General features: G+C 28.7%; 4 protein-coding genes and 1 pseudogene across 8 annotated transcripts in view; 3 read left to right on the top strand and 2 right to left on the bottom strand.

The window, feature by feature from the left end:
* Nucleotides 1-13,517: 13,517 nt before the first annotated feature.
* LOC109602946 (BTB/POZ domain-containing protein 7) lies at nt 13,518-22,035 on the bottom strand. The gene is made up of 6 exons (XM_020019426.2): nt 21,724-22,035; nt 20,310-20,558; nt 19,260-20,075; nt 18,432-18,729; nt 18,191-18,374; nt 13,518-17,632 (listed from the first exon to the last, which is right to left on the bottom strand). Exons 2-6 carry the CDS (start codon nt 20,519-20,521, stop codon nt 16,488-16,490), a joined length of 2,655 nt encoding a protein of 884 aa, XP_019874985.1. The 5' UTR covers nt 20,522-20,558; nt 21,724-22,035; the 3' UTR covers nt 13,518-16,487.
* Nucleotides 22,036-22,930: 895 nt separating this feature from the next.
* Nucleotides 22,931-26,706, bottom strand: LOC109594459 (protein MEMO1). The gene is made up of 7 exons (XM_020009715.2): nt 26,559-26,706; nt 26,349-26,430; nt 25,852-26,033; nt 25,682-25,793; nt 25,087-25,306; nt 24,925-25,029; nt 22,931-24,768 (listed from the first exon to the last, which is right to left on the bottom strand). The coding sequence occupies exons 1-7, from the start codon at nt 26,605-26,607 to the stop codon at nt 24,631-24,633; spliced, it is 888 nt and encodes a 295-aa protein (XP_019865274.1). The 5' UTR covers nt 26,608-26,706; the 3' UTR covers nt 22,931-24,630.
* Nucleotides 26,707-29,001: 2,295 nt separating this feature from the next.
* On the top strand, nt 29,002-47,308 carry LOC109601062 (casein kinase I). Of its 5 annotated transcripts, XM_049965882.1 has the most exons (11): nt 29,002-29,485; nt 33,994-34,041; nt 35,438-35,671; nt 38,842-38,996; nt 41,423-41,537; nt 41,919-42,358; nt 43,143-43,145; nt 43,522-43,596; nt 44,019-44,099; nt 45,156-45,349; nt 45,434-47,308. In XM_049965882.1, the coding sequence occupies exons 2-11, from the start codon at nt 34,002-34,004 to the stop codon at nt 45,483-45,485; spliced, it is 1,389 nt and encodes a 462-aa protein (XP_049821839.1). In that variant the 5' UTR covers nt 29,002-29,485; nt 33,994-34,001; the 3' UTR covers nt 45,486-47,308. The 5 variants fall into 5 exon arrangements, with proteins under 5 accessions (XP_049821839.1, XP_019873006.1, XP_049821829.1 ...); XM_020017447.2 differs by lacking the exons at nt 43,143-43,145; nt 43,522-43,596 and having other exon boundaries at nt 45,243-45,349; XM_049965872.1 differs by lacking the exons at nt 43,143-43,145; nt 43,522-43,596 and having other exon boundaries at nt 29,004-29,182.
* A 20,568-nt stretch (nt 47,309-67,876) lies between these two features.
* On the top strand, nt 67,877-69,248 carry LOC126264343 (uncharacterized; annotated as a pseudogene).
* Nucleotides 69,249-71,758: 2,510 nt separating this feature from the next.
* Nucleotides 71,759-72,089, top strand: part of LOC109609583 (battenin-like) — an 11,945-nt gene continuing 11,614 nt past the window's right edge. The window contains exon 1 of the mRNA XM_020026310.2: nt 71,759-71,866. The gene's annotated coding sequence lies outside the window, so the exon portion shown is untranslated. The remainder of the gene's footprint in view (nt 71,867-72,089) is intronic.

Raw genomic sequence — 72,089 nt, 5'->3', positions numbered from 1 at the left:
ACTGGAAGACCAAGAAAAACCAATAGGTTTCATAAACAAATCACTCCAAAAAAGATCCTTTCCTGAATTCCATCAAAATAAAAGGTTACTTGAGACACAACTTGGAATTAATGTTTCTTCAAGAACCGTAAGTGATACTACAGGGGGTTTTCATGCGAGAAGGCCATTCAAAAAACTACTACTATTAGAAAAGAACGGACGAGCCAGTGTTTAATTTTTCAGGTTCCTTTCACACTGGACTTTAAATAATTGGAAACGAACGATTTGGAGTGATGAAATCAAGCTTAATCTGGTTAGCAGTGATGGGATTTTATATGTAAGGTAGTCTATTCATAAAAAGTTTTACCCAAAGTTTACCATACTCACTGTTAAACACGGCGCTAGGTCGGTAAAGGTATGAGGCTGCTTTTGGGTACTCCCTTTTGAACAGAGGGTATCTTGGATCGTTTTATGTATAAAAAAATATTGAGGAACAACATGGTACAGTTTTCAGATAAAAATATATATTATTTTCAACAAGATAATGACCCGAAACACACTTAAAAATATTTGAAGCATTGGCTTTTAAGGAAAATAATTAATGTTATGAACTGGATGTCAATTTTCCGATCTAAACTCCATTGAAGACTTATGGGAGATAGTGAACAACAAAATAATACACAAAGAGTATAGTAATCAGCAAGATTGCAGCAAGAGGCCTGGCAAAATGTGGATGCAAATGTTATTGACCATCTATTGATTTCCATGAAAAAACAGTGTTTGGAAATTATTAATAATAATGGGAATTTTACAATATATTAGTGTAGAATTAATTAAAATACTAATTAGAAATTATTTGTAGTAGTAAAACTTTAAATAGCATAAGTTGCTCCACTTTTTGTCAGCCCAAAAACAAATAATCATCAGTAAAATTAAACTCTTTATTTTTTATTGTTTAACTATGTAATTGTTAAATTTATAAAGAGAAGTTAATTTTTAATATAAATTTTTTTGTACATAATTACGAGAACAAAAATTATTTCAATTTTAAAAAAGTTGCTCTACTTTCTGCCGGTACTCTATGTAACGTAATGTAATTTATTTAATTTATATTTTTGAAAGAAGTAAAAAATAAAATAAAAATATTTTGAGAACATTTCACCCTCTGATAATGCAAGGATCGTTGGATATTTGAAACATCCTTTATAAATAATGCATTTACCACGGATATAGCCACGGAGTATAGGAGAGATATTATCAGTGCAGAATTGACATGTATACCATAATCGAATATGTCTATCTGCCACTCAAGTTTATTGGTAAGAAAAATTAAGTGGGACTATAACCAAATGTAATACTAAATATAAATGCAATGATGATATTTTTATCTGAGTTTCCATTTCACTCGTCAGGATATTATTCAGATATTTAATTTCCATACGATTAACTCGTAGCATCTGATTCACATTTAGGCTAGAGTAACAAAACACTTTTGCTGGTTTAGATTGTACTGTACGAGGATATCTTACTGCGATTCTGTCACACCGAAACCATTTAAACGATTTGTATTATTATGCATAATCTCGCCTAAATTCAATTGGATTCTGTCACCCACGCAAAAAATCCTCTTCTTAAAAATATCCTCGAAAGCTTTTAGATGTACTGTTTGTCACGTCAATATTAGTTTAGACAGACTTTCTGTTTATGGCTCACTTGCTAGTCCATTTTCTAAATTAAAGAGACACAAAATTACAAAACGGTATACTTTTATAGTTTCACTTTCAAATTACGTTTTATTTATATTATACTCTTACGCTTAATAAATGAATCTTGTAAACTTCATTGCGTTATATTAATCAATATATAAATATTTATTGTAAATAGATTTTAGAGTTTTCAGTTTTTTTTTTACATTAACTATATTTTTTATATATTTCATTAATTAAATTTTTACTGTTAAATATTTTATAGATAGATATTGATGATTTAAAAAACTTATTATTTTGAATTACTTTATCAATAATTTAGAAGGCTTGGAACCATCTTCAATATCACGTTTATTCATTATTTTTTAAATAATAATACACATATTATAAGAGGGTTTACGTTTATACGGAAAAATATATGTTAATACCAAAAATTTTTAGAATATTTTTATTCAATGTCTTTACCCTAATGTTAAGATGTACTAACATAATAAAATTAATAAAGAAATTATCATATAAATCAATATATGGTCAAAAGTAATTTAATTAGTAAATGAATTTACCCTTTTCTTCTGCAATAAAAATCAAATAGCCAGGAATCAAGAATTTGTGGGAGACCCAGTGGCAAATCTGTGCCTGTAATATGACCTGACAAGGGGTAACTAATACGGTTTTTGCCACCCCTACACCACTATTCAAATAGATAAGGGTAGATGCAAAGCTTCTCCTAATTATATTATATCAGGAGGGTCATATATCAAACCAAAATTAACCAAATGCTACTTCGAATTCTATCTTCACCTCTGATATCAACTTGGACCTTTCTATATTTTATATTAAAATTATCGTAAAACTCCCCTAAACCATAATTAGTGGCATCTTTCAAAACTTTCCTTCCTTTATTATTTCCTTGCTATTTTACAGTAGGCACTTCTTCAAAACATCTGGAATTGCTTAATCAAAGCCTTTTATTGAGTTTGTAACCCGAACTTTCGACAATGTCCTTAATTTGTTTCTTAACCACTATGGAATATGCGTTATGAAACTTAAAACAAACGAAAAGAAAATATCCTATATTATTTCCAAATTATTTATGTTATTATGTTAATATATATATATATATATATATATATATATATATATATATATATATATATATATATATATATATATAAACTTACAATTACCTAGTTAAACAATAAAAAAAAAATAAAGAGTTTAATTTTACTGATGATTGTTTTGGGCTGGCAAAAAGTACTTATGATATTACTATAATTAATTTGTAATTCGTATTTTAATTAATTCTGCACTAATATATTGTAAAATTTCCATGGAAATCCTTCATGGAAAGCAATAGATGATCAATAATATTTGGATCCATTCCAGAACCGTGAATAAATCTTGATAATTACTATAATTTTTATGTCTTATTTTGTTGTACTACTATCTCCCATAAGTTTTCAATGGAGTTTAGATCGGAAAATTATCATAACAATAATTTTTTTCCCTTAAAATCAACTGCTTCAAATATTTTGAAGTGTGCTTCAGGTCATCATTATCTTATTGAAAATAATGATTTAGTCGCATATTTTGTTCTGAATACGGTACCATATTGTTCCTCAATATTTCTTTATACATAAAACGATCCATGATACCCACTATTTAAAGGTGAGGACCCATTCCAAATCCCGAAAAGCAGTCCCATACCATTACCGACTCGTCGCCGTGTTTAACAGTGAATATGGTAAACTTTTGGTTAAACCTTTCATGAATAGGTGACTTTACATATAAAATCCCATCACTGCTAACCAGATTAAACTTGACCTCATCTCTCGAGATCGTTCATTTCCAAACATTTAAAGTTCAGTGTAAAAAGAACTTGGTAAACTCAACTCTGGCTTGTCTATTCTCCTCCGATAGTAGTAGTTTTTTGGCTGGTCTTTTCGCATGAAGATGCTCTTGTAGTAATCTACCTCTTATGGTACTTATTCCAAATTGTGTCTCAAGTAGACCTTTTATTTTGCTGGAAGTCAGGAAAGGATCTTTTTTTGGAGTAGGATAAAATTTGTTTATCCTGAAACCTATTGGTTTTTCTTAGTCTTTCAGTTTTATTTTTTCTTTCCACATTACCAAATCTTGAAAATTGTTGTAAAACACGCGTTACAATCGAGCGACACTGATTTTTCTCTCATCGGATTGAAAGAACGATACAATCCGTGATTCTAATTCGGAATCTTTTCACGAGGCATTATATTAACTCAGTGACATGTAGTAAAAAGTTGCTCTACTTTTTGCCAGCTGAATATTTAGTTTTTTGTTTTGAACTAACAGAATTATTTTTAATACGGGAAATATTCACCGCTACGTTAGTATGCAGTGTGTTCATAATTAGTATAAATTGTATTAGATTTGCTTTTAAAGTTACTCTACTACTGCCAATACTTTATATTTATGTTTAAAATTGATGAGATATACAAAAGAGTATATACAGATATCTCATATTTCTGTAATTGTCTTTGAAACAAAGTTTTTTTTAGGAAAGTCTAAAGGTCTCTGAAAAATGTTTCTTTTAATAAAAATTTTATTATTTATTAATAACAATTAATAGACTATTAACTAACTTGTAACAAAATAACTCTATTATACTTGTGTTTCAAATTATTGTCAATATATTTATGATTTGGTTAAATTCTCGTCAAACATGGACGACATCACACATGTACATGTTTGGATTTGGATTTGTTCTAATAGTAGGTGTGTGTGTTATGGATTTATTATTATTATAAATATAATAACATTATATATTATACAAGGTGTCTCAAATATGGTTGATGTTTCCAGACCAAATGAAAAAAATTGCGTCCAGTGTCTGCTCCGTCCTCACTAATAAATATACTTTTGCCGGGATCTGCGAGAATCCACGATTAATGTTGGGCCTCGATCAACATGGGGTTGAATACTTATACGAACACCTGCATTTTCTAACTGCGACTGAAAGTTGAAAGTCTGAAAAGTGAAAAAACATTCTTGGGCAGGAGTTCCAGGACTGTCTGTCCTGCCTTAATCTTCTGGTGTGATGTAAAAGCAAAAAGTGGAACACAATTTAACGCATTAAAAAATATTGAAATAAAACTAAAATAAATAGAGTGGTGTAAAGGTCGATAAGACCTTCTCTGCAAATAAAAAGTGATCAGTAAGAGAATAAAGGGAACACATTTCGAAGTAAAATAACGCAAGCCATCTGGGACTGGAACGTTGATAACGCAAATGCAAACAAATAATTGTTGACCGCTGATGAAGAGGGCAAAAGGAGAATGAACGATTAGTGCGTAGTCGATGGGAAGGGGGTGGAAATTGCGGTGAGTTGTGGCTTGTGACATCAAACTTAACCGAGCGAGGGTGATGCGTTGATGTGGAGTCGCAGTTTACTGCACACTCCGACACCACCAATTACATTAGCTGGCCAATTCGACATCATCATCACTCAGACTTGTCATTTCGATATAATTCTCCCCACGAAATTATTTATTGTAACTTGAATATAACAATAATTTATTATTTTATATATATTTTATATGCACAATGAGTTATATATCTAGAAACTCCTAAACTAAAATTATTCTCACCGAGTACTTACTGATTAGACAGACAGATAGATAATTATTTATTTTAATATTATTCTTAATTAATTTATTTAAAAACAATTCCGGGGCATTATTTTTAATAAATTATTAGGTTGATGCAAAAATAATCTTAATCTAATCTAATCTAATTATATTGGGTATAACAAATAAAGGATAATTCTTAAAGTGATTGACCATTTATGAATTATTGCATTTACAAATTTAGATTAGCGGGGATAACAGTCCCTACCGCTGATTTACTGTACTTTAGAATAACTATTAACTATTGAATGTGCCCCATGGATCCAACGCGTTGTAACGCTTTGCCTGAAGGCGGCCTATGTAAATTGAAATTCCCCGGAAACTATGGTAAACGGGCATCTTTCGATAACGATTTAATATGCTCTTTACGTTTAACATAATTGCAAAAAGGATAATACAGAAATACGGCAGATTAAATTAGAAAAGGGTTTAAACGGGTAACATACCATGCATGTTAATGTGTAAGTAATATTTGTATTACATTTTTAACATTTCTCCATAATCTTTATTAATTTTATTCTGTACCTCCAGAAATCACTATTATTATTTGTATTTGTGTTCTTCAAACTTTAAATGACTGTTAACAATTTACGAAAAATTTGTTTCCAAAACAAAAAGATATTACTCGAATTTCGTGCGTTAATTGTTGCAGAGCCTCTGGACACCTAAAAAGATACAGTACTGACAAAAAATAGAGCACCTTTCATTCAAATAATTTTTGTCCTGGCTATTATGTTAAAAAAAATGTATATTAAAAATTTAACAATTACACAGTTAAACAATAAAAAAAATAAAAAGTTTAATTTTAGTGATAATTGAGCCGACAAAAAGTAGAGCAATATTTGCTATTTAAAGTTTTATTACTATAAATAATTTGTAATTAGTATTTTAATTAATTCTATACTAATATATTGTACCTCTTGCAGAGACGTGAATAAATCTTACAGATTACTATACTCTTTGTGCCTTATTATGTTGTTCACTTTCTCCCCTAGATTTTCAATGGAGTTTAGATCGGGAAATTGACATGGCCAGTTCATAACATTAATTATTTCCCTTAAAAGCCACTGCTTCAAATATTTTGAATATTCGGATCATTATCTTGTTGAAAATAATGTTTTAGTGACATATTTTTATCTGAATACGGTACCATGTTGTTCCTCTATATTTCTTTATACATAAAACTATCCAAAATACGCTCTATTCAAAAGAGAAGACCATTCCAAATTCTGAAAAACAGCCCCATACTATTACCCACCTGTCGGGTTTTGGGTTAAACTTTTTATGAATAAGTCACCTTACATATAAAATCCCATCACTGTTAACCAGACTAAACTTGATTTCATCACTCCAGATCGTTCGTTTCCAATCATTTAAAGTCCAGTGTAAAAGGGACCTGTTGAACTCATCTGTTCTTCTCTGATAATAGCAGTTTTTAGTCTGGCCTTCTCACATGAAGACTCCACTGTTGTAATGTATCTCTTAAGACTCTTGAAGAAACATTAAGTACAATTGTGTCTCAAGTAGACCTTTTATTTTACTGGAACTCAAGAAAGAATTTTTTTTGGAGTGGGATAAAAATTGTTTATCGGACTTCCAGTTTAATTTTTTCCTTCTACATTAGCAAATCTTGAAACTTGTAAAACACGCGTTACAATCAAGCAATATTGATTTTTCTCTCATCGGATTAAGAACGATACAATCCGTAATTTTAATTCGGAAAATCTTTCCACAAGGCAGTTTACTTTGGTATATACCGTAAAATTAAAAATGTTTATGGATATTGTAGAGATTAGTGATTTGCCAACTAAATATTTAGTTTTTTGATTGTAACTAACAGAATTATTTTTAATACAAGAAATATTCACCGATATGTTTGTATACAGTGTGTTCATAATTGGTATAAATTATATTAGATTTGCATAGGGCGGTAGCAATTTATATATTTTTAAAGTTACTCTACTTTCTGCCAATACTGTAGGTCTGTCTTCCTCCCACACATTTTCAATCAAGGCTAAGTCGGGAGAAAGAGGCAAAACTGCAATTTAAGCTTTTAAACCTATTCCAAACATTTCATTGAAAGACGACGGGTAATATAAGATTGAGCATTATCTTGCTGAAACTGGACGTCTGAATTACCTTGAACATAAGGTATGGCTGTGGCTATGGCTACTGACCTTAAAACTTGCTGTATTCATAGTACCCTGTATAACCAAGTTTAGTTCTAGAGAATATACTGAATTACGTCTTTCTCACAGATTTTTTCCAACTCTTTTCATCAGAAAATATGATGAACTCTTTCGCATTCATCTTTCCAATTCATTCAATGAGAATAACATTATTAGTCTCTTTAATGTTGATATCTGGAGATTATAAGAAAAATAATAAATAAAAGTTGTAGTGATTTAAGTACAACATAAAAAAGTGGAAAATAAATCAATACATATACAAAGGTCTTGTGGAATAACTACTATAAAGTTCTTCAATCGTAATTCTTTGTATCCGTAAAGTGAAATCGCTTGGAAATTATAAATAGCTTAATTTTCAGCAAAATTCCACAAAATAAAATTGTTCAAAAAACATTTCATATTATGCGCATCAGTAAACAATAAAAGTGGGGGAAATCTAGAAATTCACTTAAACAACTTCTCGCTTTTGCGTTTAATTGAAAAATTGAATATTAATTTATAAAAATGTTATCGAAAATATATCGAACGTTAATGATTAAAAAGACGGACATCAAAGTCATAATTATGAAGTTGATAGTGGTGTTTGTCAAACGGCAGCAAATGAAAAAGGAGTATGCTTTATTTGTAAAGCACAGCGTCATATAATATTAAGATCAAACGAGCCTGAAGCATTTGCATTGAAAGCACTGCTTTTGATGCGACATGCATTGAATGCTTTTCATGGGCGTTTAGGTAGTATGAGATCATTGAAAAACCAGGTTGATGTTTAACCAGCGGTCTCATTAAACACCGTCTAAAATTTCCACAAACATGATCTACGTGTATACGTATTTACATATTTACGTAGATCATATCCCGGGGGTCTTGTAAACATCAAGACATAATTTGATTACACAATTATTTCCTCTAAATAAGACGTTTGTATCTCGTTGACGTTAACAGTATTTGACTTATTATACAACCAGAAAAATTTTAATTGGGGGAATTATAATTTTAAAATAAACAAATACATATAATACAAAGATAATGTAGAACATTTAAAGGGGTGAGAGTGCAAAAAGTAGTAATTAGTAACCAACCAGTTAAGCAGTATGTTGATAAAAGCAATACAGCAATATAATTGTTTATTAGTGGGTTTAGTTAAGTGTTTATTAATATTTGAAAAATATTCAAGGGTCAAAAGCAGAACAACTTTAAAATAAAACAACCTTACGTACATTTAGCCTTCTTTTATTTAGTATCTAGTAGCATATCCATTATATTTAATAACTTCTAAACACATGTTCTTCATTGATTTCAATGTTTCTTCTTAAAAGTTTTCCCATCAGATTGAGATATGGATTTTGTGCTGTCCAAGGCATTACACGTACTCCTTGAGAAGCGAACCATTCTTTAACTAACTTAGACGTATGTTTCGAATCGTTGTCGTGCTGGAAGGTTAAACTTAAACTCATGTTATTTTCGACAAATGGAAGCATATGATTCTACAGAATGTCATAATAAACAAAACGATCCATTATCCCTTCTAACTTAACCAGTAGGCCCATGCCAAATCGAGAAAAACTTCCCCAAACCATAACGCCTCCTCCATCCTGCTTCACAGTGGGTCTAGTGTACTTAGGATTATACTTTTCATTAATTGGTTCTCTCACCTATGAAATGCCATCAGATTTGAATAATTGGAGCCGACTTTCATCGGAAAACAAAATTGTTTTCCGTTGCCCATCTGTTCAGTTCACATATTCTCTTCCAAAAAGTAGCCTCGCCGCTCTATAGTTTGCAGAAATAAAGGGTTTCTTTGCTGATTTTCTACCATAGAGACCAGCCTCTTTTAGTCTTCGTTTTATGGTACATACCAACACTCTGTCCAGTGAATTCCTTCTGTTAAAATTGGAAATAGTCTTCGAAATGATCGATTTATTTAAATTTAAATCTACTGAAATTTTATTCTGCTTTTTACCATTCTGGAACTTTTCTACAATTGGTTGTTTAATTTGTATTGAACCATGTCGGGTACAGAAATAAACTATAAAATCAATTGTAATGAATATAGTTGTGGTTTGGTTACTTTACTTTTGAACCCTGCCTGAAATAAAATGTTGTTTAAAAACTATGTAAATAAAAATATCCGTATATAAATTGAGGAACGAAATGTTTAGCCACTTATTAATCATAACCCAACCACACTCGTAAAAATATTTTTCGAAAGAAAACAAAGATTTTCATCATCTTCGTGCTTCATGGTCAAGTGGATTTAAGGTTTGTACTTGTGCATAATACGAATAAAGTAGCTGCTCGTGGAGGGTTCTATAAATAAGAAGAATAAATAAGAATAATTCCTACGTTGACCGACATTCTCCGTCCACTCCGTATTTCTTCTTCTGCTGTAAGTGTAGATACAGATCTTGGTCATGATAATAAATAGTACTGTTTGCTCAATGAAGATTTTTTTTAAATTCCCCCTATATATATTATACACTTCAACATTTAAGATTTTGAAATTATTTGATTTAAAATTAGATTAGAAAAAGATTAATTTGATCATTTGATTTTTTAAATATGTTTACTATAATTTTTGTAAAGTTTTAATAAATGTGTTTTATGTTTTAACAAATTATTTTCGTTTAACGATTAAAAAAGTGTATGAATACTTTGCGAATTGACTGGATAGTTTCGGACTGTGATTTTACGAATATATTACGATGTTATCAATGTTAGTAATTTGTTGGGGTGCAAACCCTTATTGCATTGTTCTCACTTTTGAATTCGAAGGGGTCTCGCTGATAACAAAAATTCAGAATTACAATTGGAATCTCCTATCTGTAACCATTCCTCGCATTTAAATATCTTATACAAAGAAGTGCTTATGTTTGTTTACGATTATAAGGTATCAATCATGTAGCATTCCACAATTAATTATTTTAGATAATCAAAAATATCAAATTTAACATTTCAACATTACATTTGTTGAAAACAGACATTCAGACTGATCATGCAGCATTCCCCAATTATTTTTTGTTATAAAAATGACAAATTTAACTTTTCAACATTACATTCGTAGGAAACAGACATTTTAGTTTCACAGTTTGTGAAAAAATTAAATATTTGATAGGAAATCGCTTCAAAATGACATTTCTTATACGTTTAATCAAGAATAAATATGGAAAACCGGGAGAGAGAATATTCACTTTGACACCATGTATCTCTATAATTGTCATTTATTGTTCTAAGATACAGATTACGAGTACAAGGATGATGATACAGATCTTAAATGTCTGCAGTTCTAGTGGTTCATCCTAGTGGAAGACATTAGTCAATTTTGGTCGCTTATCGTCGATGGCATTTTCGAATGTTGTCTGGAAATACTCCCATTAAATTATTTTTTGTTATTAAAAATGACAAATTTAACTTTTCAACATTACATTCGTAGAAAACAGACATTTTAGTTTCACAGTTTGTGAAAAAATAAATATTTGATAGGAAATCGCTTCAAACTGACATTTCTTATACGTTTAATCAAGAACAAATATGGAAAACCGGGAGAGGGAATATTCATTTTGACACCATGTATCTCTATTATTGTCATTTTTTGTACTAAGATACAGATTACGAGTACAAGGATGATGATACAGATCTTAAATGTCTGCAGTTCTAGTGGTTCATCCTAGTGGAAGACATTAGTCAATTTTGGTCGCTTATCGTCGATGGCATTTTCGAATGTAGTCTGGAAATACTCCCATTAAATTATTTTTTGTTATTAAAAATGACAAATTTAACTTTTCAACATTACATTCGTAGAAAACAGACATTTTAGTTTCACAGTTTGTGAAAAAATAAATATTTGATAGGAAATCGCTTCAAACTGACATTTCTTATACGTTTAATCAAGAACAAATATGGAAAACCGGGAGAGGGAATATTCACTTTGACACCATGTATCTCTATTATTGTCATTTTTTGTACTAAGATACAGATTACGAGTACAAGGATGATGATACAGATCTTAAATGTCTGCAGTTCTAGTGGTTCATCCTAGTGGAAGACATTAGTCAATTTTGGTCGCTTATCGTCGATGGCATTTTCGAATGTTGTCTGGAAATACTCCCATTAAATTATTTTTTGTTATTAAAAATGACAAATTTAACTTTTCAACATTACATTCGTAGAAAACAGACATTTTAGTTTCACAGTTTGTGAAAAAATAAATATTTGAATTTGAAAATTTCGCTTCAAAATGACATTTCTTATACGTTTAATCAAGAATAAATATGGAAAACCGGGAGAGAGAATATTCACTTTGACACCATGTATCTCTATAATTGTCATTTATTCTTCTAAGATACAGATTACGAGTACAAGGATGATGATACAGATCTTAAATGTCTGCAGTTCTAGTGGGTCATCATAGTGGAAGACATTAGTCAATTTTGGTCGCTTTAGTCGATGGCATTTTCGAATTTTGTCTGGAAATACTCGCATTAAATTATTTTTTGTTATTAAAAATGACAAATTTAACTTTTCAACATTACATTCGTAGGAAACAGACATTTTAGTTTCACAGATTGTGAAAAATAAATATCTGATAGGAAATCGCTTCAAAATGACATTTCTTATACGTTTAATCAAGAATAAATATGGAAACCCGGGAGAGAGAATATTCACTTTGACACCATGTATCTCTATAATTGTCATTTGTTGTTCTAAGATACAGATTACGATTACAAGAATGATGATACAGATCTTAAATGTCTCCAGTTCTAGTGGTTCATCCTAGTGGAAGACATTAGTCAATTTTGGTCGCTTATCGTCGATGGCATTTTCGAATGTAGTCTGGAAATACTCCCATTAAATTATTTTTTGTTATTAAAAATGACAAATTTAACTTTTCAACATTACATTCGTAGAAAACAGACATTTTAGTTTCACAGTTTGTGAAAAAATAAATATTTGATAGGAAATCGCTTCAAACTGACATTTCTTATACGTTTAATCAAGAACAAATATGGAAAACCGGGAGAGGGAATATTCACTTTGACACCATGTATCTCTATTATTGTCATTTTTTGTACTAAGATACAGATTACGAGTACAAGGATGATGATACAGATCTTAAATGTCTGCAGTTCTAGTGGTTCATCCTAGTGGAAGACATTAGTCAATTTTAGTCGTTTTCGTCGATGGCATTTTCGAATGTTGTCTGGAAATACTCCCATTAAATTATTTTTTGTTATTAAAAATGACAAATTTAACTTTTCAACATTACATTCGTAGAAAACAGACATTTTAGTTTCACAGTTTGTGAAAAAATAAATATTTGATAGGAAATCGCTTCAAACTGACATTTCTTATACGTTTAATCAAGAACAAATATGGAAAACCGGGAGAGGGAATATTCACTTTGACACCATGTATCTCTATTATTGTCATTTTTTGTACTAAGATACAGATTACGAGTACAAGGATGATGATACAGATCTTAAATGTCTGCAGTTCTAGTGGTTCATCCTAGTGGAAGACATTAGTCAATTTTAGTCGTTTTCGTCGATGGCATTTTCGAATGTTGTCTGGAAATACTCCCATTAAATTATTTTTTGTTATTAAAAATGACAAATTTAACTTTTCAACATTACATTCGTAGGAAACAGACAACTTAGTTTCACAGTTTGTGAAAAATAAATATCTGATAGGAAATCGCTTCAAAATGACATTTCTTATACGTTTAATCAAGAATAAATATGGAAAACCGGGAGAGAGAATATTCACTTTGACACCATGTATCTCTATAATTGTCATTTTTTGTTCTAAGATACAGATTACGAGTATAAGGATGATGATACAAATCTTAAATGTCTGCAGTTCTAGTGGTTCATCCTAGTGGAAGACATTAGTCAATTTTGGTCTCCTTTCGTCGATGGCATTTCCGAATGTTGTCTGAAAATTCTTACATTAAAGTTTATAATTATATAGAATTAAAAATGTTACGATGGTATAAGTTTTTTATTCATAATATATGTACAATTCGAAATAAATTAAATAAGCTACATGTCTTTCAAATACTATTAACAATAAAAATATACATAATTTACCTGAAGAAATAAATGAAATGAAATAAAATAAAAAATAAATATAAAGTTATCAGTAACATACATTTACATGTTTGTAAGGACACCTTGATTCGCAAAACGTAATTTTGGAAAAATCTTTTCTTTATTTTTAATAGAAGCCTATAATTCCAGTTCTAATATCTATGGTATGTTACAAGAATTGAGATTACATTAACATAGATTACAATACATATCACAAAATGGTGATTTGTAAACATCAACCAATCATCTTCAAAATAAAACATGAATCACAGACAATTTATCAACTAAAGTAAAAGGCCTTTTACATACATAACCAGATAGCACGCGCTATTGGAAATTACAACAAATTTTTACACTGAACCAGTAAACATGTGAAATATTGTACATTAACTATAAATTAACATTTTACGCTTTTTATATTCATTCACAGTGAAATACTTGAAAATGCAAAAATGTGTATTTTATACGCTACGTATTGAATCCATTGTTAGAAATACATACAAAACAATTAATTAAATAAAACATACTCTAATTATATTGTACAGCATCCCACAGAAATATCTATTATTCATAAAATATGTTTAATGATATTCCTAAATGGTTCGTTCATTTTAACTTTTCGAAATGCATAATTATCTATAAAACAAGTTATTCAAGATAATAAAAACATTCAATACCAAAAGGGTGTTTAAACAAATTTCCATGAAATGCGGCAGTTATGATTTTCTACAATCTTGTATATTTCTATACAAATGTCCACTCACAATTGTATGTACAAAGTATAGCGACGGCAACTCTCGAACAATCATCTAATTCAATTAGAGAAAATTCTTATACAATTCACCATCGTAAATAATAAGCATTTAACCATAATAAAAATGGAAATTACCTCTCAAGTATTGGCAGTTTATTAAACACATCATAAAGTCTCGTCAAATTTAATTTAAATTCGCATCAAAAGTAAATATAATAAATAAATAGTATACAAGTCAATTTTAAAGTAAAGTGTGTGAACTTACATTTTTCTACTTCATTACACATTTCAATGTTCCTTTTACGAATAATACGAACAATAAGGTGCCTTATATCCAAGCTATTCCTGAATCACAACTAAGAGTCGGACTATAAACCCCCTCAATGTTGTAAGCATTCAAAAAACCTCTTAATATATTCTTTAAGGTTCTAGTTACAATTCCATCCTTATCCTAAATAATCGAATTCGGTTTAATAAAAAATTTTATTACATATTTATACAAATCGATGAGTAGAAGATGATTAACTCCAGTTAACTATTGTTTACATAATCTGTAATTATAATAAAACGACTGGACTGACAAACTAACAAAAAAAAACGATACATTTTTGTATGAGATGTGGTAAATTTGAATAATAAGTATATTTTAGAGTTAACTAACATTTATTTGTATTTTTTATATATGTATAACAATGTTAAAAGAAAAAAATAATTGAGAACACATTTTTATACTGAAACGTACGCAAATGTATAACTACGTTTATGTAGGTAACTTGTAGATTATGCCTAACAGAAAATAACAAAAATTAGTGTCTCTGAATTTTGATTCAAAATAAAGTGTTGAAAAATAAAAAACAATAAAGAGGTATTAAGTACACATTGCACTTTCCATATACGAGTACACACATGTCACACTTCAGTCTATAATATATCTGTACGTATACCAATCTTATAAAGGAGTTTCTGAGTAGTAAACTATTACTGAAAACAACACGACCCTCAGTAATTTTAAATGTTAAAACGAAACGGACACTGTCTACTTAGTGAAACTAATTTACAAGATTTATATAAGTATATATAATATGTGTATGTATGCATACACACTTGCATACATACATGCATACATACATAAAACAGCAACATCTAAAAACACGCACAGGTACATCAACTTATTTTTTTTGTTTGTTTAATTTGTATTGTTAAGCACAACCAATGGCATTTTTTCAATTTTTTTATTTTACTGAATCCATTATCTTTCAATAAATAAATAAAAACTAGCATGTTCTGTTCACAGAAAATCACAGATGTACAATACACACTCTATTTTATTAATAAACATATATACGTGCTTTCATTAAAGAAATCAGTCGTTGTAATAATATCCTGAGTAAAATCACACAACTGCGAAATCCAGTTATTTTATCATTTTATGAAAAAATAAAAACATTAAAATAACAAGGATAAAAATTTATATATTTTTTAAAAAATAACATTCAAATAGAAAGTAAGGTATAACAAATTGCTGTTGTGTGCATAGTCATATTTAAATTTGCTGTAATCTCAGTATATATATAATTAACATCCAAAGTTAGATCAATTATTTGAGGTAGCCTAGATTAAAAATGTAGATAAGCATCAGATATTTAATTACTGATAGAATAATATTTAAAAAACTTAACTTTCAAACATTTTGCAACTTTAAAACAAAAAATACGTATTTACTAACTTTGGTCTAAGTACGTAGAATGCATATTAATAAATAGAGAATTAATAAAAACATATTATACAGGGTATATCATAAGTTGAGCTGTAGAGAAAACTAGCATCAAAACAAAAATGACAATAACGAAGAATAAAAATGTTATTGCGTATTATAATTATATTTTATATAGTACTAAAGCAATTTTCAATATCATAGTTGTTTTAATTTCCAATTTTAGTCACTAAAAAAAATCAAATCGACCTTTTGGCCACCCTTAGTTCGTTGGCCCATTCAATATATTTATTATTTTTAATACTAGCCATCTCCAATTAAAATTATCATCTCAACTTAAAAAACACCCTGTATACAAAACACTAAAGCAGATGAAAGAAAAAGAAACTTAGAACTATAAGAACCTAGGCATAGGAGGATGGTAAGTTTGCGAATCAGATCGAAGATGCGGATAAGTTGAGGGTTGATAGCGCCTGAACGCCAACGGATGATGTAAAGAATTGTTCAACTGTTGAGTACCAACCATCGGATTATGTATATGTGTCGTGCCATCACCTAGATCCAGTTCCATCTCCTGCTGTTCCTGTAATTGTATCTGACCTAAAGTCGCCGTAGCCATAGCTACATCCGGCATTATATCAGACAAATGACCATCACTACATGAACTACTCTCTGGTTCATTGTTAAATCGGAAATCTCCTTCAGGTACCACAGCTGGTAGCTCTTGCCTCTGATTATGTAATGTTGAATCAGTACCAAGTCTAGGGAAAGTCATGTTCCGACCTACACAAGTGCGACTTGACGTATTTAGAACTTTATTAGGAGACACGTTAACTGGTTCTGTGGCAACATTAATTTCGCTCTCTATTTGATCTGGCACACAATAGCAGTTCTCTAACATATCCGCTACAGGATCTGGCAAATTAAATTCTCGTACTACTCTCAATCTAATTTGTCGATTAATTTCGTGCCTCGAAGATAAAGGCATATTAAGAGCACGTTGACAGCTAGGTGATTGCCTAAGTTTTTGTTCCCTTTTTAACATTGCGTTCATAACAGCAGGATCAGGTACTGGCAAAACAGAAGCCAATACGTCCACGCCCGCAGGTCCGTGTGGCCTCGGCTTGTCCTCAACCATATATAAAGTGTCTGGTATATCCTGCATGTATCGGGCTCGTCTCATTCTCATCAATTCTACCTCTTGTACTAACTGATCCTCCACTAGAACCTTCACCTCATCATAATATGGCATGAACAATCTCGGTTGAATAAATAGTCCGTTATTTTTCCCACCACGAATCCAAGCGTTCACTCGCATATTCTCCCTGTCACCCCCGATCATGTGACTAGGAGGCGTACTCACGAGACCTCGGCGTATGGCTTGATTTAGAATATCACTGTTTGGAGGTAACACATGGTCCATCCTCACGAGTGGTAACAGATCAGACAATATTTCTCTCAGTTCGACGTCGCTTAGGTCACGCTTCTTTACACCCTTTCTAGCTACTGAATGGGCAGTGTGACTAACGATATTTGGTTCTAGGAAAATGAAAAAAAAAAAAATACATTTTAATGAACACAAACTTAGGAAGAAACAATTATGAGTTGATGTAACGACGTCGAAAACGGGTTTCAAGAAAAAAAACATTTTTATTCTGCTAACCGTTTTCGATACATTGTATATAAACAAAACGTCGTGGGCCACCCCGCATATTACGAAAATACATGCGAGAGAAAATATTTTATAATAGTTCCAGTGCCATTTGTCGCGCAATTAATTAGTGATGAGAATTATTAAATGAATGCATTTGAATAATTTTCTTTGTAGTCACACATCAATATTATTCAATTAGAATGTTGTTGAAAGTATATAAGTTTATGATAAATTTATAAATTCATTAATATTATAATTAATATTATAAGGAATCTATTAATTATTCATAGCTGTGTTGATTAGGCCACAGGTTATTTTTAGTTATTTTTTATTTGTGTAATATAAAACTGAATCGCCAAAAAAATAAAAATTATAAGTACCATATTCAAAATATCATGTGTTACTAACAAATATAAAACTGATAGTAATTAAAAAAACCTTACCTCTATCCTCCATTTGACGAACTAATTCATTTTCTCCCCATTTTAACACAGCGTGTAAAATTTCTAGTTCACTAGCCTGTAGAAAAGGACTTTTTAAGACTTCTATTAAATGAATCTTATCTAGTTGATGTAATACAGGTGACTGGGCGACCGGTTGAAATTCCTCTCGAAGAAAATGAAGTGCCTAAAATTTTAAATTTTATATTCATCGTTTTATAATCGAGCATTTAAAAATTCTCACCTGTCTATGTACCCAAGCGGATCCGTGGGGTTGACGGGCCCATTGTAATACATTGGGTAGAGTTTCTAGGGACAGCCATTCTAATATTAAATCTTCACAGCCTTGAGACAGAATATCGAGTTCTAGAAAACGCCCGATCTGATATAATTCCATGGCCTCTTCGAGAGGCGACGGTCTAGCCCGTCCAGTATGGGCCAGAGCTTGGGCCTCGCCCAGACCTCCGCCACAGCCTCCTCTTGAGATCAGTGTTAAGTCTACTTGGTCTAAATATATAGCGTGAAGAAGTACTCTTGCATATCTACAAATAAATTTTGTTTAATTTAATTGAAAATCAGATAAACAAAATTCCTAAGTAAGTCGCATTGAACACTTGTGATTTGAGAAAATCCAGTAATCTAATTAAAACATTATGACCCATTTGATGAGTAATTGGGGTTTGAGTTTACTTAAATGGGATTGTTTAGAATTAGACATGTGAAAGAAATATCTAAAAGTGTCTGTGATATCACTGTCCAGTCACCTAGTATGCCCTCTTTTCAATAATTCACATAAAGTAATTAACGGTCTTAAATAACAACCAAGATCGTGTGGGCCAGCTTACTCATTTTTTTTAAACAAACGTTCTTTAATATTTTAAAAAGACAGTTTCTCTAGTAATGCTAGCTAAAGCCTTCTTCTTAGGTCAGAATTTATATCAAGATGAATTAACATAACTCTGTTTGATGTGGCAAGAGCTGGATTAGGGTTCACAAACTTAAATCCAAATCTATGTCTTACTGACTGATCATGAGAAAAGAATATTAAAATGTAATTAAAATATATATTTACCTTTTGGGAATAACAGTCTCATCAAGAACAATTCTGGTAGGTATGTGTAACGCTCTTTCGGTGTGTTCTTCCCCAGTTCGTGATCTACGTTGAAGGAGATTCCTGAAGAAGGGAGATCTTGCCGATAATATTGCTTTATGACATGCTAACTCTAATTTGGGCCTGAAACCGTACTCCGAACTACCCGAATCCGGTCTTTGGCAATCAGAACCGTCCGACGTAAAAACTAAGGAGGCGTCCGCGTAGTCACCAGTCTCAAGTAGATAACGCAAGTCCGATTCTAAAGCGTTAGGAGTGCCAAATTCCTCTCTGAGCCGTCTCAGAAGGTTCATATCAATGTTGGTATTATGAGGACAAATATCACCAGTATATAAATATCTTAACAAAGCGGAAAACAATTGTACATCTACCGTAGCGGTTCTTAACTCTAAACAAATACGAGCGCCGTAGCCCGGACAGCCGGTCAGCAAGTCTCTAAAATACGGACAACGCGCCGACAACAAGGCCCGGTGAATGGGAAAACATGCCCCGCGGTAAACCAAATCGGCGTCCGTACAATATTTGAAATCGTACAAAGCCGAAAGGTCTTGTTTGAACGTTGCAGCTGGTGGTCTCGCCAGTTCCGCTTGAACACAGAGATCCTTGAGGGCAGCCAGCGCCTCGTACTCTTCCAGTAATGCGGCGACTTCCAGTGGACTCCAATCAGACACCAGATCTCGTAGGATCCGTCCGTGATCGCAGGCCTTGGAAGACCGCCGCCTTCGAATGAACTTCTTTTTCAGCGTCGCGAATCCGGTCACTTTCTTTTTCCTTTCTCTGTAAATGTTTCTTTAATTTAGTTAATTGACTAAATTCATTTTAAAGCTATTTTTATTCTCTATTCAATGCTATTTTACTAGTTAAAATCGAATGAGTAATCACACAGTTATGAACAATTCATTTAATCTGATAAACGTGTACGGATAAGCAGACAATATTTATAAAACATAAGACAATTTTAGTTTCTACAAGCTAACTAATAGATTGATTGTAGAAGCTGTATTTACTTACCTTACGACCGTTATGGTATCTCTAAATGGCTGCGTACAGGAATCCACCCCCATACCGTTGGGACCCGTTCCGGATTCGGTGCCCGGAGTCGTCGATGCATTTACTCCCATCCTGTGTACGAACTCCTCGGACATACAATGCTCGTTACCGTTGCCAACACTCCACCAACTGTGCTGCAGTGCACACGAAAATACACAGCCAAATAGGTTCATAGTGCGCCCAGACTCAAGCCTGACTCGCAGACACAGCCTGTAATATGAAAAAATGATAGCTTGTCTAAATGGTCAGTATTTATCACAGGTTATTCAACATTTCATTTATTTCATTTCATTTCATTCATTGTTATTTGTTACAATACAAGGAGATTTGCAATACAATGAATGTAATACATTTTTAGATTACGTACATCTTGCCCTAAAATAATTATAATAAACTTATTTTGGAGTTGGTTTTGGAGAAAAATGAGCCAAGAATCAGTCGGTAGGGTAGCCCCTACTGGAGTATTTTGAACTTCTGTTTTGGAATTTTGACCAACTGGTACAAGTTTTACAAAAAGTGAGCTCTGGACATACATAATTATATAAAATTTCACCAAAATATAAATAAAATATATTTCACCAGAACAAAACGTGTCATAGAATATTGACTGTACCGTCTCTCTTTTCTCACTTTGCTTATTAAGGTAAAACCTGAATGTTTATTAGAATTAGACCAAACAAAATCATTTCCACTTGAAAGTATTTCTAAACTCCCCTGAAGGATCTATTTGTCAATCAATATATTCATCAGATTGATGACATTTTATTTCATATAATACACATAGAATTAAATAAGTGTTGAAGAATGCCAAGGGCTAGGTTCACCAAAATCTTATTCAATCCCATTTATTTATAATAATTTATTATATCAAGAAAACAACATACATAAAACAGTGGAACTGAATTTGTTTATAATTTTTCTATTAATGCGAAATATATTTCTCTACTTTTACTATTTTGATATTTACAGAATAAATTGCTATTTGTTTTTAATTTATTTAAGATATTCTGAAATTTACACTAATAAAATATGACATTTACCATAGACATGTGCAATTTGGAAACTTATTTAAGATCCACATTCTAAAAATAAAGTTTATTTCTGTTCTAAATAATTTTCAGAGAGTGAAGAGAAGAGAAGGCGATACGTGAAAATGTCATATCTCTTAAATTAGGGCAAGCATAGAATAAATGTTAAAATACATTCAGTTTTGAAACTCAGATTGGGATTGTTTGAAATTGTATAAGAAAGACATAATATCTGTTAAATGATAGATGTTCACAATAAGTTTTGTAAACACAGAGTTGACATATATAATTAATATTATTCTAGTGAGGTTAACAGTAATATTAGTAGAAAGCATCAGTAACTTTACCTGGGCGTCTTATAATCATTCTGCTTTGAGAATTCGTAGAATTTTCCAAAACATTAACAAGCATATAAATGCATTAGAAAAAAAGATGAGCAGTAGACGGAGCCATGTTCATATCGTACAAATGAAAAACAATTATCTTTGCCACATAAACACCAAACATTTGTTTCCGCACCTATTTACATTCTAACTACATCTTTCATAACATATTTTTACATATGAACACTTTCCCAATTAAATCCACAACACTTAACTTATAATTTCACGGGGAACATGGGAAATATAAAAACAGGCGATTTCTCTTGTTTATGCCAACTTCATTTCACCTACATTGACACTGGCTGTACTGTTTGAATGTAGGTCGCTGCTGCCTCAATATTTGACGCTTCTTCTTACGATTATCCACTACACCAATAATAATCTTTTTCAAATATTCTTCTAATTTTATCCGAATGTATCCGAGAACGATTCATTTGTTAAATTTCAATTGTAATTTGATTTTCAGTAAAAAAAATTAAATCATAATAAAATTGTAATTCTTTAGATTGCTAATTTCATTTAATTAATATTAGTATTAATTTAATGTTTAATAATAACTAGTCACTGTTTACAAGAGAAAAAAACCATTTAATTTAATAATTTAATCTCTATCTCTGTTACAAGTCTGTCAACGCCCATTTTTTCCTTTAATGAACACATTTAATCTTAAACACAGATATTGTTGCTTATTATATAAAATTTTTACAAATTTTTGTAACCGTCTATGCCATTTTAAGTTATTTTACTGAGGTTTTTCAAAATTTAAGTATAAACAAAATGATCTTGTATTATGCAGACATCGTTAAATTCTTAATTCGTCCTTCCGGCGTTAGATGGCACCAGCCTACTTATAAACATACGTCAATTTGATTTATATGTTTACATACAAATACATTTATTACTTCTTATTATATCATATTATTTTAATTACTGTTAATATGTTCTTTAATTAACATTATTTTTAATTTAAAAAATTGGATAAAAGGTACGGCAAGTAAATTAAAACAATTTTTTATTACTTTTTAGTAAAAACATAGATTTACTTCGCATTTATTTATTCTTAATAAATACCAAGAAATCAGACAGAAATAGTCCGGAACTATTATAACGTTTACACAACACTTTTTAATTGTTAATATTTAGAGGATAATGAATGAAATAAAATTCTAAATTTAAAATATTTTTGTATTTCCGTCTGTGTTACAAGAATTGATATAAAATTTGCATTCACAGTATTTACATGAATAGATTGATTCCTTAAAAGGCATATGTACTTTTATATTGTAAAAATTTTACAGTCTTAAGGCTTACATAAAGTAGGCCTAAGTAGGACAATTTGGTTGAATTTTGTAAACTAAATATTAAACGTATATGATAATTTGGAACAATATGTATGTAACAAATATATTTTGATTTTATTATTGTAATTAAAGACATTCATGATTATGCAAATTATGCAGTGTAAATTTAATAATAATAAGAAAGATTCAACAACATACATTATGATATAAGTCAGACTAAGGAAATTCAGATATAACAAAAAATTAATAATTAAGTATTATGGTGTCTTGATAAAGATATGTTCTTGTTTTCTTATTCTAACTCATAATAAACCTAAAAACAATATTCGAGTTATTCTAAAAACAAAACTAATCTTCATCAAGACATACATATCAAACTGCCTAACAGTCTTGCTTGAGTATACATACATTTCCGTAAAAAAAAACAAATAATGTATGTCGAGATTTCTTTGTTTCAGACTTAACGCTGTATAAAACTTTTACGTCTTTAACTATACTAAAATTAAATTTTAACTAAATAAGTAAATCAATGACACCTAATAAGTATTAAGAACGTTGACACATTTCGTTGGCAATCATACGACTTCATTTTATTCACACACGAAAATAATTAGCCAACATACAAATGTAAAAATATCAATTATTCTTATATTAGCGATTTAGAACTAATACAACCTAATAAGTAAAGCTAGTGTCCCACAATTTTGCTTTCATAGTTTAGCTAGCTATAAGAAAATGAACTTTGGTGTGGTAAGTTAAAAAATGTTTAGGTATAAAGTAATGCGTATGTATAAAGTATTTAACAAAGTGGTATTGTATAAACCCACCCACATTTAATATTTACAGTACATAATAAATATTATAAATGCGATTGATTTGTTTACAGGTATAGTGAACTACTTAATGATAATATATAAATCAAATAATTTTTATGTATAAACAATTCATACATTGAAACACCGACCAACGATGAAAATATTTGTGCGAATTTACGCTCACTTCTCATGATGTTTGATATGCCGAATTTAAAATTAACAATTACCACATTTAACAAATTTCTCAAGAAAAATTTACCCAAAAAGTAATGGTATGCATCATAGTGCCGAATCTAACTACAACATGTAACATAATTATTGGTAAAAACGCTGTTAGATTAGAAGATTATTTTTCGTTAGCCTGTGTAAGACACCCATTATTGAATTAAATAAACGTTGTTCCAAATTAAAGGAAATCGAAAGAAATCTTACAATTTATTCTACCAAATTGTGGAAAGGCTAATTAAAACCTATATTAATGGACATTGTAGGCAAAAATATTTTAAGTAGTAAGTTTTGCATTCTTATAAAATAATATCGCCCCTAAAATAAAAAATAAAAAGTTATCTATGTATAAAACTACACAGACCGTGATTGTGTAATTTGTTGCACATCATTCGTCACTTAAAAAAAAACAATCAAAATAAAATATCCAACTTAATTATGCCCATCAGTATTTGTATAGAAATAATAAAATTGTTCATTAAAATAAAATAAAGTATAAATATAAAATTCAATGTAAGGCCCCTTATGGACTATTCAATCACAAGTGCTGCAGCTGCGTAACTGACGGAGGAGTCATTCATGTTACGACATTGACTTGATTGCGCGTATCTTAAAAATTTTAAACTAACGTTTTGACTGCTATCATTCCTGAGAAGTTCTTGTATTGCCTAGAAAAATATTAAACATTTGCATTTTATTCAAATTCTTTTTTTTTTAATATAAATAATATAAATAAAAATAAGGAACGACGATTCTGTCAATAAGGATTATAAAAACACTTAATATATCACTTAAATAACGACTTATTTTGTAATTGTACTTACTTGTAGTAGAATTCCAATAGGATGTCTTCCACATATAGTATTGCCATATTTTTTCAGGTAATTTGTAAATTCAGCGGGATCTAAATTTTCTATGATATTCATCCCCTTAAAAATTTCGACCCTGAATAGAAAAAATGAAAAAATAATGCGGGTATTACTTACCAGTCGGTCCAATCGTTCAATGGACTGATGAATGTTCCCATAGGATCTATCATAATAGGTGTACCTAAATCTTTGACCCCAATGACAAAAATCAGATGAGATGATGAAGAGGTTTTTCGGATCTGCTAAATATGTTGATAAAATTCTTCCATAGTATGCTTCTCTGTCTGGTGTTAAAGAGCCCACAAGAATAGGAATAATTGTGAACTGGTTTTTAAAACTAAAATATTTATTTTATAAACCTTAGTAAACTTTAGTTTTTCTATGTATTTTCTTAAATTTATAAATAAATATATTTTTTTTATAATCTTACATAAATACAGTTAACATAATGTTAAATACATGTAAAACCAGTATTAATATGTATAGTGAAGAGTCTCAAAAAGTCTTTCCAAATGAGTAAAAAGAAAACATTTTAGACTATGGAAATCATGGTGGACCATTTTGTTTAACTGGTTTAATCTATTTTTGACAGCAGTGACAAATGACAGTGATAGTTGACATGACTAGTTTAGTCCTGTAGTTAAATTAATCAATGATTTTCTTTTTCTATAAATATCTAAAGTGTACTTTTTTAACATAATAAAATACTCACTTCTCCATAACTTTTGCTATGTATGGCAGATGCATTTCAATGCTGTGTTCATTTTCATCAGTTTCAACATCCATCCATTCAAATTGACCAGTCAGCTCTAATTCTTTGTTAACTAGAATCACACAAAAACATCACATGCACATATCTGTAGATATATTAAGATGTCTCACCAGCAGTATCTATGATAAGATCATATAATGGTGTTTTATATTTTTTGACACCACTCAAGGCACAACCTGTTAAACGGACATGGTGTGAAGGTCCCAAAATAAAAATTTTTTGAACAACCACTGGACTTATCTGTCTGTAGGCATGACCACCACAAGCCCCACAGTATTGATATCCAGCATGTCTGTGGACAAATAATTAAATTAATATAATTTAATGGAAAACACAAACAGAGATAATGAGCGTTTGCGCCTGTGTATGTATAAGATTTGTATATATATTTATATGACTGCATGTAATGTATTATTTATTTGTAAATATATTGAGAAAATAAAACATGTGAATAGATCCAAAAATATAGAATAGTTAACTAGATCGTTTACGTTATAAATAATTAAGTACACAATTCCAATACATAAATCAATATGAATGTTTACACAACAAAGAAAAAGAGGGACTATTGTAACAATAGAAAAAAATGGAAATTGGTAATAATTACGGTGCGATAATTGCTCTTGCAGGTCCATGTGTGAGATCAGCTTGGCTGAGCCAATATTCCAATTGTCTGGACAATTCTGGACCTGTAAGAAAAAATCAACTAAGTCAATGATTATTTCCTTTATTGATGGCAGGGTCATTGCCTTTGAAATAATGTATTTAAAGGTTATAATAAGTCTTAACCAGCTGATCAATGTTTTGTATATCTTACCCGAGTCGGAATACCAGCTCCCTGCATGTATGGCTTTTCTTACAGGCATTTTAAAGCGTTTTTAAATTATTTACGGCCTAACTAAGTTTAAATAATGGAAGATGTTTTTGTTATTATTATATTTCCCTAGTCATGAAAAGTAACACAGACGAACGCGCATAACCAACACGCAGAATTTAATATAGGCATAATTTGCGATGATGTCACATTGTAAGCGCAGACAAAAGTTTTCATGACTGATTATTAACATTAGATAATATTTTATTGATACAACATTATACAAGTTAGAAATAAGAATGTTTCTATAAAAGTTAAATGGTTAAAATGTTTTAACACAGGAACTTTAAAGTAAATGAGAGCTACTTATTTATGAAATAATAATATTTCAACAGTATCGGTGAGATACAGTATATTGTAGATATATAAAATAATTTTATCTGATTTATACATGTAATATTTACTTATATTAAATAAAATAAACATATTTATCCTTCTGATTTATTTGAAAATTATTTGTAACACCTCTTTTACAATTTGACAACAACGTTAAAGATCAAAAATTTTTCAATACCAGATATATATAGAATAGGATTCTGCAGTAGTCCACTTACTCCCAGGTGTCCTGTGACTAATAATTGTAGTTTCGTTTATACACCATAGATGGCGCTGTGTTTTCTACAATCCCAAAAACTTTAGTGATTAATCATTTATAGTTCTACTGACACTTTAAAGATGGCATTACTTTTTCATAATCACTAATAATGCATTTTGCCGCGTCAGATGCATTTAATATTTTACAACAAATTTATAGGGGTCTATATTTAGATTTTAGATTTAGATTTTTATTTAAATTTTATATTTATCAAGTCGGCTTTATTTAGTTTCATTATAATTAAGTGTGTTGATTTTCTTTCAACAATTCTATAAAATTCTCATTCTTTATTCTAATAATAGTCATGAAATTAAATTTTGGCAATGTTAGTAAGTACCATTTAATAGATGAAACATATTATTTATTAGCATACCATGAAATTATTATTCCGTTTCATGTGTCATTAATGATACCAGTGACAGTTATTAAACTTTTTTGTCCTCTTAAAATTACATTTTAAAAATTTTTAAAAGGAACTAGCAACTACGGTGGAACTGCAAGTAAGCATGCGCAGTTGTACGTCGGATTCTTCCTGACTAACCGGTAATTTTTAAATAAAAGAATTGTTAAACAAGTAATTCATAGCTAGTTGTCTTTCTATTTTAGACATTTAAAATAATAAATAAATGTTACATTTAGGAAAATAAGTGAATAATAAAATATTTTGTTTATCCGTGTTTTTCATTTACCCGGAAAAAATTCTGTCACGCCTAGGTCGGTAATCGAGGTTCTCTACACATCATTTTTCAAGGGAACGTCACGGTCAGACATTTTTGATCGCTTTGTATTTACATATATACTTACACATATTTCAAGGGGACATCAAATATATTTACGTGAAATGACACTCATAAATTAAAACAATTTGAAATATATTGTATTTTATTCCTTTTGGGAAACGTTATTATTATATTGTTGTAATAATTAATAATTTTTTTTTTAGTTTTGATCAACTTTCTTACAAAAAAATATACTTGTACATATTTCTTTTGTTAACACACTATGAGCGGGTCGGGTAAAAATACCCGTCTCGAGAACTGTTGATTGTTAGTGGACCGGGTAATTTTTACCTTTTTGAATGTACTTACTTTAAAAGCGGGGTGAGATAATTTTACTCTATTGGTTTACATACGGAACTGAAAGAATTATCTCTTATTTTTTGTTATAATTCAACAACTTAGTTTGGACTATTTTGCTGCCCGCCTATAGTGTGTTAATATGTATTTTTATTTATATTTTTCCTCTATTAATTTTTTTTCCTCTAAGTAAAAAATTTAAAATTAGGTCGGGGTTCCTAATCTGAGAACAACACGAGAGACTAATTTTTCTTCAGTTGGCTCATGTGCTAAAAATCATTAACGATTATAATTCATAATTAAAAACAATTAAAAAGTGGTGTAAACAATAAACGTACCAATAAATTTATTTAGTCAGTTTTTAAATTTGCCAATGACAATCAAAATGGATGATTATAGAATCATTTTAGTTTGACTTGAATAAATATTGTAATAAATTGATCGAAATATCTGGCGCGGGAAGTTTTAAAAACAATTACATCGGTTGCCATGGAGACGTAACATATGATTCACCACGCCTTCATCAGTATCACGCTTTCTTCTAGTTATATTGTTACAATTTCATTAAAAGCTTATGATCGTTTGTTTGCAAAATATGATTTGAAAGGGCAAAAAAATCTAAAGGATTTGAGAATAATAATTTTTCTACCTTCAAATGCAAATTATATCGGAAATATAAATTGGCGCATGCGCGGTTGCGTCGAAGAGCTAAAGTCAATGGTACGGCACAATCTCTGTAGCAAGGACTTGGCGTATAAGGTGCATTTTTGGAATTAGAAAGACCTTTTTAGGATACATTGTGTTGTGCAAATCTAGTTTTGAGTTGTTAGAGTGATTCTATTGATGGTTCGAAACATAAAATATCGGTTTTCAGTGCAAAAAATTCCAATGACCGGGTATGTAATGTATAATGGCGTTTAATTCATTGAAACCTAACCACGGAATATGGATATGAAATGACATTTCTTCAGATATCGTCAACTATAGACTATAACTAATTATTATTTATTTTATTTGTGCAATTTTTCCATCTCTCTCATTTATTACTTTGTGTTTTTATGTGGATTTTAAAAAATAACTGTGATAGTAACAAAATGTGATATAAACGTTAGAAGATGACTTTGTGAAGTACAACATTTCCATGTATTGCTTCAGTTTTAATCCAAAGGTTTTATAGCATAAAATACTACAAGAAAACGGTGAGTACCACTACTTTAGTAAATTATTGTTTCTTTTAGCTAAATGTCAAAGATTACATCCCAAAACAAACCACAAAACTATTACTATTTTGCACATTATTTCAATAATATTTATACATGGTTTATTTATTCTGTTTAACCTATGTAAACCTTATGTAGGTGATTTGTTTAAATGATTCCATTTTTACAAATTATTTCATTATCTAAAATGTCACTTTCCTTAGTTATGCATGCTCTATATATTATGTCTATGGGTGAATGATTCTTCTTTTTGTAAAAATCTGAATCATCAGTATCATCATTATCATCCAAATTCTCATCATCTTTACTAGGTTCAGTGACAAATTAAGTGACATGAGAGATTAGAATAAACAAATATATATATATATATATATATATATATATATATATATATATATATATATATATATATATATATATATATATATATATTAGTTTATATTATATTTAATCTTCTTATATTAATATAAATAATATATTTTCATTTAGTTAAATCCTGTGACATGATAATCTAATTGTGATATCTTATCAAGAACAGCATTTAAATAATGCGATTTGTGTTCATGACGTACCAAAGCAAAATATGTTCAAAACATTGCTGTTTATATAATTTTATCAATTATAATGAATTTATATTGTTGAAAATATTTTTTGTTTTATTATGATTGTTACAAGAAAATACAAGTAACTGATTTTTTGTCAGAAATTATAATTTATGATAAAAACATTTGAAAATAATGCAGATATTAAATGTAACAATAAATTATATTGTCTTAAATTTTTCCCATATATTTAAATTTGCCAAATACACAAATATTCCTTGTATAAAATATAGAAAGTGGATTCATTTCATTTTGTATATAATAATTAATTTTATAATAAATTCAATTGCTTAAAACACTTTTGCGACTTCCTGATTAAAATCGTAACATTTTTTTTAAATAATTAGATGAATGCTCTAAAATAATATCATATGTTTAAAGACAGTTTATCATAAGATTATTATAATTATTTTTTTTTGTAAAAATAATTTGTTACTAAGGTATTTGAATACTTTGAGCTCAACTTTGTCTTTTGCTATAAAATTATTAAGATCTAACATTAAAAAAGTAAAGGTTAATAAATCTGTATAGAGCGTGCTGAAAATTGTTTCATTTAATTTATTTAATTAAAAAAACATTTTTACATTGTATGTAATAATAATAATAATCTTATAATTAGTTTATGTATTAAAAAATGCAAATAAATAATAAAAATATTGATTTAGACAGTTTTAAATCTTATGTTCAACTAAGAAACTACAAATCTTCTTAAATTAATATTCTCAAATTAATGGAATTAAAATGGCTTCTGTCTCGTTTTTTTAATATTTGATCAGTTGTTATTATGATTGATATAGAGCAGTAGTATGCTTTCAAATATATAATTACCAATCTAATAAATATTTGCTATATTTTTTTGTATTATCAGTTTACAATGTCATATTGGTATGTATGAAAATATTTGGTAGAAGGTCAATGTATTATACCTTTATTTAAATAATTTTAGTCTCTTCTCTTGTATAGATAGTCTTACTTATATTATGAAAATTATTTGTTTAAATTTATTTTTATGTTTTAATAATTCCATATTTAATAACTTAAAAATAATACAATATATAATTTTTATCAGTTCTTAAATACTGTGCTATGTTTAATAATCATTAATGGTAATATCGTTGAATCATAATTTTAGTGGCCAATAAAGAATTTTAGAAATCCCTATCTTAATATTAGACAATAGAAAATAAACTAGTTGTGGAAGTTGCAACTAAGTAGATATTATTTGGGTACTTAGTGCAGAATATGATATTAAATAAGATTTTTAAACCTCAGTTGATTTTTATATGGAATTAAATGACAAAGGGAATAGGTGCAACTGGTGACTTTTAGTAATTTCGGGCCATAGCTTTATTGTGTGTTACAATAAAATAAAAAAATATACATATTTAACTAATCATTTACAACATTATATTGACCTTGCCCACTGGACTTCCGACTTTCCTTTTTTTTTCTAAGGCATCCACAACTTAGGTCATTAGCCTGCTTTATTAATAATATTGTTAATGGCAGCTAATACATTAAGGAAAAATTAAACTATATAAATATACTTAAACTACTTTACTTTGAAACTTGTCTAACTTTTCAATTGAAAAAGGGTTGAAGTAAGGGTGAAGTTTCTTTATCTCCAGTAAAAACACTTCTGATCATTGTGAACTGATTGTTAATTTTTGTTAATGAATATCTTTTACGGTATTTGAGAAATAAAATTATCTAAAGAGCGAGTATTCCTTTTTCCTGTATCTTTCTTTATTCATCAAAATGAAGATGTAAAAGATAAAAAAATAAACAAGTGCAGTTTTCGTCTTAAATGCGTCACTCTTAACATAAAATTGTACATTACAACTAAGGTAAATAAAATAAAGTCCTATGGGAATATTTTCGTCACGTACCGTTGTAGTTAGCCACTGTCATGGCCTTACAAATATTTTACTAGTTTTTCATTGATTTAGTTTGAGTCATGTAGCGGCCAATGGAGTTTTATGGTACAACCCTCACTTGCCTTCCAATGATCAAATTTAAAGATACAAATATTATATAATTATTGAATTTTAAGTAAATCTTAAACTTATATTTATTATTTGAGTTATTAAAAACACACATTTTTCTTCATAATTCTATAGCTATTGATTAATTTAATATGATTATTGTGAAAAAATAAAATTTTAGTTCGTTATTTAATTTGTTGGTTTCCCAAGCCGTTAATAAGATTAATTTGACTACATTCTTACACACTTCAGTGTTTCGTGAAATAACTTGTTTTTAAATTTACTATATAGATTAAAGAAACCATTTAAAATATCACACTGTTCAATCAGAAATTTTTTATTAATTATGTCATAGACTCATTTTAGATACAAAATCAGCACAAATCAAATTTTTTATTGCTTTATTGATAAAATTATATTCTGTTCTATATTCTAATAAATGGAAAATCAATCAAACTAACAATTTAAAATTATTCCTTTTGATTTTTTCTTTTTGACCCTTAAATAGAGCTAGTTACCTAAAATTTTTTTATTTTATTTTAAGGAACCTCCGAAAGCTTCAAATCAAATGTAAATAAATTATATTCATAAGAAACTACTCAAGAAGTGAACTCTGACGTGTTTTAAATTTGATCCTTCGATGATAAATAAATGTAATTTGAAAATTGTTTATTTATTAACTAAAATTTGAAGTTAGAAGTGTAACAAAACGCCATAAATCGAGCAATCTGCTTGATAAAAATACGTATTAAAAGGTGATAACAATAACAATACACCATGGTGACAGATCTACAGATAAGTTCTCTCATTGTCGTAACGTAATGAATGGATCACTGCTGTTCTAACACATACGAGTGGAAAAAATTCCATCCTATCTGATATTTTCGAGTCGATTTAAAAAATTGTTATAATTGATGTCAAATGAAACAGAGTCTAAGTCTGGTTCATTATCTTCTATTACCGTCTATAACTAATTCTGTTCGAACTTGCTGGTTTCGTCCGCAAAACTAATTATAGGGATTCGATTTTGGTGGCCACTGCTGGTTAATAAATTTCCTGTCAACCTTCTGTATTTTCAACATTTTTATTTATTATACTTATTTTTGAAAAATATTTTTCTCTGTGAACTTGCTAATCAGTAAGTTTATAAGTCCCAACTAGGTAAATTGTTTAATAAATTTAATTGAACTATTCATAAAACAAAGTGAACCTTCATACATCTGTAAGTCAAATACAAATACGACCTCCAACTTTTTTTGGTGGTTGCTTTAATATTGATCCCACCTTTTTAAAGTTAACAATTAAAGGTATCATAAATTAAATTATGCTTGTGTCATTTCACTCTTGTTATTGAAATAAAGGAGAATTCATATCTAATCTAAAAAGGACTTTAATAATAATATAATCGCTAGGTTGTATGATGGATTATCCACGTGACAATTGATAAAAACTCATCTGTATCTTTTATTACCTCTCGTTCGTTACTTTTGAATGGAACAAGATATACATACCATAGACTTCGTAACCATGTAAACCATGTAAAATGTAAATGTTGTCCATGTTGTCCATGTTATGTTAATGGAAAAGGTGATCTCTTATTTGAGAGAAATTTTTATTCTCTGTTGAAAGCTATTTTGATAGCAATAGTTATACTGTATTATTACATAACAGAAGACAGTTTTAGTATCTGAATAATCAGAGATCTCAAAATGTTACTTGTAACAACTCACATTAAGAAAAATTAAACTTTGGTTTGCAAATATAGTCAAAGCTATTAATTTAGGACATTTTTGGATAGTTTTTTCTCTGTATACAACTATATACAACAAATTTATACTCATTATTTTTTATAGAAAAATAATTAATACAATTGTATTATAAATTTGTTTTATCTTTACAGGTTCAAAAATGGATAAAACGGACCAGAAGAAAAATTCTAAACGACATGGTAAGCATAACAATGGTTAAGTTGAAAATAAATATACGTCTATATGTATTGTATGTATGGATGGTAATGTGTAACTATGACAAAGTAAACTTTATGTCTATCTTTGGCACTATAAAATTAGGAGCTAAAATGGAACACGTAGACCTAATAATAATCAAAATATGTGTGTGATTTCCATATTGCTTCCTACTAATTAGCTTTTAATTAATAATTTATATTACAGTTATAGTTCAACATTTCATAATTCTTAATCATTTATTGAGACTTACGATAACAATTCAATGTGAGAAAAGTAATGACTAAATTTTACGAATACTTCTGATTGTTTCCGATAGTATTTAATTAACTAATAAAAATTCCTTAATCATCTCCTGGGTTGGCTCTTTCTCTTCACTAGTGGTAAAAGTGAATATTTTTGATAAGAACTCCCTCTATATCGAGGACTTAATAAAGTAAAATAGGATATTGCCGCTTGCATAATATTGAATCAGGTAGGAAGTGCGAATGTTGTCACATGCGTAATAATAATATTGATTCTCGGTATCTGATCTGATATTTTCATTGCTCTCTAACATACACTATCTAATCCTCTAATATTGGATACAGTTTCTGATAAATATTTTGCACACCTACTGGTCTACTTTCTTAGAATTGCCAGCCCACATACTCTCAGGAACATCATTTAACTGTTTAAATTACACAAAAAAATTAATACTACTTGATATACAAATAGTATAGAATATTTACTTTTACATTACAACTATTCTTATGTGCTAGTTGCTTCTAGGAGGACACTTATATAAATTTCCATTTTGTGGAATAAAGCTACAATATCGATCACTTGGTACTATTTGTTGATCAACATACATTACAGGTGTAGATATTAAAGGACTGTGTAAATAGTCGACATATGTAAATAGAATATACATGTAAATTTAAATATCAGTGATTTTAAATCACATTATTATAAATAAGAAAACGATTGTATTGTTTTTTCCCCATTTTTCATAGAACCTTCTTAATTGAAGTGTGACATAAAAGTCAAAACGTACAACATATATATTCCAGAATTGTAAAGATTGTTAAATATAATTTTAAATCTTTTCTTGTTATTTAACCAGTTTCCTGTTAGGTGCTTTTTTAACAAAACTTCGTTGTATTTTATATACATAGATTTATATTAAATAATTAGTAATTTATCCCAAGGTTTATTATGACCAACGACACAACTGCTGAATAGGAGATCGATGTAAAGAGACAAAAGTTGTATCTTTCACATTCTTAATAAAAAAAACGTGAAAACGTTTAGGTGCAGATGAGAGTTTTGAAATATTTATTGTTAACTTTTCGTCCAGGCATCGATTTGCTATATGCTAAATTTATATATATTTTTTAGGTATTAACGAATCGCATGGCAACCGTCATAGTGTGAACTCTAGTTCCGGGGTCCTCATGGTAGGGCCAAACTTTCGTGTAGGTAAAAAGATTGGCTGTGGTAATTTTGGTGAACTTCGCTTAGGAAAAAACCTGTACAATAACGAGCATGTAGCCATAAAAATGGAACCGATGAAATCCAAAGCGCCACAACTGCATTTGGAATATAGATTTTATAAATTATTGGGCAGTCACGGTATGTATAATAATATATTTCATTATTATTTGTGTAAATGCCGAGTGAAATGTTTAAACTTTATCTATATCTTAAGCCATATAGTTAACAAAGTTTGTTTAATATTTAGATAGTCGCAATTGTCATTGAAATTTGGAAATTTTTATGCATTACAGATAATTGTATTCATTAATGATTCTTGGAGATTATATTAAAAAGGGTCTAAATCCGGCTCGTACACTCAACAAGTAATAAGATTAATAACCTTAGTATGCCTAGAATTATTGTGATGAAATTTCCAAATTACCTCACAACTAAGACATTATTATGTGGTTCATAATTCATTTTGATATTTACTTTGTAAATTGAACCCTTACGATACTAAGACATGCATTCTAAAGTATGATAAAGCTTCCACCATCTTTCATGTTTACCTTTTTAAAACTTATTTTAAATTCTCATATCGCAGCTCAACCTTTCATTTTCTTTGATAACTTAATATTTCTTTCTATAACACACAACATTAACAGACTTTTTTAAATAAATTAAATAAAAATTATTAAAAATGAAAAGATAATTAATTAATGGAAGTCTTTAAAATATAAATATAAATAAAATTCAAAATCATTTCTCTCATTTTCTAACTATAATTAGAAATTTTAAATGTTGATTCATTTTTTAAATTAAATACAAACATTTTTGTATTTTTTATACGTGTGTTGAAGTTGAAAATTTATAAGAAAAGTTCAGAAGGTAACAAATTTATATTTATAAAAATGTGAATGTAAATTCGTATTGGGTTTGTTGTTTATTTTTTTATATATTTAATCATATTTTCTATATACATTAATAATATTTAATTAAATTACTATTTACATTATTATTTTCACAACATAAAATATGCATAAAGTGAAAATAACAACTAAAAATTGAAATGCATAGAACGTGTTATTACTAATAGTTTTAATCTCATGAAAGGTAAATATCTAGCTGGAATGATCATCACAGTCAAATATTATAGTATTATTATATTTGATTATGTGGAGTGCTATCCTATACTTATGTATAAATAATACTTGCTTTCATTTACATATAAATTTGACTTATTAAATCGTTCCTTATCGAGTTTATTATCTATTATATTGACTTGTATTGTTTGATATAACTATAACACTTTATTATTATTAATATAATTTATCCAATCTAGACCAGACACTTGGTTTTTAATATTAAACTTTTAATAATATTCATATTTCAAATCCAATTCACTTTAATTGTTAACTGTTCAGTATTCCAATAATATGAATTAATTAAATTATTAACCTCATATAACTTCGTCTCCAAATTTTTTCCAGTTGTATTACAACTCACAACATGAATCTTCAAGTAACCCCATTGGTAGCCCATTGGTAGAACCTGGTCACTTATAATATGAATATTTTGTATGTCATGACTCATGTCATATGATATACATGTATGTTCAGTGATGTGCCACTGTAAAGTTCCCATTAAACATCAAATATTTGTCAGTTAAGAATATTCACTGGAACTTTCTTTCTTAGGGTCTTTTAATCAATTTGGGAACGTTTTCAATTTCCAAATATTTCCGGAATGTTTTCCTCTCTAAACATATGTTATGTTATTCGGGGATAATAACTTCTTTTTTGTAATTACGAAAAAACTTTTTTAACTACCGTTCCATCAAGTTTATCAGCTTCAAGCAATTGTCTTGCCGACTTGTGGGAAATTGTAATCAACCCATTTTTCGTCGCATGTAACAATACGATCAATAAAGGCCTATTTGAGTTGCGTCCAAGGAGAGAATTGGCAATTGACAAGCGCCTAATTTTGTTATCCTCACTTAATTTATGTGGAATCCATTTGTCAAGTTTTAGATCGAATTCATTGCACGAAGTCTCTTTCTGGCGGTTGATTCATCTCAGTTTAAGGACTTCATCATTTACACCATCTTCTACCAACGCATTTTTAAATTCATAAAGCAAATTTGCACAAATTACACCACTTGAATAGACCAAAATAATAATAAATACCATAATTAGAACCAAAAATATAAATTACAAACCGTAAATAAAAAGGGTTTAAGTTCAGTCTGTTTAATCAATCAGTAATAAGATTAATCACCTTCTAAAATCATTGTGATGAAGTTTCCACATTACCACACAAATTAAGACAATATTATGGAGGTTCAGAATTGACTCTGACATTTACTTTGTAAATTGAACTCTTACAATGCTAAGAGATGCAGTCTAGAGTAATAAAACTTCCAACATTTCTCATATTTACCTTTTCAAACCTTTATTTTATATTCTTTGTTACAGCAAGTCGTAGTCTTGCCTTTTAATTTTCTTTAACAACTCAATATTTCACTTCGTGGCACTTCTAATCCATTGTTATTGTGCTCTGGCACAATATTTGAATATTTATTGTAAAATATAATTAAAATTATTGAACAAGGGAAATGGGAGAATATATTTTCTGAATAGCAATGCTTACTCATGATCTAAGTATGTAATCATCTCTAGATTGATTCGTTTACATATATATTAAGTTTTAATTTGTTGCTTTATTTATCAATTATTACATTTTTGAAATTATTTAGAATAATTCAATTGATTGTACTTTTTTATTTCATACTCCTCCATGATGTAATTTTATGGTAAAACACATTTTTAAAAGATTGGAAAAAATTGCATTTAGATGAGGGTAGTAATTTTTGATTTTTTACAGTACATTAAATTGATTCTTACCCATTACTTAAAGTTACAGAGAAAATTTAAGTTACTTCTGTTTTAGATTTATTTTAGTTGAGTTTTGAGTTTTTATTACTTTCAGTCATTTACGAAAATGTACAGAAATTACAACAAAGCACTTTAAGTCTTTCGCCCTCGTAAACACTGCTTAATTATCGTGGTATTAGCATAACGACATAGAATTTCATTAGATTTACCACTTATTTATTTTTTAATAAATCCATTCATTTGTGTAAACTGTTTAATATAAGAATGTAAGTCTATACAGTTGTGTTGAACAGAAGAGCTTAACAGTAAGGGTGAATGAATGGGACTTTGGAATATATCACTTACTCTATATTATATTATTTTATATGTATTGTATATATGTATAGACCAATTTCAAATAAAATTATAATAGTGTTGTTAATAATAAAAAAGTTACAGAGGGCATCCCCGATGTGTACTATTTTGGTCCTTGTGGCAAATATAACGCATTAGTTATGGAACTGCTAGGACCAAGCTTAGAAGATCTCTTTGATATGTGTGACAGAAAATTTACACTCAAGACTGTACTAATGATTGCAATTCAGTTGGTAAGTAATATCTTTAATATCTTCCATCATTATTATATATTTTTGTTCATTGTATACACGGTGTTTTACGTATTTGATTCATTAGAGATTTATAGAGAACTAAATATGAGACATTAATCTGATTTTTTTAATGTATATGTGTATGTTGTTTAACAATTAAAATAATTTATTTCCAACATATATTTTTAATGGTTTAAAACGTTAAATAATTGGCGTATTAAGCATGCAGATCATGTATTAAGAAATGGCGTTATAACACATAAACAACTATAAAAATTTACCGTTCCTATCTGAATCATACCTATTGCGTACCTATATGTATTATGATGAGGAAATGTGCAACCAAACTACCTTAAAATGTTCTGTATGGTGGAACAGTAAATTAAATGTTATACATAAAAGTTCTGGACCTGCATATTTTTTTTTAAATTTTATGTTCTGTAAATTTAGTGTCGTTCAATGTTTAAATTAAATAAAAATGTTTTCGTTGCATTAGTTTAGCGATTTTTTATGTTCGAAACATTGTTCAATCTCTACCATCAATTGATAAAATACTTGAAGATAATTACCATTAATTGACATCTAGCTAAATTTGTAAATCTTGAATATCTCAAATAATCACAAAATGTCAATCGTGTTCAATAAAATAGAGAACATTAACTGAATTTCATTTTTGATATCTACAATAGCTAATTTGGCAAAATTTATTTAAACGTTTGTAGTGGGAATTTCTGTTTTAGTTTGAAGCCCAAGGATGTGTAGGTTTTTGAAGTTTGAAACTGTTGTGACGTCATTACAAGTTTACACTGATTGATTTATTTTCGAATCCATTAAAATGAATAACTTTTATAAACTGACAATCTATTTATTTCCCAAAGGAAAACATTTAGTAGTGAATTTATGTAAATCACTTTAAAAACAATTATACTTAAGTGGTGTATCTTTTACAAACAATATAAACTAGTAAAATAAGTATGGAATGGTAATATTGAAGATAATATTTGTAGACATTTGTGTAAGATCAAAGAGACGTTTAAAATGATTCACTTAACTAATACATTGAGAAGTTTATGGAGAACGGAAAAAGGTTTGATTTGAGAAAAGTGAGTGAATATTTCTTGTATTAAAAATGATTCTGTTAGTTTTAAATCAAAAAACTAAATATTCAACTGGCAAAAAGTAGAGCAACTTTTTAGTAAATGTCTACAAAATCCACAATACATTTTAATTTTACAGTATATACCAAAGTAAACTAAATTAATACAATGCCTCGTGGAAAGAAATTATTTTTCGAACTAAAATTACTGATTATATCGTTCTTTCAATCCGGTGAGAGAAAAATTAATATAGATCGATTATAACGCGTGTTTTACAACAATTTTCAAGATTTGGTAATGTGAAAGGAAAAAATAAAACTGAAGGACCAAGAAAAACCAAAGGTTTCTTCAAGATAAACAAATTTTATCCCACTCTAAAAAAGATTCTTTCCTGAGTTCTAGCAAAATAAAAAGTCTACTTGAGACACAACTTGGAATCAATGTTTCTTCAAGAATCGTAAGAGATAGATTACTACAAGGGGGGTCTTCATGCGAAGAGGCCAGTCAAAAAACCACTACTATCAGAGAGGAACAGACAAGCCAGAGTTGAGTTTACCAGGCCCTTTTTATATTGGACTTTAAATGACTGGAAACGAGAATTTTCTGGTGTGATGAAATCAAGTTCAATCTGGTTAGCAGTGATGGGATTTTATATGTAAAAATAAAAAATTATATTCATAAAAAGTTTACCGTACTCACTGTTAAACACGGCGACAGGTCTGTAATGTTTTTTCAGGATTTGGAATGGGCCCACTTTTTTGAATAGAGGGTATCTTGGATCGTTTTATATATAAAGAAATATTGAGGAACAACATGGTACCGTATCAGATAAAAATGTCACTAAAACATTATTTTCAACAAGATAATGAGCCGAAGCACACTTCAAAATATTTGTGTCAATTTGTTTGGTAGTTATGCATAATTATAGGAATTTTACAATATATTAGTGTAGAATTAATTAAAATACTAATAACAAATTATTTGTAGTAATAAAACTTTAAATTGCATAAGTTGCTCTACTTTTTGTCAGCCCAAAACAATCATTAGTAAAATTAAACTTTTTATTTTTTTTTATTGTTTAACTATGTAATTGTTAAATTTATAAAGGGAAGTTAATTTTTAATATACATTTTTTTGAACATATTAACCAAGACAAAAATTAGTTGAATTTTAAAAAAATTGCTCTACTTTCTATCAATGATTAAAGTCTCTGTTAATTTAAAGCGGAAATAATTCATGGACAAGCTGTATGTCATAATATGTTTGCAATATTCAGAAATTTTATTTCTTTTAAATTATCATATTAATTGTAAATATTTTTTTTTTTAGTTACACAGAATTGAATATGTTCACTCTAGACACTTGATCTACAGGGATGTAAAACCTGAAAATTTTTTAATTGGGCGAACTAGTACAAAAAGAGAAAAAATTATTCATATTATAGGTAAGTATATTTTTTATTATTATCGTACATTTGGTAATAACGGATTTCCCTTAAAATCAACTTCAATGACTTATATTTGTTTCTCCTTAGTGGGAGATGAGCAAATTGTTTGCTCAACTCCCTCTAACAACTTTTATTAACATACAACTAAATCCTAATGAACTTACTTACACACTATATACCATACAGTTTTTAAATGAATCCAAATTACTCAATAAATATTTATTTATTAAAATAAATTAAATGAAATTTCTATTAAAGCTTTATGTATGTAAGCTTTCAATGTAGTATTACGTTAATTACTGAATTGTACATGCAAGTACCAGTAACAGAAATGACAAATGACAATGTTTAAATTAACGATTTTGTATTTGTTCGTAGATTTTGGTTTAGCAAAAGAATATATTGAGATTGAAACAAATAAACATATACCCTACAGAGAACACAAATCGCTGACGGGCACCGCCAGGTATATGTCGATAAACACCCATCTCGGGAAAGAACAGTCGCGACGAGACGATCTCGAAGCGCTCGGCCACATGTTCATGTACTTCTTGAGGGGTTCGCTACCGTGGCAGGGTCTGAAAGCCGATACGCTCAAGGAGCGGTATCAAAAGATCGGGGACACTAAACGTGCGACGTCGATCGAGGCGCTCTGCGAAGGACACCCCGAAGAGATGGCAACTTACCTGCGTTACGTACGGAAATTGGATTTCTTCGAAACACCGGACTACGAGTATCTCCGATCTTTGTTCACTGGACTGTTCACGAGGAAAGGCTTCACGGAAGATGGGGAATTCGATTGGAGTGGGAAAACTATGGTATGTTTCAATAGATCTAACAAAACATTCAATTCAAACATTTACTTTTTTCTAACATTTAAGAAAATAAGATAAAACACACTATTTACTCTTGAGATGGTTATTCTCACGCTATTTCTTGTACAAGAGATTATTTCAATTAATCCAAATAACAAAACAATTAAGAAAGTTTTTAGTGATTCTCTAATTCATCGGTGATTACTGGTAATGTGTTTATTCTTTACTTAAGAGTATTATTATACTATATAGTGTATTGTGTATTATACAATGTCAATTTGAAAATAATCTATGATTCATAAACTTTGAAATGAAAATAAGTTGAACAGTTTTAAGAAATGGTGAAAGAGAGTGTCCCCAAAATGTGTGTACAGGTTTCTACCTCCAATTCAGAAGATGCAGGCCGTTAAAGTTGAATGCAATTTATGTGAGGGTGCATTACTCAGATATAAAAAAGCCATTTAAATTTAAATTTTTGGTTCATAGTTTGTTTTCAAATTAACGACTACTTGATTTTTTATTTTTAGTAACGTATATATTTCTATTAATTAACTATAAATCTAATAAAAAATTCAATTCAAACATTTACTTTCATCTAATATTTAGGAAAATAAGATAAAACACACTATTTACTCTTGAGATGTAAATATTATATAGTAAATTGTATAATACTTATTATAACTTACAAAACACTTATTCATGGAAGTTGTATGGCGATGTTTTATTCCACACTGTTTCTAGATTCTAGAGATTACTTTGATTAACCCAAATAAAAAAAACAATTAAGACAGTTTTTAGTGATTTTGTAATTCATTGGTGATTACTGGTAATGTCTTCACTCATTACTGAAGAATACTTTTATATGTGTTGTATATTATACAAGGTGTCAATTTGAAAATGATCTATGATTCATAAACTTTGAAATGATCATAATTAAATAAGTTGGGCAGTTTTAAGAAATGCTGAAAGAGAGTGTCCCCAAAATGTGTGTACAGAATTCTATCCCCAATTCTAAAGTTGAATGCAATTTACGTGAGGGTTGATTACTCAGATATAAAAAAGCCATTTAAATTAAAATTTTTCTTTTGGTTCATAGTTTATTTTCAAATTAACGTCGACTAATTACTTGACTTTTTTTTAGTAACGTATGTATTTTTATTAATTAGCCACCAAACTTGTACATGTTACAACTAGTAAGAAATGCACCACCATCAAATAAAATAAAAACAAAGTCTGCAAAGGTAACACACGGTCCAGTTAAAACTACGATCAGTAGGCTAAATAGTAGACATGTTACATTAAATATTACTACCACCCCGAAGTAGTTCAAAATAAGCACACCCAAATGAAAGTTTATAGGTTGTGTGACCTGGTAATATCCATAACATTTTACAAATCATGGCGTGTATATGCTTTCACTAATTTTTAAATGTTAAAATGTTAAGTAAGCAAGATGTTTCATGATCTAAATCACCCACTCATTAGATTAAACAACAATTTTTTCATCAATAATTATCTATACATTGCTATTGGTAGAATAGATTAGTATTTCAAATTTAAGCTAGTGAACATATAATGTGTAAACCTGAACCGACTGCTTTAAAATAAAAATTTATTTCAATTATATTAAAACCCAATTTTGACTGACATCGTTTTCTTGTAGAGTACACCTGTAGGCTCTCTTCAAACAACCGCACATGAGATTGTTTCACCGAATAGTCGAGACAGGCATGCAATACCTAAGGTAAGTTACGTTTATACTGTGAGTTACAATGCAGAGGCACACCGTTTCATTCAACATTACTTTAGTTCATTTTTTAAAGAAACGTGTCTCTATGAAGCTTCCTAAATTTAAACTCACTGTATATTGTTTTTGCACGATTTGTTTTACTTTTTTAAAAGGAACCTTTTTGCTGATTAATATATTAAATAAATTATATTTGAGACCGCATTAACTAAATTTATTTCTGCTTTGAAAATGTATTAATTGCTTTATGTATTTGTGTATTTATGACTCAAACAGTAATAAAAAAACTCATTCTAAATATTATATTTTTGGATCGTGACATGGATTGATTATTCAATATATCTGAACTACAGAGTCATTGAATTCTTGATGGAGTTGGAACTCTGGGCTCTGATATATGTATTCAGTGTAATTATTGGAAATAATGACTGTTCAAGCAACTTTGATTTGCAGCAATGCATTTATAATACTTTAATAACTTGCACTATTCTATGAACTCTGGAATCAACAGAACACCAACATTGGTTATTTTTTATATAAAAACATATAAATAGTATTTTACACTGCAAGGGAAGAAAGTTTGAGATTCCTGCCTTGCGCGCCATATTGCCCGAGGCGTAGCCGAACTTTCTTCCCGTGTAGTGTATACTATTTTTCTTACTACCTCGGCTACGCCTCGGGCAATATGGCGCGCAGGGCAGGAATCTCAAACTTTTTTCCCGTGTAGTGTATACTATTTTTCTTACTACCTCGGTCGAAAGTACGTATTTTGCTCCCCGGTTCCACGACAGAAAATAGTATTTTTCTGTCGTGGAACCGGGGAGCAAAATACGTACTTTCGACCGAGGTAGTAAGAAAAAATAATTATATATAATAAGTCTCCCTCATATTAATAATGATATAATAATTATTATTAGAAATAAAGAAATAGATTAGTGCAGGGTGTGCAGGTAACTATCGTGGCAAGAATCCAAAAATAATTAAACAAATATTGTTATGAACATTTGAATAATAAGCATTTCGAAGCAAGTTTTAACATGAGTTTTTTTGTAGACAAACAAAACTAATGCGTGGCCTGAGGCTTCAAAACAAAGCACTTTGGGTGGCATAACGCCCGCTGATCGACACGGTTCTGTGCAGGTTGTCAGCTCGACGAATGGCGAACTGAATACAGACGACCCCACCGCTGGACACAGCAACACGCCCATCACTCAGCCGCAAGAAATCGAACTCCTCGATGAAACAAAGTGGGTATTATTTATGTACATCAAATTTTACGTGTCGATTTTTATGTGCCATATGGACAACAAACGGTTGTTATTTTGTTTCAGGTGTTGCTGTTTCTTTAAGAGAAAGAAGAAGAAAGGAGTCCGCACTAAATGACTACAGTATAGTGAAACAGACCAGCATCTCACTCTGTTGCCATGCGGTCACAGTAGTGCAGCAACATTAAATTGACATAGTTATTGAAGACCAACGTCACTTGTTAATTGAACTATTTAAATAGCTAATTTATAGGTTAGCCTTAATTCTTTAATAAGATATTTTAAGTCGTACCATATCTGTGAATGTATACAGACGCCTTACTCGATATGTCGGTTCTGTACTTTCCTTATTATTATTTTTTTGTCAACCTCTATTTATCTTTTATCTCTAAGTTCTGTCATTATTTATTATAATTACCAAATACTATGTTTTATATAATTACATAATAATTTTGACTAGTTTAGTGTGTGTTCTAGTAAACATGTTTTAACAATAACTTATAATTTTATTACTACTCAGTACAGCTTAAGCTAAAATAATAATAATAATAATAATAATAAAAAAACATATAAAAGAGTAAGGCCGAGTTTTTAGCATGTTTGATATAAAAGAATGATTCATACTGGACAATGTAAATCTACTATCAAGTTGTACATAATTATCTTTTGCGGTATTATTAAATTTTTCTGTTTTCTGATATCATAGAGTGACAAGATATGATAAATAGATAATCTAATGAAAAAGGTCACAGTTTCATAGTTTCTGTATATATTTTAGTGGAAAATTTTTAAGTCTAATTTATTGAAAATAAACAGGACTACTATCACAAAATATTCATCTATTTATTTAAATTAATAAAAATTACCTTGACACTGAACAAATTAAAAGTACATCCACATAATCGGAGGTTGAAACATTATGTCTGCATCGTTGTATTATATTTGTACTTAAAATGTATTTACCATTATTTATTCATATTGCTATATTGTTTCGATTCAATAATTGATTTAAAAAAATACATATAATGATAGTTCATTAAAAAATTACACTCTCTAGATACTCAACTTGTTGTAAATCAACAAATAACGTTTATACATCTGAATAAGTGCAACAATAAAAAAAATACTTAATTACTATCTTATAAGTTTTACGTACTTATTTTTGTAATATTTAATAGTAGTATCTACAATAAACAATAGAAACATGGATAATTTTAATTAGATCTTTTCTTTGTGGAGATTACTCTCAAAAGCACATTTGCAAAATTGTAGTATATCAGCACCTTCCTCATGTTATTTGGAACAACTTAAATCAAAAATAATTTGCTACAGACAAACAATATTTCATGGAATTTTATACAATGGTTAGTTAATTAATATTGAATTATTATGAGGAAAGTTATATGCGGTATTTAACGATACACGATTATCACTCAGGGAAGGAACTAATTGATTAAACAAGTACTAAATGGATACTAGTTGCATATTTCCAATGAAAATATTGGATTATTCTATCAAATCTGTCACTCTTTGTACGTATTCCTTAATTCTTTTACGTCAAATATTTGATCGAATATATATATATTTGGACTAAAATTAGACTAAATCATATGATATTGAGTATATTCAAACGTTACTTTATTCGTGTCACCCAAAGAGCAAACTAGAATATTAAAACAAATTGAATTTTTGATAATTGTAATATTTACAGATCCTTTTATTTTGACAATTGTATTTACAATATAGTAATCTGAAGGTAAAAAAAAAGTTGTGATTTAAGCATTGTGTAAATTTGCTTTGTTGTTGATCTCAAATTAAAAACGATCGACTGCTTTTACTTCTTTGACTTGTGTGAGGAGTGTTTATTTCACCCTCAGCTATATGCCAACATTATTTCCTTTCATTTGTGGCTATTTTTAAAATATATAATGTTAGAACATGGTGCATTATTATTTCATTACCCTTTTGTATGTAGGGTATCTATAACATTTAGCGGCGTTCGTTCATATTATCCCCTCTATTTATCTATTTATCTACAATATTTGCCTCACTAGCCGATTTACTTTTTCAAATTCTAGTAGGACTTAAAACCAATTAAACTCGGCAAGCTCTATATTTACATTAATGTATGATTTGTATATAAAATTATATTTAAATATATATTCCCTTAGAAACAAAGAGTTCCCCGAAGTTTTTTTGCAGTTTTTAATTATAATTGTAAAAATCTGTTTAATTCAAATAAAATACTGTGTACTTTATATATATATTGTTTTTTTAGTTATGATCACAGTTTGAAGTTTTCTATAAATTATCCATCCTTGAGAGAAATAGTAGCGGCTGCTAAAATACTGACTTATAATACTAAGATAATATTCTAGAGGGGGTATTTGGTTTCGTTGGTTTAAAAGTTTCATCAAAAACTTAAATAACCTTAACAAATTCATTCAATTATGAATTCTCCCATTGCATGCAGTGCAAATGAGCTTTTTATTGATCGTATTTGTTTGTAATATGCGACGAAAAATGTTGAACAATGGGTTGAAACTGATAAACTTAGTAGAACAGTACTTACTGTTCATAGATTGAGCAAGTTCATCTAAAACTTACTCAAAGAGTTTCTTTAGTCAGTCAATAGAAAAGACACCTACCTACATTCCTTAACAGACATGTTGACCACATGTCACATTAATAAGTCAGTAATGTTACAATTTACATTTTTTTATTTTAACGATTTTCTATACAAAAACCATAACAAAAGTTTCGTCAGGACTCTCAGCGGTCGTCTGGATAACCCTTTGTATACTGTAAGATATTAATGTGGTAACAGGCCTACTACAAGCTTACCTATAATAAATGCATGTTATAATGCAAATTAGATAAAACGTTCACAAAAGTGAAAATCGAATAGCCTTCTCTAAGCGTAAAAACAAAGATTGTTATAGCGAAGGTATTTAAAACCGTATAAGCAAAGGGATAAATGAACGCCATCTATTTTGAAGGTAACGTATTTTAACAAACCTGTTTAGAAATAACTGAGCATGTCGTTAATAAAAATAATGAAAAGCAATGGTCCGAGATTCGATCCTTGTGGAACCCCCGACGTAACAATTAAGTTCATTTTACAGTCCGGAATTGTTTGATCTTGAAAAATAATTCTCGTTGATTTTACACTTTGCAGTAGTAATGACAAAACATTCAATTTAAATGATACCAACCTAAGAAACTAAAATTTTCCTCCAGAGTTAAAATAAATTCAAAACAGTATATAATGTAAGTGATTTATGAACAAATAAGATTTCTCGGAATATTTCATTATTTCTCTAAAATAAGCTCATCTATATCTCAAAACAAAATTTAAAAAACGGCTCTGACCAGATGACATAATAGGTATATGGTTTATCAGTATAGAGGTATGCGGCAAAGTATACTATTCTTGCTTACGCCAAGAACATTCAAATATATCAAAATCTAAAATATACTAGTCAATCAGAATATTGACTCATCTGTGATCCACTACATTGCCATAGATGTTCATATGATCCATCACAGACTCAGTTTTTGCAAGACTAACTTGCTGACTGGAAAAAAGTTCAAAGATTCAACACTAGACATTTCTCACAATACATCAAAAATTCACAGTTGTATCTTTACTTTTCTTAATGGCTCATTTCTTATTATGATTAGCCCCTCTTCCATTTCAAAGACATTGTCGTTTCTTCATCAAATGGTTATAGAATGGGTGTCTTTAGAATGACAAAGTGAGATATGATATGATTCAAAGTATTAACCGGCATTTCAATCATCTTGAATTGTCACCATTTATGAAATGACATTATTATTTTTTATAAAATTGTCTGAATGTACATTAATTAACGTTGCTAATGTTTAGAGCAATTGCTACCTGAAATTCATGAGCAATTTTTTCTGAACAACATTTCAAATGTCACAAGCAGTATACACTGAAGCTATGATAGCAACGGCATCTTGCTGCGGTTAGCAAATTACTCTACTCTTACTAAGTTAATAGTATTAATCGGTATTCTAATCATCGTGAATTGTCACGATGTCAATGTTTAGAGCAATTACTACATAAAATTCATTACCAAACTTTTCTAAACAAAATTTAAAATGTCATGAGCATATTTATTATACTTCAGCTTCTAATCTGAATATGAGAATAATAAAAAACAATCCATACTAAATAAGTTCTTCTTTAATCACTGTTTAAAATCAATTCGAAAATAATCCTTTGACGGCGACGATCAATTTCTAACTAATCATTATTTCTTCACTGACGCACTTTTCTAAGAGCGATTTAATTATCCGGTCCACGGTTACATTCGGCCATTGGTGCCTTCGTTTTGCTTAGTTTATTTATTATTTGTCTTAATCTAATTCTCCGAATATATATATATATATATATATATATATATATATATATATATGTATGTATGTATGTATGTAAAAAGTCAGTGATCCTCAAATGAAATTCAAGCTTCGGTGTATAAATTAACCTCAAAAAAATAATCGATAGAAGTTGTAGAGCTATCTGAACTAATTAGTTAAGTTGACGAGGATTTTGATGAATATTTGATTTCGACTAATTTTGTTTAATTTTGAATTACAAACACTGCAAAAAGTTTTACTCCTCGTTTTTTATACTCAATATTTCTCCTCTGTCAAACAATTCAAACAATATTGTACTGATAATTAACAAACATTTTCGGAACAATGAATGTAATTAAAGAATATATATAATTCGAGTGTCCTCGAAAAGTCTGTCCTGAATTTTACCACAAATTTTCTACGATTTCCGTTATCTTGCCTTAGTATAAAAGTTGACAATTACGAAGATACAGGGCATCAAAGATAATAATTTAGTTTTAATATCATTCATGGGATATTCTGAATCAACTACATAAATACCGAAGAAGAATTATGGAGACTTATTCAAGATTCAGTTAATATTTGAAAGCAACATGTGGAAATTATGCATAGAGTATAATTTCATTTTCTTCGTCTTACTAAACTTTGTATACATGAAGACTGGGCTCATACCAAACAACAAAGAGCTGTACATGTAGCATGACTGTATGTATATATATCTCAAAATGAAACAGCGAATCAACTGTATCTTCGTAACTGTCAATTTTTATACTAAGAAATGGTGATAGAATTATGTACAGACCTTTCAGAGATATCCTGTATATAATTTTTTTAATTCGATGGAGTTAATTTTAATATATTTAAGACGTCCAAATGTGATTTTATAATTAATATAGTTACCACAACTCCCATGTGTAAGGATATTAAACTGATTAATAGAAAATAAGATCTATTTTCTTCTGACAATCATTTTTAACCTCAAGGTAATTAAAACGTTCTCAAGAAACAAAATTCTCAGGATGGTGTTTCGATTAAAACATTCTATTATTTTGTATAAGCTTTGTTCAAAATATAAAAAACTTGTCAATATTCTATGTATCTCTAGTGTAGCTAGATTAGCAACCTGTGATGTCGACGTCATGAAGATTTAAAATATGTGATAAATTTATTAGCTGAAGAAGAATTGAAGAATTATCGATTTTAGTAATTGAAAGATTAGGATTTATCGAAAGTCAAAATCGAAAAACAATAAAAACAGTTTTTCAATTTGGTAGTACTAGTAAATTTGGTATATTTTTAAACCTAGAACAGAAGGGGGATAAATTAAATAATATACAATAATACGTGACAATGTTTTAATGGTTTTATCTTTAGATACATTTAAATAAAATACATGATGAGAAGTCATGACGAAATAGATCTATTTTGGAATTGATTATTACCCGAAAGCCTCTTCAATACAACGGCTTTCTGAGCAACAATCAAAACTAAAAACAATCCTGTAGAAGGAAAAATATGAAATAAGACAAATAATACGTCAACTGACGTGCCAAAATCCACTACTTCCATGCCATGATGAGTATGAGGAAGTAATTCAGTAAATATGTTGTAATTCCGTTGCACCAAATGAGTATTGAAGAGAAGATAAGAGTAGTGAAGAGAGGAGAAGAGCATTGATGATCAACGTCACAAGTATAACAAACATCAAACTGTGAAATCCACATTTCCACTTAAAAATTAGATGAACTTTATCACTCGAGTTAAGGTGGTGAGTCGACGAGATTTGGTGTTAAACTGTGCGGACGTTGTTGAAATTTCGAGTTTTGTTCAGTAGAACCATCAAATTAACGGGGTGAGACGTACACTTGAAAGGCGGACCCTCCGCTCTATCCTGACTGGCTAGGCTAGGCCCCTCCCTGATATGTGCCTAAAATGGAGTTTTCCTACTATTTAAATATTAATTATTAAATCGCACCCGCTTCAAAATATTTACCCTTTGTAACCTTCAATCATTTTTAATTTGTGTATTTCTTGACGGGTCAGGCTTGACTTCATCAGTACGACTGACAAGGGATTTTTCAGTGTCTCAATTCTCAGTTGCATTTTGTTGAATATTTTAATGGGCTTTCACAGCGCCCTTTTTCGCTTTCGCTTTGCACTACCACACCAGCCTCAGTTTGTTATGTGCTGGTCTGCAACTGCAGTGATCCTAGAACAAAAATCATTTAACACGCTTGCATTATTAATACCATTTTAGCAAGTCTTACTGGATGACACGGACCATAATGTCATAATACTTTTACTTAATTATTTACTTTATTTTTTCCAAACGAACTTATTTTAGATAGAGACAAATTATTTATATTTGAAAGGCTTCAACTTTTTCCTACATTTTAAAGGCGAACTCAATGATCATCATAATTTCAAATAAAAATTAAAAAAAATATTTTTTAACGTACTTATCTAATGTAAGAGATATCAAAATTTAGTTAGCGGATTTAACTATTAAAAAAAATACTTTCCGTACACCTCTCATCTAGAAATATTGAGTAAGAACCAAAGTCAAATAATTTGAGTCAGCCTGTACAAAGTTGAGTCCATAATTTTAGTATTGTTAACAATCAGAAGAACCTATTAAAAGTAATTAGAATCCACAAAGATATCTAAATTCATTCCTGTATTAAAATTCATTAATAATTTATTAAAATAATAAAATAATGCTCAATCATCCTATGTGTACTGATAGTAGTGTGCCATGGATGGCATTTGCTCAGTATCTGACATTATATTACATCTTTCCTGAAACCTCTGTCGATATTCATTTTATTTATAGGGAATGCTTATACCAATCAAAAGATTTTTTTAATATTCAATTTAATTGAACGAATGGTAAAATATATACATGGTGTTCCATTGAAAATAACAAAGTTAAGTTAAGTAAGTTACCGAATCATTTCCTTCTTTGAACTGATTCATATTGTATATAAGTCTCTTTTGTATTTTATACTCTAAATAATAAAACATGTAGACGCATGCATTATTTATACCAATTTAGCACATCTTAGTGGATGACACGGACCATATTGTCATAATACATTTACTTTATTATTTACTTTATCTTTTCCGATCGGGTTATTTTAGCAAGAGACAATTTAATTATTCACAAATTATGTATATTTGAAAGGCTTCAACTTCTTCCTACTTCAAAGGTGATCACGCTTCATTATAATTTAAAATAAAAATTTTAAAAAAATATTTTTTAACGTACTTATCTAATGTAAGAGATATCAAAATTTAGTTTGCGGTAATAACTGTTAAAAAATAGTTTTCGTACATCTCTCACCTAGAAATATTGGGTAAGAACCAAAGTCAAATAATTTGAGTCACCCTGTACAGAGTTGAGTTCATAATGAATTATATGTTATATTTTTAGTATTATCAACAATCAGGAGTACCTATTAAAAGTAATTAGAATCCACAGAGATAACAAAATTAATTCCTGTATTAAAACTCATTAATAATGAATTAAAATAATAAAATAATACTCAATTATCATAGGAGTATTGATCCTAGTGTGCCATGGATGGCATTTGTTCAGTATCTGACATTATATTACAGTTTTCCTAAAATCTCTGCCAATATTCATTTTATGTATAGGGAATGTTTATACCAATCAAAAAAATTTTTTAATATTCTATTTAATTGAATGAAAAGGTAAAATATATACATGGTATTCCATTGAAAATAACAAAGTTAAGTTAAGCCAGTTAATGAATGATTTCCTTCTTAGACTGATTCATATTATATATAAGTATTTTAAACTCTAAATAATAGAACATATAAAATATACAATATTAGTTCATTTTTGTTGTTTAAGTATATTTATTGAATAGTTTTAAATATTCGACTAGTGACTGTATTATCTAAAATATTATTGGCGATTCAATTAACAATAATTAATGATTGATTATATGCAAAAGCTTTGACATGCCTATACCTGGAATTAAAATTTTAAATCAGTCCCACACTGCCTCGTAGCTGCGTCACCATTGGCCGAATGGCATGTGCCAACCGTTAGCCAATCGAGATGCCTCTACCAATATAGATTGTTCAGAGTAATTTATTATTCAAACATTACTTCATCGGTTGGATAATATTAAATGTCAGTTTATCTCTTATTATTTAGTTTTAGCCAAAATTCCTTATGGTTGCCTCTAATATGAATATTATTTATTTTCGGTTTATTATCAGTCACCAACATTGAAATATTGAAACACACACATAACATATTCCTAGGATGGCTTATAAAACTAATAAACCAACCCATTAGTGGCATTTACCAAACAATTTCGGGAGCAAACTGTGAGGAAGGAAGGAGTCTTTAGTGAGGGTGGTCCAAACAAACGGTGGCGGATGTAGAAGAATAACGGGGATGAAAACGTAAACTGAATTAGATGGTGGCCGATACGCCTCTGTCTTCAAACCCCCGCCGTTTTGTAAAGTGATAACGGTGTAGATTTACCCAATTGAATAATTGATGGTTGTTAAATGGCCATCTTGAAGAATTATCAACGGACACCCTCGACTCCCCTCGACACCCTCGAATTTAAAAAAAAAATACAAGGTAGTGGAATAGTCAAGATGTCAAACCAAATTCAACTAAAAGTTTAATTTATCAATGTTATCCAATGTACCACTATATTGGGAAGCTTTTATGTAAAACATGCTTTAGATTCGCGATTGAAGAAATACATTACATTAATACATTATGTTTTCTTAAACATTCCAAACGTGTCGCAAAACAAACTTTAAAATTTGAAAAACAAAAGAAAATAAAGTACATTATTAATGTGACAGATATCCTTGACATCTTTATAACTGTTTGTTTATTTGCTAATCCGTGTTTATTAGGACTTTTCGTTGTGAATTTTAGGCTTCATGATTGTATAAAATCGCAATTTTAAAAAATAAATTTATGAAAATCTTAATAGTTCACTTCTAGTGAAATAAATATAAAATAAATATTAACACACTATAAGCGGGTCGGGTAAAAATACCCGTCTCGAGAACTGTTGATTGTTAGTGAACCGGGTAATTTTTACCTTTTTGAATGTACTTACTTTAAAAGCGGGGTGAGATAATTTTACTCTGTTGGTTTACATACGGAACTGAAAAAATTATCTCTTAATTTTTGTTATAATTCAACAACTTAGTTTGGACTATTTTGCTACCCGCCTATAGTGTGTTAATAATAAATAAAATATTTTTTTTTATTTTAAATAATAAATAATAAAATTTTATTACTGATTTACTTTTTAGATTAGTTTATTTAAATACATGAAAATATCTTAATTAAATATATTTAAGAAAGCCAAGTCATACAAGAACAATAAACAAATCAAAAATCGTTTAAAAATAAAATAAAAAACTTTTTATTGTTTTTTATTGTTATTGTAATTATTTTTATATAAAAAATAATAACAGTTTCAATTACTTTTGAATTTCATGAACAATTTATTTATTAATATTGAATGTTAAAAATGTGTATTAAGAAGTTTTATTAATAATGAAAATTTTAAATACTTCCTGATGAAATAAATTTAAAAAAATTATGATACTTTAGAGATAATAAAATATCAAAATTCGATTCAAAAATATAAGAAAAGGTTTTTTGTTATTTAAATATTGTTATAATAATTACTTTTATAATAAATAATAAGAAGAATTTATGAAAATCTTAACAGTTCACTTCTAGTAAAATAAATATAAAATGAATATTAATAATAAATAAAATAAGAAAATTTTATTTTTTTTTTTATTTTAAATAATAAATAATACAATTTTATTACCGATTTACCTTTTTATATTAGTTTATTTAAATACATGAAAATATCTTAATTAAATATATTTAAGAAAGGCCAATCATGCAAGAACAATAAAAAATAAAAATCGTTTAAAAAGTAAAATAAAAAACTTTTTTATTGATTTTTATTTTGTTGTAATAATTACTTTTATAATAAATAATAATAATTTATGAAAATCTTCTAGTGAAATAAATATAAAATGAATATTAATAATAAATAAAAGAAAACTGAATGAGAAGTGTGAGTCATTTAGATACTATTAATAGATGAACTAGAAATAATTTACATTGGAACGTGAATTAGTGGAATACTAGAATAGTAGGATAATAAAAATATATTTCAGATATATTTGGCACACTAAACAAATATCATTCATTGTATTCGTCTTATTTTTACAATAAATTTAAAGTCATTTTTAAAAATGAAGTTTGAGTGGGAAAAGGGATATAATTAGTATTACACATTAAGGACTAAGTATTGGTGACGTCGCCGAAAACCTAAAATGCTTCCAAAAATGGCTTACAATACAAAACAACTCCTTTTATGAATAGACAAATTTAAAGAATCAGTAAACGATATTAATTCTTGTCTACTAGGCACGTCGAATGAATAGCAAGGCTGTATTTCAGTAAAGAAACTAATTTTAATAATAACTAATAACTTTTGGTTTGTAGTACTTTGGAGTGATGAATCCAAGTTCAATAGAATAGGATTGGAGGGTAAACAATATGTTTGTCGTTCTCCAAATAAAAGTTTGGACCTTAAATGCACTACAAAATCTTTGAAACACGGCGAAAGAAAGTTTATATAGGAATCCAAATCTTTTTCTTGATATTGTCATGAAAAATGTAATATTTACGAACAATTATTTACCAGTTACGTGGATTTTTATGCATGATAATTATCTAAAACGTTCCCAATAAGTATTATTTCCCAGTAAGCATCAAAGTGTGTTATTTCTCTGACCATTAATGATACTTCATATAATATAGTCAGCAATTTTCCTCATTTTTAAACATGACCAATTGTCTATATCATAGTCATAGAATTTTTTTAAGTAGATAGAATAAATTAAAAAGTGGAATATTGTAAACTTATAATTATAGAATTAGGTTACGGTTATACAGGTCAAACTTCGAGGTATAAAACTGCTTTTCAAATTAGTGTACCCGTCTAAGCATGTGTGTACTATAAATACACATTATCTGTGCTGTAAGTAAGTAAGTTTGTAAATTTATAAGACCCACAATTAATTATCTTATAAATCTACTAAATATTGTAGATATACTAACCACTAAAATATTTCACAATGTTTTTTATTATTAATAATTCTATTTGTGTACAGAAAATCATCATTTTCCAAGAAGATAACAAACAAAAGAGAAATGTGTTAGTCAGTGTGTGAAATGTGTGAAACCTAGCGGAAATTTTTGTATTTAAAATAAACAATATATATAACACAATTTGTAGTGCTGATTGTTTTACCTAAAAGTGATTAAAATCATTAGTCGGTTAAATTAAAAATAAGACGAGAAAACAAGAGGAGGAAGCAGTATAAACGACGATGTTGACGTAACTAAACCGTTAGGTAATTTTATAAAAGTAGGTGAAAGGGGAGGCCTTTTGTCGTGTTAAAAATGTTTAATCGAAAAAATACGATAAGGGTTAGTTTTTTTATGTCATACAGGTAAAAAGGTTACTGGCCAAATTTCGTACACATTTTTTTGTTCCCCTACTGAGATGCATCAATGCGTTCAATTTGGTGTGGCGTGCCATAAAGGGAGACTGATTTTACTCTACCCGTGTATAATTTTCACTGATGGGTTAGAAATGTTACTCAACGAACCCTTTTAATCGAATTTTACATTTATTTCGTTTATTTATCATTGCGAAATGAAATTACTAAATTTAGTAATTACTAAATCCTTAATAATAAATAAATTTTAAATCCTTCCTGGTGAAATAAGTTTTAAATAAATACTCTGCAGATAATAAAATATCAAAAATCGATTCAAAAATATAAAAAAGGTTACTTTTGAATTTGATGAAAAATTTATTTATTAATATTGAATGTTAAAAATGTGTATTAATAAGATTTATTAATAATGAAAATTTTAAATACTTCCTGTTGAATTAAATTTAAAATAAATATAAGATAATAAAATATCAAAAATCAATTAAAAATATAAGAAAATCTTTTTTATTATTTCAATATTGTAATAATAATTACTTTTATATTAAATAATAAGAAATTATGAAAATCTTATTAGTTCACTTCTGGTGAATATGAAATGAATATTAATAATAAGAAAATTTTATTTTTTTATTTTAATTAATAAATAATACAATTTTATTAGTAATTTACTTTCTAGATTAATTTATTTAAATAATGAAAAAATCTTAATTAAATGTATTTAAGAAAGACCAGTCTCGCAAGAACAAGAAAAAAAAATTCTTTTTCATTGGTTTTTATTGTTATAATAATTACTTTTATAATAAATAATAAGAATTCATAAAAATCTTAATAGTTCACTTCTAATGAAATAAATATAAAATGAATATAATAAATAAAATTAGAAATTTTTTTTATTTTAAATAACAAATAATTCAATACCTTTTAGATTAGTTTATTTAAATACATGAAAATATTTTAACTAAATATAATTAAGAATGCCCAGTGTTGGAAAAACAATAAAAAATCAAAAATCGTTTAAAAAATAAAATAAACCCTTTTATTGGTTTTTATTGTTATAGTAATTACTTTTATATAAAAAATAATAATAGTTTTAATTACTTTTAAATTGAATGTTAAAAGTGTGTATTAAAAAGTTTTATTAGTAACGAAACTTTTAATTCTTTGAATGGTAAATCTTGTTTAGGAAACTTAATTTATAAATATAATAATATATAAATTTCCAGAAAGTAGTCATAATTAAAGAACATTACTAAAATATATAATAAAGAAATACAATAAGAATAATATATCTATACTTTTTAAAATGAGTTCTAATTACTAAAAACTACTTCTACCTATGTGGCAGTAATTAGTACAATTTATGTGCTTAAGCATTTAGTAAAAACTACTCTAATTTTAAATATATCTATAAATACATAACAAATAATTATTAAATTAATAAATTAGTTCACCAGTTGCGATATAAAAACAATTGAAAAATGTTGAACTTATATCACAAACAGTGAAAAGAGCATAAAATTAAAAATGAAAATGAAAATAAAAAAAAGAATTACCATTAAATCCGATTTAATCCAAAGACACCAACAGGGTGATAACTGAACACGTCACCAAAAAGAATTGTAACCGAAGAAAAAAGCAAAAAGCTAAGTGTGTAGCAGAAAAGCTTGCGATAGGTTATGTGTGAACATGTATGCAAGACTGGCGATAGCTGCAGACAGTGTCATAGACACAACCTATTTTTTAGTTTGATTGTGATCTTTGTGTTCAAGATCAAAACGTGTATAAATTGCAAACAGTAATAGCACCTGGATGCCTACCCCTCTCCTATCAATCCGTTCCGTAAAAAAACCGGCTCAAATACGATATTTGGGGACGTATTGTCAATGGGGTTGAATAATGGAATCTGAGACGCATACAACTACTACCCCTAACTCACCCTTTTCAAAAGCAATGATGATGCTGCAATGAACCTCGACCGTTATTTGGGCTTGAAAGTTCTGCACACTCTTTTTGCCCTGGTCTGGTCGCTGTCGCTGTCGCTGTATCCCGCTATCATTCCCTTCTTTTGTCGCAGCCGTCTCAATCAAACGAGCTATAACAGACATGTCTAGCTGGTTACAAAATCGCACTTTACAGTATTGCCACAATAGGTCATTGCTCAAAATTCACTCAGTCTAACTCGATATATTTTTCCTTTTTAATTATTTCTATTTCCTATATTAATGATATATTCTTATCTACAAGTACCACATGGTACCACCACGTATGTAAAAAGTTATTTTAAAAAAGAATCCTTAAAATGATAAGAAATCGTACTTTACAATATTTCCACAATATATCACTGCCCAAAATTCACTCAGTCTAGCTAATCGTCTAACTCGATATATTTTTTCTTTTTAATTATTTCTATTTCCTATATTAATGATATATTCTTATCTACAAGTACCACGTGGTACCACCACGTATGTAAAAAGTAAAAAAAAATCCTTAAAATGTACAACTTTTCTAGATAGAACAAATGTTGTTATCTTTCCAAAAATATATGATATGTATCTTCTTTATCAATCTAAATTACTATATAAGTAGTTTTTAATTAATTTTATACGCCGTGTTCATTATTTACTTTTAATTTAATCCACCTTAATATATCAATAACTTTTTACTTCCAATGGAACACCATGTTTGTTTCAGCATAATTAAATTGAATGTTAAAAATAACTTTCGAATGGTATAATAAATATTAACAGAGATTTTAGTAAAAATGTATGTATTCTCAGATACAAAAACATTAAGTGTTTTTATTAATATTTAGTGAAATAAATATTAGTGCAAACGCTATTACTACATTAAAAATTTAATTTAATTCTAATACCACAAAATGTTTTTTCTACACTTTATATTTTTAATTTTTTAATATATATTTATGACAGATCGGAAGCATTTGCTGTAAAATTCGAATTTTGTGTATATTCCCGCAAGAGTACAAAAGAAAGAAAGATGCGAGTGATGTGAGTTAGACAGGGACAAACAGTAAATATTGTAGTAAACTTTAAATTTTTGAATGGCCCGTTGCGTTCAATTATTATTCCTAGAATCGCAGTTTTGAAGAGGAGAAGGGGTAAATTTACGATTTTAGGTATTTGCGAAATATTTGAATAGAAATAATAGAATTTGCACTAACAATTATTATTCTTCTGTCTTTACTATATTATTAATAAAAATTTTTAATTTTATAAATAATTACATTTATTTTGTTTCTTATCTCATACTCGTACTTAATTTAATGGTATTATCTTAAAACAAATAACTTTTTACTTACAATGTTTGTTTCAGCATAATTAAATTGAATATTAAAAAAAACTTTCAAATAGTATAATAAATATTAACAGAGATTTTAGCGAAAACGTAATGTTCTCAGATACAAAACATTGAGAGTTTTTATTAATATTTAGTAAAATAAAAATTAGTGCAAACACTATTATTACATTAAAAATGTAATTAAATTCTAAACCAAAAAATGTTTTTTCTATGATAGGAGAAGGGGAAAATTTGTTATTTTTTGTGTTAACGAAATATTTGGATCGAAAGAATAGAATTTACACAAACAATTATTATTCTTTTCATACTTCCTGTCTTATTAACAAATATTTTTATATTTCATAAATAATTACATTTATTTTATTTCTTGTCTCATACTCATACTTAATTTAATGGTAAATTTGAAATAATATCTAAAAACATCAATAACTTTTTACTTCCAATGGACACCATGTTTGTTATTAAATAGAATATTAAAAAAACTTTCGAATGGTACAATAAATATTAACAGAGTTTTTATCGAAAATGTAAAGTAATATTCTCACATACAAAACATTAAGTGTTTTTATTAATATTTAGTGCAAACTCTATTACTACATTAAAAATATAATTTAATTTTAATACCACAAAATGTTTTTTCTACGCTTTATATTTTTAATTTTATTATTTATTTTATATATTTATGACAGGTCGGAAGCGCTTGTTGCAAAATTCGAATTTTGTGTATGTCCCGGCAAGAGTAAAAGAGAAAGAGAGAAGTGAGTGATGTGAGTTAGAGAGGGACTAAAGACTCATGACGTTTACCAGTAAATGTTGTAGTACGATGTGAAGTTTTGGATGGTCCGTGGCGTTCAATTGTTATTTCTAGAATTGTTGTTTTGGAGAGAGTAAATTTGCTATTTTTGGTGCTATTGGCTAATAATAGAATTTACACTAACAATTATTATTCTTCTCATATTTGCTGTATTATTAATACATATTTTTATATTTTATAAGTAATTACATTTATTTTATTTCTTATCTCATAGTCATACTTAATTTAATAGTAAATTTGAAATAACATTATACTATATTAATATTAATTGATTAATAAATTTTTTTAAAATACAAAACATATTAGGAACTTTAATTTTTTCTTTCTTCTTTACAAAATAGATTAATTTAATGAAAATAAATAAACTGTATATAAAATAAATATCGATCTGGATAGAAAGAGAATTTGAACAGTGCATAAACGTAATTAGAAATTTATAGGAGCAGAGTCTCAACTCCCGGTTGAAAATTGTTTAAAATACTGTCATTGATATACATGACATTTTGGCAAATTTATTATTCATGAATTTTAAGCGATTTAAGTTGTCAGGACGTCCCATTTACTGAAAGCGGTAATGCATGTTATGTCGAACCGACAAAACCGACTAATTGACTTTTTACTAATAGAATTATCATATATATATATGGAAATTTCAATCTATGCAACACTATTGATTTCGAATATACACACTCGAAAAACTTAATTAAATCTCCAATTACAGATACAGTTATAGTTAACTTGCAAACGTTACTTTCATATTTAAGAAAACTGTATAACAAACAATATTTTCAATCAATTAATTACATTTAATTATTATAAAAATTTCGAAAAGACGAAACCATTCCATTGATAACTACCAATTAAAGTTGATTGGAAAGTTATATAGTTATTAAGAGTTCTATGGTTATTTCTTCTCAATAAAGTAGAAAGTAATTTACCTCATAATCTTAACTGGATTTAAATCAGAAGGCTGGGGTGACTTTTTAATATACTGATGTCGATAAACTATTTCAAATGAGGCAACATGACACCTTCCAGTATATTACTTACATTATGGTGATTCCATTGCCCGAGAGTCAGCTCCAAATACCCAAGTTGGACAATAACTCGTATTTGTCAAGCTGTTTGTTCTTTGACCTATGAACTTTTTGTGTACCCTCACTGACCAAAATATTGAATTTAGAGATTGGTCATTGAAGCACCTGTTTTTAATCTCACCCTGCCAATTCAATGTTTTTTTAATCGGCCAACTTCATCCAACTGTGTAAAGAACATCCATATTTTATATTTCCCTCGGAATACTCTCGTTCGTCACGTTAAAAATAAAATAATTTGAACCAATAATTTAGCTAAAAATAATACATTTCTTTAAAATATATGTATATACAGTATTGGCAGAACTTTAAAAATATATAAATTGCTACCGCCCTGTATATGCAAATTTAATATAATTTATACCAATTATGAACACACTGTATACAAACATATCGGTGAATATTTCTTGATTTTAATTTCACAGTATATATCAAAGTAAACTGAGTTAATATAATGCCTCGTGGAAAGAAATTATTTTCCGAATTAAAATTACAAATTGTATCGTTCTTTCAATCCGATGAGAAAAAAATCAATATAGATCGATTGCAACGCGTGTTTTATATCAATTTTCAAGATTTAGTGATGTGGAAGGAAAAAATAAAAGTGGGAGACCAAGAAAAACCAATAGGTTTCAATATAAATAAATTCTATCCCACTTCAAACTTGGAATTAATGTTTCTTCAAGAACCGTAAGGGATAGATTACTACAAGGGGGCCTTCATGCGAGAAGGCCAGTCAAAAAAACCACTACTATCAGAGAAGAACGGATGAGTTAGAGTTATGTTTAGTAGGTCTCTTTCACATTGGACTTTAAATGATTGGAAACGAGCGATTTGGACTGATGAAAACAAGTTTAATCTGGTTGGCAGTGATGGGAATTTAAATGTAAGGTGACCTGTTCTTAAAAAGTTTAACCCAAAGTTTACCATACTCACTGTTAAACACGGCGACAGGTCGGTAATGGTATGGGGCTGCTTTTCGGGATTTGGAATGGGTCCTCTCTTTTGAATAGAAGGCATCTTAAATCGTTTTTGTGTAAGGAACAAACATGGTATCGTATTCAGATAAAAATATGTCACTAAATATTATTTTTAACAAGATAATGACCAGAAGGACACTTCAAAATATTTGAAGCAGTGGCTTTTAAGGGAAATAATTAATGGTATGAGCTGATAATGTCAATTTCTCGATCTAAACTACATTAAAAAGTTATGGGAGATAGTGAACAACAAAATAAGACACAAAGAGTATAGTAATCAGCAAGATTTATTCACGGTTCTGGAAGAGTCCTGGCAAAATATGGATTCAAATATTATTGACCGTCTGTTACTTTCCATGAAAAAAGGTGTTTGAAAGTTATTCATAATAATTGGAGTTTTACAATACATTAGTGTAGAATTAATTAAAATACTAATTACAAATTATTTGTAGTAATAAAACTTTAAATAGCATAAGTTGCTCTACTTTTTGCCAACCCAAAACTCTTTATTTTTTTATAGTTTAACTATGTAATTCTTAAATTTATAAATACTAATATTTACAATACTGTATAGTGTGTGACAGGACGAACGGATAATTTTAAAATGGTTAGTACTCAAGGTGAAAAGGAGGGGCAGATGTATGGCACAGTTTATGGGGTTAGATTTTTTATGAAATTGTCCATTGTGAAATAGTTGAGACCAGGAGAGTGCGCTGTGCGTGTTGAAACATTGCGACATTAAAAGCTTACAAAAGGAACTGTACATTATTCTTCAATTATTACACTCAAATTATTACAGTAAAATACGCGGTTTCTATTTATACCTCTCTAATGCCTTTCATATTTCAATTCTCAAAAAATACATAAGAAGACATAAAATTTAATATATTTACATTCAAGAATTACCGAAGCACCGATTTATTTCCTTATCAGCTTAAAATATTTCATAATAATAATTTGATGAATGAATATAAATAATTACTTTTCTACATCAGTAAGTTTGGAAAGGATTACAATTATCAACGGATAAAGTTACAAGTACAATCATTTTTAAAAATGTATTTATATCATACTATTTAATACCATATACATTCAAGTTAAAATATATTAATATTTCTTTAATTGATAATCTGATCGAATAACTTATTTGACATTAGTTGCTTTCCCTAATATTTTTAAGTGTAAAATTGGGGCCTACCGTTGGGGTAAGATAATATGGTTTAGGCTATGATTTTCTGTTTTCGTTGCAAATACGTGGCATAGCGTGCGACCCTACATCTTTATATTTAATAATCGTCATTAGTTTTTTAAAATTCTTTTGAATATAAATTCTTTCGAGGGGATTAATCGTTAGAGTTTCCCCGGTTACAAAGCATGTGTGTCACAAAACTATTATTAAGTAAAATGTGTCGCATTTTAGATGACAATTTTATACTATTATACAAAATATTCAATGACATAGACCCATGGTTTCGTGTCGTTAAAAATTGGGTTATGAATTTCATTTTATCTGACGAGGACGCTTTTAAAGGGGTTACTTTTTATTTAGTGGGACGAAACTATAAAAAAATAATTATATATTTATTAATATCAACAAATGTGTGCTTGAAACAATTGACTTGTAATATACTTTATGTCAATTTATATGGGAATATTTTAAATAAACAATCAAACAAACAGAAATTAAATAATATGAAGGTGTCCCTGAAAGGTCTATACAAAATTCGACTACGTCAAAATTAATGATTAATATTGATAATGTTTTATGAGATATTGTAAAATCTATTGATCCTTCAAATAAATTTTACCGTTTCAGAAACATGTACCGTGAACGGCAATATATTGTATATGTACTGTACTGGCAGAAAGTAGAGCAACTTTAAATATATATAAATTGCTACCGCCCTGTATACGCAAACCTAATATATTTTATACCAATTATAAACATTCTGTATACAAACATGTCGGTGAATATTTCTTGTATTAAAAATAATTCTGTTATCAACAAACCAAAAAACTAAATATTCGGCTGGCAAAAAGTAGAGCAACTTTTTACTAAATGTCATTATTCTCTACAAAATCCACAATAATTTTTAATTTTACAGTATATACCAAAGTAAACTGAGTTAATTTAATTCCTCGTGGAAAGATATTATTTTCCGAATTAAAATTACGGATTATATCGTTCTTTCAATCCAATAAGGAATAAAACTGGAAGACCAAGAAAAACCAATTGGTTTCATGATCCAGACTGCTTTTCGGGATTTGGAATGGGTCCTCTTCTTTGAATAGAACAAAATATGCCACTAAAACATTATTTTGGTCCATATAATGACTCGAAGAACACTTCCAAATATTTGAAGCAGTTACTTTTAAGGAAAGAAATTAATGGTATGAGCTGATCATGTCAATTTCTCGACCTAAACTCCAAATAAAACTTATGGGAGACAAACAACAAAACAACAAAATAAGACACAAAAAGTATAGTAATCAGCAAGATTTATTCACGATTCTGCAGCAGGCCTGGCAAAATATGGATCCAAATATTATTGCTATCCATGAAAAAAAGGTGTTTGGTGTTAATAATAATAGTAATTTTATAATATATTAGTGTAGAATTAATTAAAATACTAATTACAAATTATTTGTAGTAATAAAACTTTAAATAGCATAAGTTGCTCAAAACAAATAATCATCAGTAAAAATAAACTCTTTATTTGTTTTATTGTTTAACCATATAATTGTTAAATTTATAAAGGGAAGTTAAATTTCAATATACATATTTTTGAACATAATAACCAGGACAAAAATTATTCCTCTACTTTCTGCCAATACTGTATATCTTACATTAAATTTGTTAACATATTTGAATTTTTCTCCCTAAAAACTCTTGTTTACCAAGTGCTGCAATGTTTCTATCAACAAAAAATGAAGAAAATAAATTAAGGCAAATATATTATTATAAGAAAGCACATCTTAAAATATTATAAATCGAAATATTTTCTAAAACAAAATTGAACATATTTATCCCAAAACAATTCGCTATACCGTGTGATTTAATAAAAAACTGATTAACTTATCTGATCTATTACCCCATCTCAAATAAACACCATTTATTATTTCTTATCTTGGTTTATCATCATCAATCGATTACTCAAAAACCATTTTATACCATATTATATATATCGTTTTTTCCATTGCATCAATTCATCCAAGTGTTTACATCGGGATTCTAGTTTAAAAAGGAAGTGTCATCCGTATAGAAAATCAAATTGGAAAGGTCACACTTATTAATGTCATTATTAATAGAGAGCGTAAACATCAAGGGCCCCAATATTGAACAGTGCGGTACACCAATATTCAGTCAAGATGTATCTTCCTTTAAGGTATGTAAAGATCTGAGCAAGATGATGCATTTCTTGTATATGTTAGACTCATATGCCGAAGTTGCCGAAATGAGATTCTATTTCGAAATTTGTTTAGACTAATTTAAACTGAGCAATTCGGACTTGCTCAATAGCCGATTATGAATTTATTTTGGTAGGCGATCATTTTTAGTTACACATTTCGCCGATTGTTCAATTTATAAATATGGTAAGCAGTTCCCAATATGTCATAATATCTCTGCAAGTCTTGTTATTTGTAATAAAACTGTAGAAGAGAGTGGTGTGTCAGTGCTTTGTAAATTTATCCCGCATGTTTTAGCAATATACTGACGCAGTGTAGAGAATGAACATGTCATTTTATATTGATAAGCCGAGCGGTAATGTCACTTGGCCATTATCAGAACATAAATATTGTATTCCATTATCGTAGATTAAATAAATATATTTGAGACTCTTAATATCGGAGGAATGGAAAAATTAGTGCAGAAAAGATGTAATAAAATAAGTATTACATTACACTGTCAGAATTATATTATATTCTCTAAAAAACTCAAGAGGCTGGACACAAGCGAACGTTGGAAATAAGAAAGGAGGTTAATAAACGGTATTGTAGTATTAGTAGAAATATTGCTGAAGAATATCTGAAATTGTGTTTACAATGTCAACTAAAGAAAATGCTTAAGAAAAAGGGTCGGTTACGTAGTTAAACCAAAACTAACCAATAGTTTAACAAAAGAGGTCAAAATAGACGGAGAATTTAAATTTATATTAAATTATCAAGACCATCTTACCAAATTTGAGTTTCTCCGGCCAAGAGGACTCAAGAAGTAGTTTATAATTTAATGGACATATTATCTATATTTGGTGCTCCATATGTTTGAGGCAAAAATTATTCAAGGAAAACCACGACATTCTGAGAGTCGAGAATCAGTGGAGAGAGACAAAATATTCGTGATATGTTAATTGCTTGGATGAATGAAAATAACTCGACTGAATGGTTGGAAGTTTTACGATTTGTGCAAATGAAAAAAATAAATAGATCTACTACAGAAGTATTCAAAGAACTCCTTACGAGGTTTTATTTGAAGTTCTGACTTATTATTACAAATTGTAGAAAAATTTCAAGGCAAAGAAGGTATACCGAAATTGTTATCAGTGAATGAAACTATGGAAAATACAGTAACAAATCCGGAAGAATTTTTTAATGTAGAACATGAAACGATACAAATAGCGAAATAATTACAAGCACCCTAGAAGAAATAGTCCAGCAAGTTCCAATTGAACAAGATGAAACTGGAAATACAAAAAATAATAACTGTGAACATTTAAATGCAGAGATGCATCATGAAATATGAGATTTTGATGAAAATTTAGGTTGCACCGAAGAAGTCAAAAGTATTGGGTAAGTTCATCCATCAAAGACTATATTGTAGTATCTTGCAGGCAGACACGATGTTAAGATACAGTGTAATAAAGCTGCCATTGGCTAATGTCGGGCAAAATGTGGTTATAAAAATTCCGGACGAAGACAGAGGGCACTAATGGCGTTTTGGAGAAAATGACTTTCAGGTTAGTAATATTTTTGGTTGTGAAATTTTCTGAATTATTTAAGCAATTTTTATTTACAGTTGTCTCAAAGTGAATTTATATGTTAGAAAGATGTTCCATCAACGTCATCTTCTGTGAGACAGATTGCTGCTAAGGAAACTAGGTCCAAACAAGGGTTTATAAAACGTGACTGCAAGAAACGGTGGCAAAATAAAAAATGTGTGTCAACTAAAATAAAATATAACAGCAAATGTCATGATAGTTCATCTTGTAAGTTATAGGGTGCTTCTGATGAGAAATGAATGTTATTTTACTTGAGATATATCTATTTTTGTAATTTCAATCGGGGTCTGAGCATTTCTAAATTAAACAGTTGGTGAAATGTATAACAAAGAATGATCATTGCAAAAATAAATTCATAATCATCAATAGAGAAAACAAATTCCGAAATAGTATCTCATTTCGTTATCTGATCATTTGATCAGATCATATGAGTCTAACATACACCACATTCTTGCCTAGTTAAAAAAAGGTAGAAAATGTAAAAAATAGTTTAAATACACATACACAAAAATAACAAATAATGATAGAAATTATTAGTTTTTTTAGGTGAAGTCTTCATCGAGCTCTCCCAATGATTAATATTATAATAGATTTAAACACATTTTTTATTTATTGTATAATATACAAAAATTTTATTTAATTTGAGATTACTCTTTTTGATTTTCTAGACAGATTTTGGGTAAAGAAAATTCTTATCTATCTTGATATCAAGTGATAATTATATGTATACAGTATTGGCAGAAAATAGAGCAGCTTTTTTAAAATTCAAGTAATTTCTGTCCTGGTTATTATGTTAAAAAATATATATATATTAAAAACTAACATCCATTTATAAATTTTACAATTACATAGTTAAACAGTAAAAAAAAATAAAGAGTTTAATTTTACTGATGATTATTTGTTTTGGGTTGACAAAATGTAGAGCAATTTATACTAATTATAGTTTTATTACTACAAATAATTTGTAATTGTATTTTAATTAATTCTGCACTAATATATTGTAAATTCCATTATTATTAACTTCCAAACACCTTTTTTTCCATGGAATGCAATAGATGGTCAATAATATTTGGATCCATATTTTGCCAGGGCTCCTGGAGAATCATGAATAAATCTTGCTGATTTCTATACTCTTTGTATCTTATTTTGTTTTTCACTATCTCCCATAACATTTCAATCGAGAAATTAACATGATCAGCTCATAACGTTAATTTTTTTCCCTTAAAAACTGCTTCAAATATTGTTGAAAATAATGTTTTACCACCATGTTGTTCCTCAATATTTCTTTATACATAAAACGATCCGTGTATAGAGGGTATACTCAATGGCGAGGATTCATTCTAAATCTCGAAAAGCAGTTCCATACCATTACCGACCCGTCGCCGTATTTAACAGTGAATATGGCAAACTTTGAGTTAAACTTTTTATGAATAGGTCACCTTACATATAAATTCCCATCACTGCTATCCAGATTAAACTTGATTTCATCACTTCAGATCGCTCGGTTCCAATCAGTTAAAGTCGAGTGTAAAAGGGACCTGGTAAACTCAACTCTGCGTCGTCTGTTCTTCTCTGATAGTAGTGGTTTTTTGGTTGGCCTTCTCGTATGAAGACCCCTTGTAGTAATCTGTCTCTTACGGTTATTGGAGAAATATTAATTCCAAGTTGTGTTTCAAGTAGACCTTTTATTTTGCTGGAACTGAGGAAAAGATCTTTTTTGGAGTAGAATAAAATTTGTTTATCCTGAAACCAGTTTCATTTTTTCCTCCTACATTACCAAATATTGACAATTCTTGTAAAACACGCGTTACAATCGATCTATATTGATTTTTCTCTCATCGGATTGAAATAACGATACAATCCATGATTTTTTTAATGAAAGAATATACTGTAAAACTAAAAATTATTGTAGAGTTTGTAGTGATTAATGACATTTATTAAAAAGTTGCTCTACTTTTTGCCAGCCGAATATTTAATTTTCTGATTTCTTGCTAATAGGATTCTTTTTAATACAAGAAATATTCACCGATATGTTTGCATACAGTGTGTTTTTAATTGGATAAATTATACTAGATTTGCTTATACAGGGCGGTAGCAAGTTATATATTTTTAAAGTTGCTCTACTTTCTGCCAATACTGTATATACAAATAGAAATTAATTTTTTGGAAATAAGCTTATATGTAAAACTTAAATATTATTATTATTAGTTTATATTAACAAATTAATTTTTTGAAATATGCTCATATGTAAAACTAATAATATGACTGATATGAATAAAGGAGTGATAAGATCATGTGATTTGTGTCTTGTTTTGTAAGTGTTTTTAAGATGGGTATATACTTATATGTACTAACATATAATAGATAATATCTACTATAATTTAGACAATATCGAATACTAACTGTTTGACATGGTGATAAATATTTGCCAAAAATATGAAAACGTTTCAAACACCTTTCACATCCATTAATCGTGTAAAAACTAAAATTAAAAGTAGTTTAAATTTTGCACATATTCGTTTGAAAATGACATATGATAGGTATATATAGGCACCGGTATATTATGTAATTGGATTCAAATGAAGTATACCTATCTTGACCCTGAACACTAGCAACCTAATTAGTAATCAGTGCTTATTAATTAGTAGAAATTCTCTAGAAATATTCTTTACATCATAAATTTTACTTTACTTTTACTTGAATCAAATTTGAGAAATTAAATAATTATTATAATGTTAAAAACTTTTTACACTTTTAAAATAACTAACTTATCACGGACTTAGTAATAATAGTTAAATAGTTCACTTGTTATTTGTACCTATTTAGAATATATATCTCTTAAACTTTCAAGGTAACATGCAAGTTGAAATGTATCATAAAATGAATTTTTTGACAACCTTAATCACAATTGTTTTTAATAATTCATAGAGAAAACAGAGCAAATTATTTGGTATGAAAGATTTTCCTAAAACTCAAAGTTTGACTTTCACTTCAACTCCTTGTAAAAATATAGTTCATGTTCTTAATTAGAAAAATTAATTGTGAGTAATGTTTTAAAAATCATAACGATTAATAATAATAACACAACGTTCATATTTATTGTAGGAATATAAAAAAAGAAAAAAAAAAATTATTTAAATATTTGTTATATGATATATAACGGTTAAAATATACCTCCGCCAATGGCATGTCATTTTAATGTTTAATCTTTACACTACTTGAGTATTGTATTTGGCTTAATATTCTAGTCCGCGACCGTGTTGATTATATCTAATCAATCTATTTTATACGTTGATTAATATTAAGTTTAGTTAAGTCAATCCGTGTTCCATTCTAGCTAGCATCAATCGGTAAGTCCATAAATCAGATTCAGATTTTTTATCAACAAATATAAACGGAAATGAATCAGCATCCCTTTCCAACTGATATTCATCTCCTATATTTTAAATATGTTATATCAGCTGTATTTAAATACTGTATGGTGTTCCTAAAAAATTCCAACTGAATTCAATTAACCTTTCGTGTATATTATTTTAATGGGACTAACGTGATTTTATGTGGTGTGAAATTTTA

The sequence above is a fragment of the Aethina tumida genome, chromosome 1 (assembly GCF_024364675.1).
Source record: "Aethina tumida isolate Nest 87 chromosome 1, icAetTumi1.1, whole genome shotgun sequence".
Classification (NCBI taxonomy): domain Eukaryota; kingdom Metazoa; phylum Arthropoda; class Insecta; order Coleoptera; family Nitidulidae; genus Aethina; species Aethina tumida.
Note: the sequence above shows the minus strand (reverse complement) of the source record. Positions and strands in the feature narration are given on the sequence as shown.

Excerpts from the sequence above, each read along its gene's own strand:
- LOC109602946 (XM_020019426.2), bottom strand. The coding sequence starts at position 20,521 with ATGAACCTATTTGGCTGTGTATTTTCGTGTGCACTGCAGCACAGTTGG. Across the intron at positions 18,730-19,259 it reads GAGACTGTTATTCCCAAAAG|ATATGCAAGAGTACTTCTTC; the intron begins GTAAATATATAT and ends ATTTATTTGTAG. Across the intron at positions 18,375-18,431 it reads CCGCTTGGGTACATAGACAG|GCACTTCATTTTCTTCGAGA; the intron begins GTGAGAATTTTT and ends TTAAAATTTTAG.
- LOC109594459 (XM_020009715.2), bottom strand. The coding sequence starts at position 26,607 with ATGCCTGTAAGAAAAGCCATACATGCAGGGAGCTGGTATTCCGACTCG. Across the intron at positions 25,030-25,086 it reads TTGAACGATTGGACCGACTG|GGGATGAATATCATAGAAAA; the intron begins GTAAGTAATACC and ends GAAATTTTTAAG. Across the intron at positions 24,769-24,924 it reads CTATTGGAATTCTACTACAA|GCAATACAAGAACTTCTCAG; the intron begins GTAAGTACAATT and ends ATATTTTTCTAG.
- LOC109601062 (XM_049965882.1), top strand. The coding sequence starts at position 34,002 with ATGGATAAAACGGACCAGAAGAAAAATTCTAAACGACATG. Across the intron at positions 43,597-44,018 it reads TAAAAACAAAGTCTGCAAAG|AGTACACCTGTAGGCTCTCT; the intron begins GTAACACACGGT and ends GTTTTCTTGTAG. Across the intron at positions 45,350-45,433 it reads GAACTCCTCGATGAAACAAA|GTGTTGCTGTTTCTTTAAGA; the intron begins GTGGGTATTATT and ends ATTTTGTTTCAG.